Raw genomic sequence first — 72,089 nt, 5'->3', positions numbered from 1 at the left:
AAAGGGTATATCAGAATCAAGGTGCTGATAGGGTCATTCTGAATAACTTCACACACACGCTACAGTGCATATCCCAGTCTAATTCTGTCAGTAAACCTATACCTGTCACCCAGCGCCTAAATACTAGGCCTCAAATTTATATCCTGCTAAATCTGTCGTTACTGCTGTACTGTTGTGGCTGGGGAAGTTATTTAGTGTCAGTCAAAGCACAGTTTTTGTTCTGGGTTGAAATACAATTCCCAATTTAGCAATTTCCTAATTTAGTGGTTTCTGCTGTATCAGAGCTATTTGAAATCTATCCCTAAAAGGGTATATAATATTCAAGGTGCACATAGGGTCATTCTGAATAACTTCACACACACACTACAGTGCATTTCCAAGTCTAATTCTGTCAGTAAACCTATACCTGTCACCCAGCGCCTCAATACTAGGCCTCAAATTTATATCCTGCTAAATCTGTCGTTACTGCTGTACTGTTGTGGCTGGGCAAGTTATTTAGTGTCCGTCCAAGCACAGTTTTTGTTCTGGGTTGAAATACAATTCCCAATTTAGCAATTTCATAATTTAGTGGTTTCTGCTGTATCAGAGCTATTTGAAATCTATCCCTAAAAGGGTATATCATATTCAAGGTGCACATAGGGTCATTCAGAATAACTTCACACACCCGCTACTGCATAGGCGTGCGCACGGGGTGTGCCGGGTGTGCCTGGGCACACTCTAATCACACCTCCGTGCTCAGCCTCCTGCACTGCCGCTTGAGCCCCGGCTATCCCGCACAGCCACAATGATATCTTCAGCATAGGCGTGCGCACGGGGTGTGCCGGGTGTGCCTGGGCACACTCTAATCACACCTCCGTGCTCAGCCTCCTGCACTGCCGCTTGAGCCCCGGCTATCCCGCACAGCCACAATGATATCTTCAGACTGCTCCCATGCTCCGTGTCCCAGCGGCTGGCTGCGTAACGTCACTCACTCCGACGCCACGCACCTGCTCCGCCTGCTTCATTAATAAAGTGGGAGGAGCAGGCGCGCGCGGCGTGACGGAGTGATGTCACGTTACGATGCCGCCTGCCCAGTGATTGTGGATTACTAGCTGGAGTCTCCCAGTAAGTAGTTTATTACAACACTTTGCTTGCATAAGACCCCGGCGACCTCCACCCCTGGGGGTCACTGTCAGAGACACTGTTATAGGGGGGGGGGATCTGTGGATGATGACACATATATAGCACAAGATGCTGCTATATATATGTCATCCACAGATCCCCCTGGCCCCACATAACAGTGTCATCCACAGACCACAGACCCCCCCCCCCCCCCGCATCTGTGTCAGATTCCTCATAGATACCCCCATAACAGTGCCTTACACAAATATCTTCTTAATAGACTGTTAAGGGGATATCTGTGGTCTGTGGATGACACTGTTATGGGGGCATCTGTGTGGAATATGACACTGTTACGGGGGGGATTTGTGGATGACACTGTTATGGGGGGATCTGTGGATGATACTGTTATGGGGGGGGGGATCTGTGGATGATGCACTGTTGATAAAAGTGCGTCATCCACAGATGCCCCCATGACAGTGCCATCCACCGATATCCTCTTAATAGTGCGTTTTCCACAGATCCCCCCATAACCGTGCGTCATCCACAGATGCCCCCATAACCGTGGGTCATCCACAGATGCCCCCATAACAGTGCGTCATCCACAGATGCCCCCATAACAGTGCGTCATCCAAAGATGCCCCCATAACAGTGCGTCATCCAAAGATGCCCCCATAACAGTGCAACATCCGCAGATGCCCCCATAACAGTGCATCATCCGCAGATGCCGCCATAACAGTGTGTCATCCGCAGGTCCCCCATAACAGTGTGTCATCCGCAGGTCCCCCATAACAGTGTGTCATCCACAGGTCCCCCATAACAGTGTGTCATCCACAGGTCCCCCATAACAGTGCGTCATCCACAGATCTCCAATAACAGTGCGCCTGCGCACTGAGGAGAGACAGAAAGGAGGGGAAAGAATCTGCGGAAACAAGCAGAGGACGGCACAGCAGACGACTGAACAGCTTTTTTTGTAAGTAAATTGTTTTTTTGTCTTTTATTATATTCTGGCTTTTGTTTAAAGGGACAGTAAAATTTTTTTTTTTTTTGTTTTGTTTTTAGCTATGTATGATGCTTTTTGATAAATAAATGTATTGGTGCTGTAATGTGGACCCCAGGCCTTTCTGATGTCCCGCAGGCTGGGATGGTGCTATGGCAGCATACGGTTGGTCAGGCAGCAGAAAGGCTCTGGGGCTGTCATTGTGTGCTCTGGAACTTTTCCCTTCACAGCCACTATAGCAGTCTCTCTCGTACAGTGCAGACTCTGCAGGAGGCATTCCATTTGCTCTCCGTCCTAATAGAAGTCTATGGGAATCAAAACGGATCCATCTGGTTCCCGTTATGCAAGACGGAAAACAAAGTCCTGTCGACAGGATAACAGCATAACGGGACCCCGACGGATTGGTTATGCTTTCTCATAAACTTCTATTAGGACAGAGCAAAACGGAATGCCTCTTAAGGGTTTCCGTTTTGCATTCCATTATATATTCCGTTTGGAACGGAACCTATAATGGAATGACATAACGCAGATGTAAACCCACCCTTAGGAATAGATTATTTCTCAATACTCAAGCGTAGCGAGGAAGAAAGGAGAACTCTTGAAAGCTTGTCTTTTAAGTACCGGTAGTAGGTTAGTACAATAAAAATTGACACACTGTTATGGAGGATCTGTGGATATAATATATATATATATATACACATACATACATACACGCGCGCGCGTCGTGTGTTTCTGCTTTAGGGTGCACACCCTAATGTAATAGGCTGCGCACGCCTATGCGCTACTGTGCATTTCCAAGTCTAATTCTGTCAGTAAACCTATACCTGTCACCCAGCGCCTAAATACTAGGCCTCAAATTTATATTCAGCTGAATTTGAATTCAATACATTGGGCCAAATAATATTTTTGTTGTTGTGTTGAACGATAACAATGAAGAAAACATCTAGTAAGAGACGCGGACGTGGAAATGGTCGTGGTGGTGTTAGTGGACCCTCTGGTGCTGGAAGAGGACGTGGCCGTTCTGCCACATCCACACGTCCTAGTGTACCAACTACCTCAGGTCCCAGTAGCCGCCAGAATTTACAGCGATATATGGTGGGGCCCAATGCCATTCTAAGGATGGTAAGGCCTGAGCAGGTACAGGCATTAGTCAATTGGGTGGCCGACAGTGGATCCAGCACGTTCACATTATCTCCCACCCAGTCTTCTGCAAAAAGCGCACAGATGGCGCCTGAAAACCAACCCCATCAGTCTGTCACATCAACCCCATGCATATCAGGGAAACTGTCTGAGCCTCAAGTTATGCAGCAGTCTCTTATAGTGTTTTAAGACTCTGCTGGCAGGGTTTCCCAAGGGCATCCACCTAGCCCTCCCCAGCAATGGAAGACATAGAATGCACTGACGCACAACCACTTATATTTCCTGATGATGAGGACATGGGAATACCACCTCAGCAAGTCTCTGATGATGACGAAACACAGGTGCCAACTGCTGCGTCTTTCTGCAGTGTGCAGACTGAACAGGAGGTCAGGGAGGAAGACTGGGTGGAAGACGATGCAGGGGACGATGAGGTCCTAGACCCCACATGGAATGAAGGTCATGCCACTGACTTTCACAGTTCGGAGGAAGAGGCAGTGGTGAGACCGAGCCAACAGTGTAGCAAAAGAGGGAGCAGTGGGCAAAAGCAGAACACCCGCTGCCAAGAGACTCCGCCTGCTACTGACCGCCGCCATCTGGGACCGAGCACCCCAAAGGCAGCTTCAAGGAGTTCCCTGGCATGGCACTTCTTCAAACAATGTGCTGATGACAAGACCCGAGTGGTTTGCACGCTGTGCCATCAGAGCCTGAAGCGAGGCATTAACGTTCTGAACCTTAGCACAACCTGCATGACCAGGCACCTGCATGCAAAGCATGAACTGCAGTGGAGTAAACACCTTAAAAACAAGGAAGTCACTCAGGCTCCCCCTGCTACCTCTTCTGCTGCTGCCGCCTCGGCCTCTTCTGCTGCTGCCGCCTCGGCCTCTTCCTCCGCCTCTGGAGGAACGTTGGCACCTGCCGCCCAGCAAACAGGGGATGTACCACCAACACCACCACCACCTCCGTCACCAAGCATCTCAACCATGTCACACGGCAGCGTTCAGCTCTCCATCTCACAAACATTTGAGAGAAAGCGTAAATTCCCACCTAGCCACCCTCGATCCCTGGCCCTGAATGCCAGCATTTCTAAACTACTGGCCTATGAAATGCTGTCATTTAGGCTGGTGGACACAGACAGCTTCAAACAGCTCATGTCGCTTGCTGTCCCACAGTATGTTGTTCCTAGCCGCCACTACTTCTCCAAGAGAGCAGTGCCTTCCCTGCACAACCAATTATCCGATAAAATCAAGTGTGCACTGCGCAACGCCATCTGTAGCAAGGTCCACCTAACCACAGATACGTGGACCAGTAAGCACGGCCAGGGACGCTATATCTCCCTAACTGCACACTGGGTAAATGTAGTGGCAGCTGGGCCCCAGGCGGAGAGCTGTTTGGCGCACGTCCTTCCGCCGCCAAGGATCACAGGGCAACATTCTTTGCCTCCTGTTGCCACCTCCTCCTTCTCGGCTTCCTCCTCCTCTTCTTCCACCTGCTCATCCAGTCAGCCACACACCTTCACCACCAACTTCAGCACAGCCCGGGGTAAACGTCAGCAGGCCATTCTGAAACTCATATGTTTGGGGGACAGGCCCCACACCGCACAGGAGTTGTGGCGTGGTATAGAACAACAGACCGACGAGTGGTTGCTGCCGGTGAGCCTCAAGCCCGGCCTGGTGGTGTGCGATAATGGGCGAAATCTCGTTGCAGCTCTGGGACTAGCCGGTTTGACGCACATCCCTTGCCTGGCGCATGTGCTGAATTTGGTGGTGCAGAAGTTCATTCACAACTACCCCGACATGTCAGAGCTGCTGCATAAAGTGCGGGCCGTCTGTTCGCGCTTCCGGCGTTCACATCCTGCCGCTGCTCGCCTGTCTGCGCTACAGCGTAACTTCGGCCTTCCCGCTCACCGCCTCATATGCGACGTGCCCACCAGGTGGAACTCCACCTTGCACATGCTGGACAGACTGTGCGAGCAGCAGCAGGCCATAGTGGAGTTTCAGCTGCAGCACGCACGGGTCAGTCGCACTGCGGAACAGCACCACTTCACCACCAATGACTGGGCCTCCATGCGAGACCTGTGTGCCCTGTTGCGCTGTTTCGAGTACTCCACCAACATGGCCAGTGGCGATGACGCCGTTTTCAGTGTTACAATACCACTTCTATGTCTCCTTGAGAAAACACTTAAGGCGATGATGGAAGAGGAGGTGGCCCAGGAGGAGGAGGAAGAGGGGTCATTTTTAGCACTTTCAGGCCAGTCTCTTCGAAGTGAGACTTCGAAGAGACTGGCCTGAAAGGGGAGGTTTTTTGCAACAGCAGAGGCCAGGTACAAATGTGGCCAGACAGGGTCCACTACTGGACGACGAGGAGGACGAGGATGAGGAGGAGGTGGAGGAGGATGAGGATCAAGCATGGTCACAGCGGGGTGGCACCCAACGCAGCTCGGGCCCATCACTGGTGCGTGGCTGGGGGGAAAGGCAGGACGATGACGATACGCCTCCCACAGAGGAAAGCTTGTCCTTACCCCTGGGCAGCCTGGCACACATGAGCGACTACATGCTGCAGTGCCTGCGCAACGACAGCAGAGTTGCCCACATTTTAACCTGTGCGGACTACTGGGTTGCCACCCTGCTGGATCCACGGTACAAAGACAATGTGCCCACCTTACTTCCTGCACTGGAGCGTGATAGGAAGATGCGCGAGTACAAACGCACGTTGGTAGACGCGCTACTGAGAGCATTCCCAAATGTCACAGGGGAACAAGTGGAAGGCCAAGGCCAAGGCAGAGGAGGAGCAAGAGGTCGCCAAGGCAGCTGTGTCACGGCCAGCTCCTCTGAGGGCAGGGTTAGCATGGCAGAGATGTGGAAAAGTTTTGTCAACACGCCACAGCTAACTGCACCACCACCTGATACGGAACGTGTTATCAGGAGGCAACATTTCACTAACATGGTGGAACAGTACGTGTGCACACCCCTCCACGTACTGACTGATGGTTCGGCCCCATTCAACTTCTGGGTCTCTAAATTGTCCACGTGGCCAGAGCTAGCCTTTTATGCCTTGGAGGTGCTGGCCTGCCCGGCAGCCAGCGTTTTGTCTGAACGTGTATTCAGCACGGCAGGGGGCGTCATTACAGACATTACAGTCTTCAACCAATGTGGACAAGCTGACGTTCATAAAAATGAACCAGGCATGGATCCCACAGGACCTGTCCATCCCTTGTGCAGATTAGACATTAACTACCTCCCCTTAACCATATATTATTGTACTCCAGGGCACTTCCTCATTCAATCCTATTTTTATTTTCATTTTACCATTATATTGCGAGGCTACCCAAAGTTGAATGAACCTCTCCTCTGTCTGGGTGCCGGGGCCTAAATATATGCCAATGGACTGTTCCAATGTTGGCTGACGTGAAGCCTGATTCTCTGCTATGACATGCAGACTAATTCTCTGCTGACATGAAGACAGATTCTCTGTTACGGGACCTCTCTCCTCTGCCTGGGTGCTGGGCCTTAATATATGCCAATGGACTGTTCCAATGTTGGGTGACGTGAAGCCTGATTCTCTGCTATGACATGCAGACTGATTCTCTGCTGACATGAAGCCAGATTCTCTGTTACGGGACCTCTCTCCTCTGCCTGGGTGCTGGGCCTAAATATATGACAATGGACTGTTGCAGTGGTGGCTGACGTGAAGCCTGATTCTCTGCTATGACATGCAGACTAATTCTCTGCTGACATGAAGCCAGATTCTCTGTTACGGGACCTCTCTCCTCTGCCTGGGTGCTGGGCCTAAATATATGCCAATGGACTGTTGCAGTGGTGGCTGACGTGAAGCCTGATTCTCTGCTATGACATGCAGACTGATTCTCTGCTGACATGAAGCCAGATCCTCTGTTACGGGACCTCTCTCCTCTGCCTGTGTGCTGGGCCTAAATATATGACAATGGACTGTTACAGTGGTGGCTGACATGAAGCCTGATTCTCTGCTATGACATGCAGACTGATTCTCTGCTGACATGAAGCCAGATTCTCTGTTACGGGACCTCTCTCCTCTGCCTGGGTGCCTGGACCTAAATATATGCCAATGGACTGTTTCAATGTTGGGTGACGTGAAGCCTGATTCTCTGCTATGACATGCAGACTGATTCTCTGCTGACATGAAGCCAGATTCTCTGTTACGGGACCTCTCTCCTCTGCCTGGGTGCCGGGGCCTAAATATCTGAGAATGGACTGTTCCAGTGGTGGGTGACGTGAAGCCAGATTCTCTGCTATGGGACCTCTCTCCAATTGATATTGGTTAATTTTTATTTATTTTATTTTTATTTTTATTCATTTCCCTATCCACATTTGTTTGCAGGGGATTTACCTACATGTTGCTGCCCTTTGCAGCCCTCTAACCCTTTCCTGGGCTGTTTTACAGGCTTTTTAGTGCCAAAAAGTTCTGGTCCCCATTGACTTCAATGGGGTTCGGGTTCGGGACAAAGTTCGGATCGGGTTCGGATCCCGAACCCGAACATTTCCGGGAAGTTCGGTCGAACTTCTCGAACCCGAACATCCAGGTGTCCGCTCAACTCTAAACACAATGTCTTAGTCTGAAAAGGTGAAATTGTTCTGGACTGTTAATTCCTTCCAAACGTGTACGGATAGTAACCGAATGCCGCAAGGGTTACAGATGTACTAGCAGATTTCTCAATTTCAAGAGGACATTAACTTTGTAGCTGAATGGAAACAAGTACGTATCCAACATTCATTAAACTTAATGGGGTTGATTCTGAAATGGACGAAAAAGGAATTAAAAAAATCTAAAATGGAGCTAAAAACTCGTCTGACAGAATAGCAACTTCAAACCTTTTTGAAGAAAGTGGATAAAACAAAAATTTGTTTACATAAAATTTTCATTTACTGTAGTCTGTAGGCAGCACAGACAGGAACTGGTTAAAGCTACATAGGTAGAACTAGATTGGGACAGGTTAATAAACAGTAATGATCATTCAATCAATTAACCAATTAATCAATCATTATGGACCCTTTAAAGCTGAGCAGGAGGAAGGAGCAAGTGCATTTTTATAAAGCTATATTGAATTTATTAAAGATAGGGACAGTTGTGCTGCTTACACACTATGGGAAATTACATTTTAGATAAATGAATTTTTGTTTTTCTGAATGTCCTACAGTGATTCAGTCCCAAATAGGACCTAAAAAGCAGTGTTCAAATGCATGGGACAGAAGACAATATTCAAATATCCTATGCAAGATAGAGAACAATGTAGTATGTTCAGTCTGTAATTTCTCATCAAGGGTGAAAACATTGTCTATGTGGCCGCATTGCAAATTTGTTTCTGTGGCATGTGCCCCAGTTCAGTCCAGGAGATGGCAGTGGAGCAGGCAAAGTGACTGATGAAACTGCATCATTAAGTTAATTAATTACTGCTTATTACTGCATATTAACCTGTCTGTCTAGTTTCACTTAGGGGGCTTAAACCCATTTGAGTGCAGACGTAGGATGTTCAGTAAAGAAATACTGATTAATGCTGAAAGAAAAGAACAGAAAAAGGATGTGTTTCTAAGGAAAAAAAATACTTTGATAATGGTCGCATCTTTCATAGGAGTGAAGAAAAGGGAGAAGACACGGAATCAATCATGGAACCCAGATTACTGGACTACGGATTCGTGTCTTGACTTGAGCCTTTCTGAAGACACTGCACGGAGTGTGGACGCTCCTGTTGGTCACAAGTGCCACATTCCATGTATTTATTGGGGGTGGGGCTACTGTTAATGCGTGGCCTTGACTAGACATGGAAGTGCGTGAAATGGTTGTGGGCTGTGTTCACAACATGCCGAATTGCCAGGTTTTAATGCCAGATGGTGTAACGAGGAGCACTCGGTCTCCCATCAGCTGCAGACCTGCTGCTTAGCTTCGGGAACGAGGATCTGTGTTCGGCCTATTTCCCAGGGCTGCTAGCTGGGAGGCTCCCTGCTCCTAGGTCTGCCTTGAGCGCTGAGTTGATCACTCGGTGCTCGACTTGTTTGTCTGTCGGTCATGTGACGCTGGCCACGTCACATGACCCTCACTCCCCACTATAAATACAGTCAACCTGCTGGCTACAGGTTGCCTGTGATTTTGGTCCCTTAGGCTGTGTATTATTATTGTTATTTAGCTTACCTTTGGATTTGACCCTTGATCTGCTTCCTGTCACCTCTTCTGCCTGCTCCCTGAACCTTGACGCTACCTCTCGTTTGCTTTTGGATTTTGTCTTTGCCTCTTCTCTTGTACTGACGTGACTCCCGGATTTTGACCTCGGCCCACTCTCGGATCTGTCTCTGTCTCCTCCCTCGTACTGATGTGACCTCCGGCTAGTTGACCCGCCTCGCCCTTCCGTTTTTGGTGGTACCTTGCTTGTTCCACCTCTCTGTCCGCTCTAGTGCTACCTCTCATTGGCTGTCCGCTTCCCTGCTGTCTCTATCTCTCTGAGGTCAGGGACTGTCGCCCAGTTGCGCCCCGTCACCTAGGGCGGGTGGTGCAAGTAGGCAGGGACAGGGGACCGGGTGGCAGCTCAGGGGGTGCACCTCCGCTTTATCTTTATACCTGTGACGCTACCCTGTGACAGATGGTGAGTGCTGCTGTGTTCTTCCATTGAATACTGTCTCTGTTTAGGACATTTGTGGATCCTAATCCTCACATAATTCTCCCTTGGTTATTTATTTATTTTTTCTTTTAAGAACCATAGTGTCTTCAGATTGCAGCCGATCTCTTAACAAGATGTAGATTGTAAACTTTAAATAATTGTAAGCTCAGAACCATAACTTAGCATTCATTTTAGGGCAGAGACGTCAGAGGTTAATGGATATAGATAAGAAAATAAACAAAATATTTGTAAAATGGTGCCTTGCAGGGCTGGGGTCCGAGGTTCGAATCCGACCAAGGACAACATCTGCATGGAGTTTGTATGTTCTCCCCGTGTTTGCGTGGGTTTCCTCCGGGTACTCCAGTTTCCTCTCACACTCCAAAGACATACTGAGAGGGACCTTAGATTGTGAGCCCCATTGGGGACAGTGTGATGCTAATGTCTATAAAGCGCTGCAGTATATAGTAGCACTATATACCGTAAGTGCATAAAATAAATAAATTACAAATACAACAGAGTATATCCAAAAGCAGATATGATGTCATATTTTGGGAATATTATTACTCTCCTATGTTGAAATCACATAAAGGATGTCCCGTAAACATACAGAGGTGCTCTGATTTATTATAAGGGGAAAAAAGGCTTAGAAATTATTTACATGAAGTAGGTTGTCATGGCAACAACTTCTCTCTCACAATCAGCGCCTAACAGAAAAGTGGAGGGAAGGAAAGATTCATCATCACTATAGAAACCACAATGTATCGAAAGCTTATCAATACTAAAAACTGTGCTCATTCCTGCCATTGGATGGCGTACATAGGGTCAAAAACATCAGTTCATCTCAATGGTGTTGTCTGGGAAAAATATCCTTATATAATGTGATTATACAGTATAACCTTATGGACACCTTATAAATACAGTTATAATGGTATTCATCTCACAAGCCTAATCAAGAATGGCAGTTCGCACTGCTGACCGGACCAAACAACTATGACTCTTTGCATGCCACAGGGATAGTAAGAGTCAAGCTGCTGTGACATTTTCTTTCTTTGCTGGTGTGTATTGATTTACTGCAGATTTGCTGGTCTAGTATGATTTGGCCTTTTTCAGTGCCATGATATTAAATATATTGGCAAAAATATTCAGGTGATATTTTCATTTCAAAAGTGCTCATGTCATGCCACTTCATTTTATATAAATTCCTTTAATTCTTTATCTGATATTCCAGAAAATCTCATAATCCACACTAGTTTCAGTACAAAACTGTACAACACAGTTGCTGACTAGATTAATGATATTAATGATGGCTGATTCCACCAATCCTGGTGGGATCGGCTAACTAATCAAACTGTATGGGCTTTCCCAACTCCCTCTCGTTAGCAGAGAAGGATCAGGCTCTTGGATTTCAACATACCTGATTTTTTGTTCTTAGGGAGATAAACAGCAGCATCTTACTCCCCTCTCCCAATAGAGAATTCCTGCATGCTTAAAGAGGACCTTTCACCACTCCTGACATACCTTCTTTAATAGCTTCATCCATTCCCCATGTAATAACAATTCTGGAGCATCTATTCTTATAGCTCTATGTTGTGCCATTCCTGTATTATTTCGACTAGAAGTTATGAATGAATTGCTAGCAGTTTGCAGTATTTTAAGGCATTTAAGACTGCAGGTACACCCCTTCCCAACTGGAAATACCGGCGTGGGTCACTTATGCTACATTTTTCAAGCTGGTATAAGTTTCCTGAGACTGGAGAAAATGGTTGACACGGCAGAACATTAGAATAGCTTTCAGGGGCGTACACAGAAATCATTGGGCCCCATAGCAAGAATTTAAATTGGGCCCCCATGCCCGTTCCTAGTCCCTCCTACTATGCAACCTGGCTCCTCTCACTACCCTCCCTAACTTCTCCCCTGCCCCACCTCATGCAGAAATATTTTGTTCTACAAAATGGCAGTACTCGTACCGGAACCCAACAAACCCATTATAGAGAATGGGATCTGGTAGGTTCTGGCGGTGTTCAGCATATATTGACAAGGCATTACATGATGTGATACCACCCAACTTTCCTGCTGTCCAGCATTGCACATGCGCAGAGACATGAGAAAAGTTTGAGGAAGTGAGTGCCCCCCTTCCCCCCATCCTCTGTGTCGTGCAGGACAGCTGGGAGACACTGACATTACTAGCTATCCTGCATGACACATGTGCAAAGACATGAGTCTCCGGGAAAGCTGAGTGACCCCCCCCCCCCTGCCTTTCCATGTTCTTATTATTTGCATTTATGCCTTGAAGGATAGCAGGAAATCTGAGTGACATTACATGATGTAATAGAACCAGCTTGTGCGTTGCGTGAAAATCGCAGCATGCTCCTCCTTGTGCCTTTTACACGCAACGCAGGCCCCATAGAAGTGAATGGGGTTGCGTGAAAATTTTCAAGCACGGTTGCTAGGAGACGATCGGGATGGGGACCCGATCATTATTATTTTCCCTTATAACATGGTTATAAGGGAAAATAATAGCATTCTGAGTACAGAATGCATAGTAAAATAGCGCTGGAGGGGTTAAAAAAAATAAAAATGATTTAACTCACTTTAATCCACTTGCTCGTGCAGCCCGGCATCTCCTTCTGTCTTGATCTTAGCTGTGTGCAGTAGCAGGACCTGTGGTGATGTCACTCCGGTCATCACATGATCTTTTACCATGGTGAGTGACGTCACCACAGGTCCTGTTGCTACACAAAGCTAAGATGAAGACAGAAAGAGATGCCGGCTACGCGAGCAAGTGGACTAAGGTGAGTTAAATTATTTTTTATTTATTTTTAACCCCTCCAGCGCTATTTTACTATGCATTCTGTATTTAGAATGCTATTATTTTTCCTTATAACCATGTTATAAGGGAAAATAATACAATCTACAGAACACTGATCCCAAGCCCGAACTTCTGTGAAGAAGTTAGGGTTTGGGTACCAAACACGCGCGATTTTTCTCACACGAGTGCAAAAAGTGCTAATCAAAGAGCAACAAAAATAGTGCCCTGGTTGTCTAAGGCCCCTTTCACACGAGCGAGTTTTCCGCGCGGGTGCAATGCGTGACGTGAACACATAGCACCCGCACTGAATCCTGACCCATTCATTTCAATAGGTCTGTGTACATGAGCGTTGTTTTTCACGCATCAGTTCTGCGTTGCGTAAAAATCGCAGCATGTTCTATATTCTGCATTTTTCAGAAGTGAATGGGGCTGCGTGAAAAACGCTTTGCATCCGCAAGCAAGTGCGGGTGTGAAGCGTTTTTCACTGATGGTTGCTAGGAGATGTTGTTTGTAAACGTTCAGTTTTTTATCACGCGCGTGAAAAACGCATCAAAACGCATTGCACCCGCGCGGAAAAAACTGAACAACTGAAAGCAATTGCAGACAAAACTGACTGAACTTGCTTGCAAAATAGTGCGAGTTTCACTGAACGCACCCTGAACGCATCCGGACCTAATCCGTCACGCTCGTGTGAAAGAGGCCTAACGGTATACACGATGATGAGTCAATTTAACAACAGTTAGGACTGGGCTACACTGCCACTTGTTGTAGTGCAACTGATTGATTTTAACTATTGAATGTCAGCTGCAGTTCGCAAGATTGCCTTCATATGACTTCATTCATTTGGACTACAGCTGTAGTTAAATAGTTAATAACAATCAGTCGTGCTACAAAAAGTTGCAGTGTAGCTTGACCTTCAGTGCTTATACACACGACCGTATGTATTTTGAGGTCCACAAAATGCGGATCCGCAAAAAAACTGATGACATCCATGTGACATTCTTATTGCATGTTTTGTTTTTTGATTTTTGCAGACCCATTGTAACAATGCCTGTCCTTGTCCATGAAATTGACAAGAATAGGACATGTTTTATTTTTTTCCGGAACGGACATATAGAAACAGAATGCACAGGGAGTCATTTCCGTTTTTTTATGGACCCATTGAAGTGAATGGTTCCGCATATGGACCTGTAAAAAAATGGCTTTTTCAGTGTTTTGCGGTCTGTTTTTCACGCATCCGTTGTTCCGTTTTTTGTTTCCGTTGTGTTTCTGTTTCTGTTGCGTTTTTCCATATGGCATTTACAGTACACAGTAATTACATCAAAAGAAATTGGGCTGGGCATAAAATTTTCAATAGATAGTTTCCGCAAAAATAGAACGGATACGGAAGACAAAGATAAAGATGCATTTCCGCATATGTTCCATTTTTTTTTTGCGGACCCATTAACTTGAATAGAGCCACGGAACGTGATTTGCGGGCAATAATAGGACATGTTCTATCTTTTAATGGAACGGAAAAACAGAAATACGGAAACGGAATGCATACGGATTACATTCCATTTTTTTGGTGGAACCATTGAAATGAATGGTGCCATACAAAATGGCCCTTAAACTGAAGGGAAAAAAAAACGGTCGTGTGAAAGAGGCCTTAAGTGTTAGATGATTATGCTGGATGGAATGTACAGCAAGCAGAGTTACTAAGGCCTCATGCACATGAACATATGTTCTTTCCATGTCCGTTCCTTTATTATTCCGTGTGCATTACGTTTCCGTATTTCCATATTTCCTTTCTGCAAAAAATAGAATATGTCCTATTATTGTCCGGACAAGGATAGTACTGTTCTATTAGGGGCCAGCTGTTCTGTTCTGCAAAATACGAAATGCACACGGACGTCATCTGTATTTTTTGCGGATCATTTTTTTGCAGACCGCAAAATACATACAGTCATGTGCATGTGGCCTAAGATGCATACCATGAGTAATTGTTTGATATTTATGCAGGATGGGATATACAGCAAGCAGAGACGCCTAAGGCCTCTTTCACACGAGCGTAAAGGATTGGGTCCGGATGCATTCAGTGATAATTGCGCAATTTTGCTTGCATGGGCTGTCCATTTTGTATGCGATTTTAATTTTTTCCATGCGGCTGACATGGGTATGGCATGCGTTTTTAACACTCGTGAAAAAAAAAACCTGAGCCATCCTCTGGAGTCACCTGGTCACTGCAAACACAAGTTATAAGAGCTTCTAAAGCACAGGCAGAAGAGAAATTAGCTCAGTCAGGGAAAAAAGGCGATAAGGCATTCTTCAGATACATAAATGAAAAAAGGAAACTAAAACAAGGAATTACCAAATTAAAAACAAAAGAAGGAAGTTATATGGAAGAAGATAAAGAACTAGCTGACTGCCTCAATGAATACTTCTGTTCAGTTTTTACAAAGGAAAATGAAGGAGAAGGACCTCAGTTAGGAAAGAAGACTAATGAATCTTTTGATGCATGTGTCTTTACAGAGGAAGAGGTTCTAAGTCAACTGTCTAAAATTAATACAAATAAGTCAAAGGGGCCTGATGGGATATACCCAAAGCTATTAAAAGAGCTCAGCGGTGAACTAGCAAAACCATTAACAGATTTATTTAACCAATCACTGGCAACTGGAGTCATCCCAGAAGATTGGAAATTAGCAAATGTTGTGCCCATTCACAAGAAAGGTAGTAGGGAGGAATCGGGCAACTATAGGCCAGTATGCCTGACATCAATAGTGGGGAAATTAATGGAAACCATACTTAAGGAGAGGATTGTGGAACATCTAAAATCCCATGGATTGAAAGATGAAAAACAGCATGGGTTTACTTCAAGGAGATCATGTCAAACTAATCTTATTGATATTTTATTAATTGGGTGACTAAAATAATAGATGGAGGAGGTGCAGTAGACATCGCTTATCTAGACTTTAGTAAGGCGTTTGATACTGTCCCACATAGAAGGCTTATCAATAAAGTGCAGTCTTTGGGCTTGGACTCCCATATTGTTGACTGGATTAGGCAGTGGCTGAGGGACAGGCAACAGAGGGTTGTAGTCAATGGAGTATATTCAGACCAAGGTCTTGTTACCAGTGGGGTACCTCAGGGATTTGTTCTGGGACCCATATTTTTTAATATTTTTATCAGCGAAATTGCAGAAGGCCTCAATGGTAAGGTGTGTCTTTTTGCTGATGACACAAAGATTTGTAACAGGGTTGATGTTCCTGGAGGGATACACCAAATGGAAAAGGACTTAGGAAAACTAGAGGAATGGTCAAAAATCTGGCAACTAAAATTTAATGTTGATAAGTGCAAGATAATGCACCTGGGACGTAAAAACCCAAGAGCAGAATATAAAATCTGTGATACAGTCCTAACCTCAGTATCTGAGGAAAGGGATTTAGGGATCATTATTTCAGAAGACTTAAAGGTAGGCAGACAATGTCATAGAGCAGCAGGAAATGCTAGCAGAATGCTTGGGTGTATAGGGAGAGGAATTGCCAGTAGAAAGAGGGAGGTGCTCGTGCCGCTCTACAGAGCACTAGTGAGACCTCATTTGGAGTATTGTGCTCAGTACTGGAGACCATATCTCCAGAAGAATATTGATACTTTGGAGAGAGTTCAGAGAAGAGCTACTAAACTGGTACATGGATTGCAGGATAAAACTTACCAGAAAGATTAAAGGACCTTAACATGTATAGCTTGGAAGAAAGACGAGACAGAGGGGATATGATAGAAACTTTTAAATACATAAAGGGAATCAACAAGGTAAAAGAGGAGAGAATATTTAAAAGACGAAAAACTGCTACAAGAGGACATAGTTTTAAATTAGAGGGGCAAAGGTTTAAAAGTAATATCAGGAAGTATTACTTTACTGAGACTAGATGGGCCAAATGGTTCTTATCTGCCGACACATTCTATGTTTCTATCATGCATTTTTTGGGTGGGAAAGTTTCATTTTTGGTGGAGATTGGTTTGTTTGTCTTGTTTGTGTGTTGGGTTTTGGGATTTTCCTTAGCCGGATGTCTACTTTCCCCTTATCATCGACTGACCATGTGTTCTTGCACTGGTCTTCCGTTGTTTTGGAGAGCTGCCAGAAATGATAGAGGAGGAACCGCGGAGGAATCGGATGTGGGTGCATCCTATCATTTCACAGCGGGCCTGCAAAGGTCAATTTGTTACTTTGTATTCTGATCTCCATGCACACCCTGTTAAGTTTTTATTATTATTGACGCGTGTCAGTGGCTACCTTTGATCGGCTGTTGAGGGAGTTATGGCCTTCCTTGACTTTCCAGGACACCAACATGCGGCAGAGTGCGTCACCTGAAGAACGTCTCATTATTACTTTAAAGGTAAGACTATATTGTCAGACTCATACATGAATGACCCACTGTTTGCCAACCGTAGGATGTTTGGTCTATGGCCTGTGTATTCTGAACATTACCTGTTATATGTATAAGTACATAATAGTATTATCTATATACGGTATACAGTGGGGCAAAAAAGTATTTAGTCAGACACCAATTGTGCAAGTTCTCCCACTTAAAAAGATGAAAGAGGCCTGTAATTTTCATCATAGGTATACCTCAACTACGAGAGACATAATGAGAAAAAAAAAATCCAGAAAATCACATTGTCTGATTTTTTAAATAATTTATTAGCAAATTATGGTGAAAAATAAGTATTTAGTCAATAACAAAAGTTTTTCTCAATACTTAGGGGGTGAAGGGAGGGGCAGAGCAATGCTGGGAGTTGTGGTTATTTAACTGGGACTCTATGTTAGGGCTGAAGGGAGGGATGTTATCATAGGACTAAATGTTCAGGAGTGATGTTATTTACATCTGGCTGTATACTGATGGTGGCTGTGGAAGGAGTGATTTACACGGGACTGTATGTTGGATAAGGCTGGGGGCGGGGTGATGTAATTTACATGGGACTGTATATTGATGGTAGCTGGGGGAGGGAGTGATGTTATTTACATGGGACTGTATGTTGATGGCGGCTGTGGAAGGGAGTTATGTTTACATGCACTGGCATAGCTATAGGGGTCGCAGCGGTCGCAATTGCGACCGGGTCCCTAAGTCAGGGGGCCCGCGGGGCCCCCTCAAGCCAGGAGAAAGTGGCCTGCAGCTGATAACTGAAATTAGATTCACAGGGGGCAGAGTGGAGGCTGAGAGGCGAGCCCTGCAACACGTGCACTGACTGTGCAGGGCAGGCGAAGTGAGCAGGGGGAGCGGCTTCAGTTCAGGAAGAGGAAGCTGTGTGCAGAGGTGCTGCAAACTTGCGAGTGACTCCTCTCTCCTATCCTGCGACTGCGAGACACTGACTGACTGTGTTGATATACTGAGGTGAGCGTGGCGCCGGCGGAGCGATAAGCTAATGGACCGTCCGACCGGGGTCCTGGTCCGGTTCAGTAAGTGACTGTCCCTGGCCTGAGTAAGTCCCCTGACCCACCTGGTGGGTGACCCAGAGCGCCGGTGAGATTGTGATAAGCCCAGACCAGTCAATACCCCGTTAGGAAATCTCTCATCAGATGTGAAAGCAGCAGCGATCGATAAGCCAGAATTAATGTGCACAGTGGGAGGCCCCCCCTTAGGCAAGTGACAAACTGCCCCCCCCCCCTCATTCTTAGGCAAGTGACAAACTCAGCTCTGCTACATCTACAAATAGCAACTACAACAAATGTAATGCCAAACTGAAGTTCCTTGTGATGCCTTGGATAGCTTCCACTGGACAGCCTGTGGGTCCAGTGGAAGCTATCCAAGGCATCACATAGAGGAACTGCAGTTTGGCATCATGAGCCTATAGCTACCAGGGCCCATGAGCCTATAGCTACGCCCCTGTTTACATGGGACTGTATGTTGATGGTGATTGTGGGAGGGAGTGATGTTATTTACATGGGACTCTATGTTAATGCCGGCTGTGGGTGGTAGTGATGTTATTTATATGGGACTGTATGTTGGAGGAGGCTGGAGAGAGGGAGGTGTTATTTACATGAGACTGTATGTTGAAGGTGGCTGGAGAGTGGGTGATGTTATTTACATGGGACTGTATATTGGAGGGGGCTGTAGACAGAGAGGGATGGTATTTACATGGGACTGTATATTGGAGGGGGCTGTAGACAGAGAGGGATGGTATTTACATGGGACTGTATATTGGAGAGGGCTGTAGACAGAGAGGGATGTTATTTACATGGGGCTGTATATTGGAGGGGGCTGGAGAGATGGTGTGATGTTATTTACATGGGACTGTATGTTGATGGTGGTGTTATTTACATGGGACTCTATGGCGGAGGGAGAGAAATAGTGTTATTTACATGGGACTGTATGGTGGAGGGGCTGAGGATTATAATTTGTGAGGACACTAAGAGGAGGAATATAACTACAGGGGACACTGCAGGGGAAAGCATTATAACAGGCGGGGCAATATAAATACTGGGGGCACAGTGGGGGCATTTTAAATACAGGTGACATTAGGCATTCTTATTACTACTGGGGGCACTGTAGGAGTGACTTATAGATCCGCCTTATTTCTACAAAGAGCATTATGGGGGCCTTAGTACTACTGAGGGGTCTGTGTGGGCATTATTAATACTCGAGGGCTCTTCTACTAATGGGGCACTCTTGGGGAGCATTATCACTGTTGGGGGCACTGTAGAGGTCAGTATTACTAATGAGGACACTCTAGAAGGGAATTACTATTGGTGGGACTATGAGGAACACTATTACTATGGGGGGCTATGCATACAGCACTCATTTTTCTTCAGGATAGTATTTGGGGGTATTGGGCAGCACAGCGAGCAGCAGGAGAACACTGTGGGGACTCCAGGTTGGGGGATGACGATAGAAATGTGAGGAAGCTAAGATGTCTGTGTGTCACACTCTGCAGAGACTAGGTGCAGCTGAAAGAAGTTGTCTGGACCGAGTGAAGAAGATGATGACAGAGAAGATCTACATCAGAGGAAACATCACTTGGAGGCACTGGATGTGACAGGTATGTGCTGCTGTATAGCGAGTACAGCAAAATGCAGCATGTGCGGGGATGGTCAACTTAGGCTACTTTTGCACTAGAGGTAGCCTTCTCCGGCAGGCTGTTCTGGCGGGTGAGCAGCCTGCCGGATCCGTGCTACCGCTAGTGCACCGTGCCGCGGGAAGTCCGCTCTGGCCCCATTCACTATAATTCCGGCCACAGTACGGAAAACATGCCGAGAGATGGGCTGAAAAAAAGTACAGCATGCTGCAGTTTTATACCAGCCACCTGTCGGCATGTTTGCTGTGCTGCGGACGGACCTCTGGCCTGCCCCATTATAGTGAATGAGGCCAGAGCGGACATCCGGCAGCACGGTGCACTAGTGGTAGCCTTGATCCGTCAGGCTGTTCACCCGCCAGAACAGTGTGAAAGTAGCCTTAGAGAACTGGGCCATATTTATTGGGGCTTGGGCCCTGGATCCTTTGAGACCCTAGCAATGAACCTGGTGACCACAGCTGCAGCTGAGTGAAGCCGATCGTTGTCCAGGACCCAGATCCTGTCCAGGGAAAGGAATATTGTTTCCAGAAAGGCTGACAAGAGCTAAGGAACAAAGCTGCATACCCTGAGGGACCTCATGTTTGCTGGAGAGACTGGTTGTTAAGTTTAGAGACATCAGTGGATAAAGAGCAGACCCAGGTCGGTAAGATCGTGCTCGCATCTCACTGCAGTGTTTGTGCCTAGAACAGGGACCAGGCCTGGAATTAGCAAGTTAGAGTCTCTGCTTTGTGTCAGGTCTAAAGAGTTGCTACTGGTACTATAAGGACTCCATTACTAAAAGGGACATTGCACATTTGAGAGCTGATAAACACCCCCATGAACTCTATCCGGTTCAGTGTTTTGCTCAGGTTTTATAATCAGGTACGTGCTACCGGACTAGTTATGGGAGGGGGAATAATATAGAGCACAGTAAGATTGTAAACTGTTGTGTTGCACCGCAGGCCAGCCCGTACTAAGCGCACAAAGAATTGTTTGTGTTAGCTTTAGGGTAATAATAGATATGGCAAATCAGTTTTAGTTGTGACCACCAGTAGGTAAATTACCAAAAATCTCCTCCGGCATCCATCAGAGGGAGCCTTGCTGTGCAACACAGAGGTCTCATCCTCTAGGCTGGGTGTATGTAAATGTATTTTATGTTCTCAGCATTTGTGGTTGTGTTTATTATCACATGTTAGTAAAATTCTGTTTTGGCAAAAGCTGGTGTTGGAGTTGCTTTCCTCGTTCATGACTTCGCTGTATCCTGGGAAGCCCACCCCGGTATACAAAAATGTGCATGTTGTCATCAAAGCATGTGTAGTGCTCTACAACTACATACGTACCTATGAGTCTTCTCCTGATGAAGACGCGCAAATGGATAGGTCGGCATCTGAAAGAGTCCCTTTCCACCTTGGAGGATCAGGATCTGCTGGACTGAGAGTAAGGGAGTTATTTTCTGATTATTTTATGTCCCCTCTCGGTTCTGTCCCTTTCCAGCATCAGTACTCAACAAATGGAAGGTTGTAATTGCCAGATGTTGTTTTTTTTATTTTTTTAAATCTGGATGGTGTTTTTTTAGTTACTTTTTGCATTTTTTTTTGTTGGAAACTTACAAAATAATGAGGACCCTTGACGTGGTTGCAAGCTTTTATATTTTGCTGACATATATTGTTTTGAGCACGGAATGTGAAATATGTACTAATACCTCATTAATATAATGTTAAAATTTTAGAACTATATGTATGCCAGTATCAGCATCATCATAAAAAAAGTTAGTTGGCCTCATTAATAATTCCTCAACACTATCATTACATGTGTCATGTCAATAAAATCCATCTGTATTGTGCTTACTATCGTGTGGATAATGACCATTGAACTCATTGTTATTTTGTTGGCAGATATGTATCATAAAAAGGGCAGTAGTAAAATGTAACTTTTAATGTTATACCTTAAAATTCAAAAGCCCACAATACTATTCATAGGCACCACCCCTTACAGTGCCAGTACCACAAACAATTCCCTACCATGAAAATGTGCTTATGCCTAAAAAGGATAAACCAGCATTCATAAAGGTATACACTTCTTACCGGAGAACGTGTACAGGTAGGGCCTTGCTTGAATCTCACACCCAATCAGGTTGTTCCCGTCCCCAGATAAAATGGGGATTCTGCTGTATTCCACAATCTGTGGCCACACCAACTTCTCACCGTCTGGTCTGTGTGTGTATAATGTTGCAGAAAGGGCAGAAGGGTAGAGCCCTACCACTGATAGTTAAAGAGTGCACATAAGTGCTCAGATAAATAGATATATGTGTCACTGTGCGTTTCATCTATTTATATAGCCCCAGATTCATCAGGGGATACGGGGCTAATGCTACATCTATATGGGCTTCTTAGTCCCCGATGTAGCCGTCCTGGAGAATGTATGGTCGCACCTCTGGATATATTACCCCTTACAAGGTGAGGGTACTGTTACATGCGATCAAGGCCATTAGCGATATATGGCGTTCCATATTGCATGTGGCATCAAACAATGGTTTTGTTTACTGCGGTAGTCTGTTTGGACTGTATTTGGTCTTGAAAGTGGAAAAGCCTTTGTGGTTGGATTTGTATTGTTTGAGTCAGATATGTATTAGAACTTAATATATGTTTAATAAAGTTTACAAATTGATTAATATTGTTTTTAAGAAATGTTATATTTGTGTGTGTGAATTTTTGAAAAATCATGTTTATATTGTGTCTTTTGGTTATATTTAGGGATGAGCGAACCCGAACTGTATAGTTCGGGTTCGTACCAAATTTTGGGGTGTCCGTGACACGGACCCGAACCCAGACATTTTCGTAAAAGTCCGGGTTTGGGTTCGGTGTTCGTCGCTTTCTTGGCGCTTTTTGAAAGGCTGCAAAGCAGCCAATAAACAAGCGTCATACTACTTGCCCCAAGAGGCCATCACAGCCATGCCTACTATTGGCATGGCTGTGATTGGCCAGAGCACCATGTGACCCAGCCTCTATTTAAGCTGGAGTCACATAGCGCCGCCCGTCACTCTGCTCTGATTAGCGTAGAGAGAGGTTGCAGCTGCGACAGTAGGGCGAGATTAGGCTGATTAACTCCTCCAAAAGACTCCATCCAGTGATCGATCTGCAGCTGTGGATCATTGAGCTGCTGATACTCAATTGCTCACTGTTTTTAGGCTGCCCAGACCGTTTGTCAGTCACTTTTTTCTGGGGTGATCGGCGGCCATTTTGTGTCTTGTGGTGCGCCAGCACAAGCTGCAACCAAGTGCATTTAACCCTCAATGGTGTGGTTGTTTTTTGGCTAAAGCCTACATCAGGGTGAAGCTGTCACACCAAGTGCATTTAACCAGCAATAGTCTGGTTATTTTTTGGCCATATACTACATCAGGGGCAAGCTGCGCCTGTCACCAAGTGCATTTAACCCTCAATGGTGTGGTTGTTTTTTGGCTAAAGCCTACATTAGGGTGAAGTTGTCACACCAAGTGGATTTAACCAGCAATAGTCTGTTTATTTTTTGGCCATATACTACATCAGGGGCAAGCTGCGCCTGTCACCAAGTGCATTTAACCCTCAGTAGTGTGGTTGGTCAAGCTGTCACACCAAGTGCATTTAACCAGCAATAGTCTGTTTATTTTTTGGCCATATACTACATCAGGGGCAAGCTGCGCCTGTCACCAAGTGCATTTAACCCTCAGTAGTGTGGTTGGTCAAGCTGTCACACCAAGTGCATTTAACCATCAATAGTGTGGTTATTTTTTGGCCATATCCCAGTCTAATTCTGTCAGTAAACGTATACCTGTCACCCAGCGCCTAAATACTAGGCCTCAAGTTTATATCCAGCTAAATCTGTCGTTACTGCTGTACTGTTGTGGCTGGGCAAGTTATTTAGTGTCCGTCAAAGCACAGTTTTTGTTCTGGGTTGAAATACAATTCCCAATTTAGCAATTTCCTAATTTAGTGGTTTCTGCTGTATCAGGCCTACTTTAAATACATCCCTAAAAGGGTATATCAGAATCAAGGTGCTGATAGGGTCATTCTGAATAACTTCACACACACGCTACTGTGCATTTCCAAGTCTAATTCTGTCAGTAAATCTATACCTGTCACCCAGCGCCTAAATACTAGGCCTCAAATTTATATCCAGCTAAATCTGTCGTTACTGCTGTACTGTTGTGGCTGGGCAAGTTATTTAGTGTCCGTTAAAGCACATTTTTTGTTCAGGGTTGAAATAAAATTCCCAATTTAGCAATTTCCTAATTTAGTGGTTTCTGCTGTATCAGAGCTATTTGAAATCTATCCCTAAAAGGGTATATAATATTCAAGGTGCACATAGGGTCATTCAGAATAACTTCACACACACGCTACTGTGCATTTCCAAGTCTAATTCTGTCAGTAAATCTATACCTGTCACCCAGCTCCTAAATACTAGGCCTCAAATTTATATCCCGCTAAATCTGTCGTTACTGCTGTACTGTTGTGGCTGGGCAAGTTATTTAGTGTCCGTCAAAGCACATTTTTTGCTCTGGGTTGAAATACAATTCCCAATTTAGCAATTTCCTAATTTAGTGGTTTCTGCTGTTTCAGAGCTATTTGAAATCTATCCCTAAAAGGGTATATAATATTCAAGGTGCACATAGGGACATTCTGAATAACTTCACACACACGCTACTGTGCATTTCCAAGTCTAATTCTGTCAGTAAACCCATACCTGTCACGCAGCGCCTAAATACTAGGCCTCAAATTTATATTCAGCTGAATTTGAATACAATACATTGGGCCAAATAATATTTTTGTTGTTGTGGTGAACGATAACAATGAGGAAAACATCTAGTAAGGGACGCGGACGTGGACATGGTCGTGGTGGTGTTAGTGGACCCTCTGGTTCTGGGAGAGGACGTGGCCGTTCTGCCACATCCACACGTCCTAGTGTACCAACTACCTCAGGTCCCAGTAGCCGCCAGAATTTACAGCGATATATGGTGGGGCCCAATGCCGTTCTAAGGATGGTAAGGCCTGAGCAGGTACAGGCATTAGTCAATTGGGTGGCCGACAGTGGATCCAGCACGTTCACATTATCTCCCACCCAGTCTTCTGCAGAAAGCGCACAGATGGCGCCTGAAAACCAACCCCATCAGTCTGTCACATCACCCCCATGCATACCAGGGAAACTGTCTCAGCCTCAAGTTATGCAGCAGTCTCTTATGCTGTTTGAAGACTCCGCTGGCAGGGTTTCCCAAGGGCATCCACCTAGCCCTTCCCCAGCGGTGAAAGACATAGAATGCACTGACGCACAACCACTTATGTTTCCTGATGATGAGGACATGGGAATACCACCTCAGCATGTCTCTGATGATGACGAAACACAGGTGCCAACTGCTGGGTCTTTCTGCAGTGTGCAGACTGAACAGGAGGTCAGGGATCAAGACTGGGTGGAAGACGATGCAGGGGACGATGAGGTCCTAGACCCCACATGGAATGAAGGTCGTGCCACTGACTTTCACAGTTCGGAGGAAGATGGCAGTGGTGAGACCTGAGCCAACAGCGTAGCAAAAGAGGGAGCAGTGGGCAAAAGCAGAACACCCGCCGCCAAGAGACTCCGCCTGCTACTGACCGCCGCCATCTTGGACCGAGCACCCCAAAGGCAGCTTCAAGGAGTTCCCTGGCATGGCACTTCTTCAAACAATGTGCTGACGACAAGACCCGAGTGGTTTGCACGCTGTGCCATCAGAGCCTGAAGGGAGGCATTAACGTTCTGAACCTTAGCACAACCTGTATGACCAGGCACCAGCATGCAAAGCATGAACTGCAGTGGAGTAAACACCTTAAAAACAAGGAAGTCGCTCAGGCTCCCCCTGCTACCTCTTCTGCTGCTGCCGCCTCGGCCTCTTCTGCTGCTGCCGCCTCGGCCTCTTCTGCTGCTGCCGCCTCGGCCTCTTCCTCCGCCTCTGGAGGAACGTTGGCACCTGCCGCCCAGCAAACAGGGGATGTACCACCAACACCACCACCACCTCCATCACCAAGCATCTCAACCATGTCACACTGCAGCGTTCAGCTCTCCATCTCACAAACATTTGAGAGAAAGCGTAAATTCCCACCTAGCCACCCTCGATCCCTGGCCCTGAATGCCAGCATTTCTAAACTACTGGCCTATGAAATGCTGTCATTTAGGCTGGTGGACACAGACCGCTTCAAACAGCTCATGTCGCTTGCTGTCCCACAGTATGTTGTTCCCAGCCGCCTCTACTTCTCCAAGAGAGCCGTGCCTTCCCTGCACAACCAAGTATCCGATAAAATCAAGTGTGCACTCCGCAACGCCATCTGTAGCAAGGTCCACCTAACCACAGATACGTGGACCAGTAAGCACGGCCAGGGACGCTATATCTCCCTAACTGCACACTGGGTAAATGTAGCGACAGCTGGGCCCCAGGCGGAGAGCTGTTTGGCGCACGTCCTTCCGCCGCCAAGGATCGCAGGGCAACATTCTTTGCCTCCTGTTGCCACCTCCTCCTTCTCGGCTTCCTCCTCCTCTTCTTCCACCTGCTCATCCAGTCAGCCACACACCTTCACCACCAAATTCAGCACTGCCCGGGGTAACCGTCAGCAGGCCATTCTGAAACTCATATGTTTCGGGGACAGGCCCCACACCGCACAGGAGTTGTGGCGGGGTATAGAACAACAGACCGACGAGTGGTTGCTGCCGGTGAGCCTCAAGCCCGGCCTGGTGGTGTGCGATAATGGGCGAAATCTCGTTGCAGCTCTGGGACTAGCCGGTTTGACGCACATCCCTTGCCTGGTGCATGTGCTGAATTTGGTGGTGCAGAAGTTCATTCACAACTACCCCGACATGTCAGAGCTGCTGCATAAAGTGCGGGCCGTCTGTTCGCGCTTCCGGCGTTCACATCCTGCCGCTGCTCGTCTGTCTGCGCTACAGCGTAACTTCGGCCTTCCCGCTCACCGCCTCATCTGCGACGTGCCCACCAGGTGGAACTCCACCTTGCACATGCTGGACAGACTGTGCGAGCAGCAGCAGGCCATAGTGGAGTTTCAGCTGCAGCACGCACGGGTCAGTCGCACTGCGGAACAGCACCACTTCACCACCAATGACTGGGCCTCCATGCGAGACCTGTGTGCCCTGTTGCGCTGTTTCGAGTACTCCACCAACATGGCCAGTGGCGATGACGCCGTTATCAGCATTACAATACCACTTCTATGTCTCCTTGAGAAAACACTTAGGGCGATGATGGAAGAGGAGGTGGCCCAGGAGGAGGAGGAGGAGGAGGAAGAGGGGTCATTTTTAGCACTTTTAGGCCAGTCTCTTTGAAGTGACTCAGAGGGAGGTTTTTTGCAACAGCAGAGGCCAGGTACAAATGTGGCCAGCCAGGGCCCACTACTGGAGGACGAGGAGGTGGAGGAGGATGAGGATGAAGCATGGTCACAGCGGGGTGGCACCCAACGCAGCTCGGGCCCATCACTGGTGCGTGGCTGGGGGGAAAGGCAGGACGATGACGATACGCCTCCTACAGAAGACAGCTTGTCCTTACCCCTGGGCAGCCTGGCACACATGAGCGACTACATGCTGCAGTGCCTGCGCAACGACAGCAGAGTTGCCCACATTTTAACGTGTGCGGACTACTGGGTTGCCACCCTGCTGGATCGACGCTACAAAGACAATGTGCCCACCTTACTTCCTGCACTGGAGCGTGATAGGAAGATGCGCGAGTACAAGCGCACGTTGGTAGACGCGCTACTTAGAGCATTCCCAAATGTCACAGGGGAACAAGTGGAAGCCCAAGGCCAAGGCAGAGGAGGAGCAAGAGGTCGCCAAGGCAGCTGTGTCACGGCCAGCTCCTCTGAGGTCAGGGTTAGCATGGCAGAGATGTGGAAAAGTTTTGTCAACACGCCACAGCTAACTGCACCACCACCTGATACGCAACGTGTTAGCAGGAGGCAACATTTCACTAACATGGTGGAACAGTACGTGTGCACACCCCTCCACGTACTGACTGATGGTTCGGCCCCATTCAACTTCTGGGTCTCTAAATTGTCCACGTGGCCAGAGCTAGCCTTTTATGCCTTGGAGGTGCTGGTCTGCCCGGCGGCCAGCGTTTTGTCTGAACGTGTATTCAGCACGGCAGGGAGCGTCATTACAGACAAACGCAGCCGCCTGTCTACAGCCAATGTGGACAAGCTGACGTTCATAAAAATGAACCAGGCATGGATCCCACAGGACCTGTCCGTCCCTTGTCCAGATTAGACATTAACTACCTCCCCTTAACCATATATTATTGTACTCCAGGGCACTTCCTCATTCAATCCTATTTTTATTTTCATTTTACCATTATATTGCGAGGCTACCCAAAGTTGAATGAACCTCTCCTCTGTCTGGGTGCCGGGGCCTAAATATATGCCAATGGACTGTTCCAATGTTGGGTGACGTGAAGCCTGATTCTCTGCTATGACATGCAGACTAATTCTCTGCTGACATGAAGCCAGATTCTCTGTTACGGGACCTCTCTCCTCTGCCTGGGTGCTGGGCCTAAATATATGCCAATGGACTGTTGCACTGGTAGCTGACGTGAAGCCTGATTCTCTGCTATGACATGCTGACTAATTCTCTGCTGACATGAAGCCAGATTGTCTGTTACGGGACCTCTCTCCTCTGCCTGGGTGCTGGGCCTAAATATCTGACAATGGACTGTTGCAGTGGTGGCTGACGTGAAGCCTGATTCTCTGCTAGGACATGCAGACTGATTCTCTGCCGACATGAAGCCAGATTGTCTGTTACGGGACCTCTCTCCTCTGCCTGGGTGCTGGGCCTAAATTTATGAAAATGGACTCTTACAGTGGTGGGTGACGTGAAGCCTGATTCTCTGCTATGACATGAAGACTGATTCTCTGCTGACATGAAGCCAGATTCTCTGTTACGGGACCTCTCTCCTCTGCCTGGGTGCTGGGCCTAAATATCTGACAATGGACTGTTGCATTGGTGGCTGACGTGAATCCTGATTCTCTGCTATGACATGAAGACTGATTCTCTGCTGACATGAAGCCAGATTGTCTGTTACGGGACCTCTCTCCTCTGCCTGGGTGCTGGGACTAAATATCTGACAATGGACTGTTGCAGTGGTGGGTGACGTGAAGCCTGATTCTCTGCTATGATATGAAGACTGATTCTCTGCTGACATGAAGCCAGATTGTCTGTTACGGGACCTCTCTCCTCTGCCTGGGTGCTGGGCCTAAATTTATGAAAATGGACTGTTACAGTGATGGGTGACGTGAAGCCTGATTCTCTGCTATGACATGAAGACTGATTCTCTGCTGACATGAAGCCAGATTGTCTGTTACGGGACCTCTCTCCTCTGCCGGGGTGCTGGGCCTAAATATCTGACAATGGACTGTTGCATTGGTGGCTGACGTGAAGCCTGATTCTCTGCTATGATATGAAGACTGATTCTCTGCTGACATGAAGCCAGATTGTCTGTTACGGGACCTCTCTCCTCTGCCTGGGTGCTGGGCCTAAATATCTGATAATGGACTGTTGCAGTGGTGGGTGACGTGAAGCCTGATTCTCTGCTATGATATGAAGACTGATTCTCTGCTGACATGAAGCCAGATTGTCTGTTACGGGACCTCTCTCCTCTGCCTGGGTGCCGGGGCCTAAATATCTGAGAATGGACTGTTCCAGTGGTGGGTGACGTGAAGCCAGATTTTCTGCTATGGGACCTCTCTCCAATTGATTTTGGTTAATTTTTATTTATTTAATTTTTATTTTTATTCATTTCCCTATCCACATTTGTTTGCAAGGGATTTACCTACATGTTGCTGCCTTTTGCAGCCCTCTAGCCCTTTCCTGGGCTGTTTTACAGCCTTTTTAGTGCCGAAAAGTTCGGGTCCCCATTGACTTCAATTGGGTTCGGGTTCGGGACGAAGTTCGGATCGGGTTCGGATCCCGAACCCGAACATTTTCGGGAAGTTCGGCCGAACTTCTCGAACCCGAACATCCAGGTGTCCGCTCAACTCTAGTTATATTAATGTATTTTAAACGTTCCAAAATATTAATCTGTTTAATGTGTTTGTCCTACATAAATATCATTATGCACTGTATATAATAAATAAAACAAACAATAAAATGCATGAAAATAAAAATCAGTTTATTGATACAGAGTCATCAACTTAACTTTATTCTAAGGTAACCAAAACAAATATATAAAGACAAAATAATGATTACAAATGTAAAAAATGCCCAGGTGGCGATAGTGGACCCTGAAACCGAGTGCCATGGTAGGTGGTTTGTGATGGGGGAACTGAGTGTTGAGATGGGCCTGGTTTTGATGCGGAAGGGACAAGCTGAGCATAGGCAGTCTCGCCATGATAGGTTTGCCCATATGGCCGACTTTGTGGGCCATAATGTTCCCTTGGAAGAGGGTATTGTGCCGGCAGTTGGGAAAACGGGGGAGTTGTCATTGGCCGGGGGCCAGTCAGGTGCCCATGGGTGTGCCAATTTTCAAGTGCCACAATTATTTCTGTGGGGTCATTAGGAGGAGTTGCCTCCAGAACGATTCCTATAGCAGCTTGTGTTCGCAACAATCGTTCTGGAGGCAGGTTGCTCAAATGAGGCGCCAGAGTCCTGCCATACAGCTCGAAGTGGTCTTCCTGGTGGGCTCTAGACAAATAGTCTAGGACCTGCGTATTGACCAATGCTTTGGCTGTAGGCATATAGCGTTTTCTGCTGCTTTGTAAGGTAAAAGTGGGGAGGAATCAACTCCCGAAGCTGCGGGGAGAGAGGCCACTGTGGTGCGAGGTCCTTCACCACTCTCCTCCTCGCATGTAATTGAGTGGTGCGGAGTGGTGCTCTGTTCTCTGCCAACTATTCTTGACTTCATCGACTTTAAAAAAAAAATTACAACAAAGGAAAATTTTACAAAAAAACATATGCTAGGGAGGACATTGTATGTCATGTGCTATGCTAGGGAGGACAGCGCATGACATGTGCTATGCTAGGGAGGACAGCAAGGATCACACATGTATAGATTGGGCAATTACCCAAACTCTGGCAGCTCTGGTCTTTAGTCTTGTCCCATACACTGGCAAACAGCTACTGGGTAATTTCCAACCATGCGGCATCTTTTTTGTAGCGGCTGTGATAGTCCTCAGACCATGTGTCCTAAATGCAGGGCCTCTAATGGACTAGGTTAGGACAATCAACTTCTCCACATCCATGGCTTTTGTGGCCTTTGACATTATGAAATTTGCTCTGCTAGGGCAGGAACCTCTCCAAATAGACTTTCCTCACTGTACTACCTGGAGCCACACGCAGAGAAACACTACTTCCTGTTGAAAATCCCTTCACTGTTGCTAACTTGCTTGCGTTAAAAACGCAACGCATTGCATCCGCAGCCCATTCACTTCTATGGAGGAAAGGCTGTGTGAAAAACGCAAACGAGAGAAAGTGCTGCGATTCTCCTGGAATACAGGACTGTTGGTAATAACCAAAGGATGAAGGGGGGGGGACCCCTACCCACACTGGCCCATACTTAACAACCATCCCAAATAAGGACACTGACCACGTTCTTTCCTTTAACCTTTAACCGCCAGCCGGTGGACTCCCAACGGGCAGATTTCGCCAAACCCATCATTAATAACTTTTAAGTTACAGTAACTTGCCGCCAGCTGTGACTTATAAAAATTCTTCAAGCCCGCATACAGCCTCCCTGAGGACATAACACACAGACAAACAGCAATATAAATTAACATTAAAACTTTCAAATACAGGAAACAAAAGGGAGGGAGGGAGGGGGCACCTCGCTTCAGATAAAGAGGAAGAGGATAGGCGGGGACAGCACATAAGTACCCTCCTGCTACCCGCCTCCTCTTCCTGCTGTGCAATAAATTAACCTCTTCATACTCCCACAAACTAAACTCTAAATCTAGGGCTATACAAGTGCCCTAAGGAGATAGAAAAAGGGGGGGGGGAGACCCACAGTCCCTGTCTACCCTCCCTAAACAGTCGGGCAGCCACCAAGACCATGCGTGATAAACAACGCTCATGTACACAGACCCATTGAAATTAATGGGTCCAGATTCAGTGTGGGTGCAATACTTTACCATCACGCATTGCACCTGTGCGGAAAGAGGCCTAAAGGTGGTTTTACACTGCCCAATATTCAGGCAGATTTTTGGGAATGAACGTTCCTGTGAACACTTCTTCCCGACAATCTGCCCGTTTAAATGTGCTGCCGATCACCCGATGATGGAGCAAAAGGCTCGTTCATCGGGTGATCTTGTGGTTTGTGCAGGCCACCAATTGTGGTTTCTGGGAAGCCGATTGTGCTGTCTAAACAGCGATCTGCTGCCCAGAAACAATGCTTCTGTATGGGGAACAAGCAGCCGACTGTCAGGAATGAATGTTCCTGACAATCGGCTATAACATCGGGAGGTGTAAACCTGCCTTTATTCACACAGTCCGTGTTTGGTCAGTGATTTCCATCAGTGATTTTGAGCCAAAACCAGGAGCCGCTCTAAACACGGAACAGGTTCTGATCTTTCCCATATACCTTATGTCTGTGGAGTTACATGGCCAGTGTCAATGTTTTGCAGATTCGCTATTTGCAGACCGCAACACAATAGTCGTTTGCATGAGCCCTAAGATGCAAGCAATACCATAAGTACTGTAAGCATGGTATGTACAGCAAGCAGAGTTACTAAGATGCAATTATACCCGTATAAAGAGAAGCGATAGCTGTTAGACCCATGTCATGTTTAACTGCTTGACAATTATTGCTGATGACACTTTGCATATGGCAACCGTGCCAACTCCAGATAGCGCTATCAATTTTTGTGACTATGAATTTTTGTGACTATTTTTTTTTTTTCACATACAGTAGTCTTCCATTAGCAATTTCAGGATCAGCCTGAAAAATATATTGATGTATGTGCTCAATGATCGGTGAATAGCTTAAAAGATGTAATTATTTTCTGGAAGGAAGCTTCCGTTTGAGTAAATGAGGCTTGGGTAAATACTTATAAGTGAGAGAGCGTGCCCAGTGTGAAATAGGTCATGATTTAATGCACGTTGTGCAGCATGTCAGTTGCAGATGCGGCCAATAATCCGATACGTTTTCACAGGATGGATTGTCAGTCTTTGTGGATATTACCATCACTCATTCTTAAATACTAGTCTCGATGATGTTTAGCTGTGTACAGGGGCAGACACATAGTTTTACATGGCTCAGCCTGTATGTCTGGACGTCTTTACATGGGCATAATCTTCACTATTAGGAATAGAGGTTTGATCTTGAGAAGAACAACTTCTAAGACCTGCAGTGAAGCGGCAAACTCCCAGGGCCCCTTTTGTAATGGTGGCGGTACCCAGGTGTACGAATGGCCGAGTGGTATGGGGTGGCCTAAAATGTTCCTTCTAGTGTAAGTGAGTGTCACGGTGCTCCTACCTGTATACGGTTGGACTCCAGGCTTTGGCTCTGAAGAAGACAAATAGGGGGAATAATTGAGGGATTTGAAAGAAAGAATTGAGTCCAGACCTTGTGATGAAGTTGAATAGCATATTTACTTTGATAGACTTTTATCAGACACAATCTTCAAACTTTGTCTTGGTCCCAGCAGGCTTTGGCATTAAATCTCTGGCAGGCAAATTCAACTCTGCTACATCTGTTGTCTCTGGCTCTGCTGTGGCGACAGGCTTGCTGTATAACTTAGCTTCTTCTTTATGCTGCAACTTCTCTCTTTGTAGTCTGTCTCTTAATTATGCCAGGGAACTCTCCTCCTGGCTCCTCAGGCTTTAAACTGTGGCCTCCACATCCAGCAGAGCTGAAGGAGCTCTGGCTGGCGTGGCTTAGCCTGAGCACATCCAGTAGAGACGTGCCCAGCACACCCTCCTTCCCCTAGCAGGGGTAAGCTAGACTATCTAAAACTGATCCCCACCCTTCCTGCAGGAAGTGGGACTTACCCACTTCTCCACAGAGGGGGTTAGAATGGAATGGAAAGCTTCATTCAACCTAACTGTAGCTCTGCCGTATTTTCTGCCACCTGCTGGTGAACCAGGCACATTACATTTGAACATAACCGTTACAAATATTAGAAATGCACAGTGTATAGGACCTGAAATAAATGCATAGATGACATGATATTAGCATACACAAATAGAAGCAGGGCATAGAAGTGGTATTGACACTCCGGTGCGTTACAGACCTTCCACTGAATGTGAGACAAGGTGTCCTGTTTCCTATGTTTGGGATGCACTAATGTGTTCTGTTGTTTCTATATCCTTTAGGGCTAAAGCACACTGCCATTTTTGCGGTCCCGGAAAACACGGATACAGACCTTGTGCATTTTGCGACACGAATCAACCTGCCCCTGTGAAACGGACAAGAATAGGACATGTTCTATATTTTTGTGGATTCCACGAAACAGATATACGGATGCAGAGGGCACACGTGTGCTTTCCCCAACCTTTGCGGCCCTATTGATGTGAATGGGTCCATATAAGACCTGCAAAAAATGTGGACCGGATGAGGACCAAAAAAATACATATGTGCACATGAACCCTTAGGCTAGGGCTACATGGAGACATGTGATGCATGACAAAAAGGGTACAACTACACTGCAACATGTGTGCGTGACATTTATGTAGCAGTAAGGTCACACAACATTTTTTGTAATGATAGTCAATAGTGTTGCGCTGCAATATGCGACATGCTGGAACTGTGACGCGAAAGTCGCAGCAGGTTGCAGTGTGACACCATACAAAAAATGCTACTTTTCTGCAGTCACCATTATAGTTTTCAATGGAGAGGAATCAAGCCTCTGTTATGCAAATCTGGCACTCGGGACATTAAGGGCTCAGTCGTAATTTTGGTCAACATCTAATCTGCATTTTTTTCAGATCGGATGCGGACCCAATCATCTCAATGGGGTTGCTAAAAATGCGGACAGCACACGTAAGTCCATTCTGCGGTCCCACAAAAAAATAGAACGTCCTATTTTTGGCATTTTGCAGACAAGGATAGGGAATTTCTGCAGGACTAAAAAAAAATGTCTGCATGCGCTCAGCTGGTATTTGTGTTTTGCAGATACGCCATTTATGATTTTTCTCGAGCTGCACCTACTCTCTGGAATACTCTGCCCCGGAATAATAGGTCAATTCACAACTTCTCCACCTTCAAACGTGCCTTAAAAACACATATTTTCAGGCAGGCTTATCAAGCTACCTAAAATGACTTTTCCTAGAATAAACCTTTCCCCAACCAACTCCTATGGCCTAAACTCGATCCTCTAGTAGTCCCAAACCCGAAGCAGATCGGCCAGCACTACTCCTGTCAGTTCAATAATGGCTCAAATCCTACTTATCACAATCAACTACCTTATGTGTCACCCCCAATTCCTCATCGATCGTAAGCTCTTGCGAGCAGGGCCCTGACTCCTAGTGTTTCAGTTGCATATTAGGCAGTTACTTTTGTTTTGTATATGAACCCTATGAACTTGTAAACCGCTGCGGAATATGGTGGCGCTATATAAATTAATTTTATTATTATTGTTATATTATTTGTTGACTGCAGAACACTTACAGCCGTGTGAATGAGCCCTAAATGTAATGTATAGATCTTGGAGAGGGTAAAGGGCTGAAATTAAGGGGGTTTTCTGGGCCTGTTCTCTCTAATGCCCTATGGAAAAGGACGATTGTAAGACTGCGGGCTCATCTACCTAGGTCCTGACTTGCTGTGTGTGCTTCTTTTCCTGTTCAGCTGCCTTTACTACTACTACTACTACTACTATCTTTTTTCCACAGGACATTAGAAAGATCAGTTTTTATAAAGCTTTTCCTACAGTTAGGATAACATCCCTACAATTTTCACAAGAATCATATGTTTAGTATTTATATTAGGGCCCATCACACAACCATATTTTTCTGTCCACATCTGTTCTGCAATTTTGCGGATCGGATGCAGACCCATTAATTTCAATGGGGCCGCAAAAGATGCAGACAGCACAAAAAGTAAAACATGTCCTATTATTGTCAGCATTACAGACAAGGATAGGACTGTTCTATTAGAGGCCGGACGTTCCATTACACAAAATAGGGAGCGCATACGGACGGTATCCGAGTTTTGCGGACCTGCAATTACAGATGCGGACTGCAAAAACGGATGCAGCGGTGTTAATGGAGCCATATTCATATCTCTATGCTTTTACAAAATACAAAATGGCCACTTTCCTTGTTTGTAGATGACAGTAAACAAGTAAAGTATTAACCCTTTCAACCCCGGGCCTGTTTTCACCTTCCTGCCCAGGCCATTTTTTTTCAAATCTGACATGTGTCACTTTATGTGGTAATAGCTTTGGAACACTTACTTATCCAAGCCATTCTGAGATTATTTTCTTGTGACACATTGTACTTCATGATACTCATAAATTTGAGTCAATATATTTCACCTTCATTTGTGAAAAAATAAAAAATTTACAAAAAATTGGGAAAAATTCCCAAATTTTCAAATTTCTATTTCTCTACTTTTATAATACATAGTGATGCCTCATATAATAGTTATTACTTTACATTTCCCATATGTCTACTTCATGTTTGTATCATTTTGAAAATGACATTTTATTTTTTGGGGACGTTAAAAGGCTTAGAAGTTTGGAAGCAAATCTTGAAATTATTCAGAAAATTTCCAAAACTCACTTTTTAAGGACCAGTTCAGGTCTGTAGTCACTTTGTGAGGCTTAACTAATAGAAACCACCCAAAAATTACCCCATTTTAGAAACTACACCCCTCAAGGTATACAAAACTGACTTTACAAACTTTGTTTACCCTTTAGGTGTTCCACAAGAATTAAGGAAAATTATTAAATTTCAGAATTTCACTTTTCTGCCAGATTTTACATTTTAATCAATTTTTTCCAGTAGCAAAGAAAGGGTTAACAGCCAAATAAAACTCAATATTTATTACCCTGATTCTGTGGTTTAAAGAAACACCCCACATGTGAATTTAACCTGCTGTACGGGCACACGGCAGGGCGCAGTAGGAAAGGAACGCCATATGCTTTTTGGAAGGCAGATTTAGCTGAACTGGTTTTTAGATGCCATGTCCCATTTGAAGCCCCCATGATGCACCCCTACAGTAGAAACTCAAAAAAGTGACCACATTTTGGAAACTACAGGATAAGGTGCCAATTTTATTGGTACTATTTTGCGGTACATGATTTTTAATTGCTCTATATTACGTTTTTTGTGAGGCAAGGTAACCAAAGAAATAGATGTTTTGGCACCGTTTTCCATTTATTTATTTTTTTAACAACATTCATCTGACAGGTTAGATTATGCGCTATTTTTATAGAGCAGGTTGTTACGGATGCAATGATATAAAATATGTCTACTTTCTATGATGTTTGTTTCAGTTTTACATAATAAAGCATTTTTTAAAACAAAACTTTGTTTTTTGTATCTCTATTTTCTGAACGCCCAATTTTTTTTTTCTGCCGATCATCTTGTGCATGGGCTCGTTCTTTGCAGGAAAAGTTCACATTCTTATTGGTAAAATTTTTTGGTACATATGATTTTTTTAACATTCATTATTGCACTTTGGGCAAAGGGACCAAAAAATTGGTTGTTTTGGCACAGTTTTTATTTATTTTTACAGCGTTTACCTGAGGGATTAGGTCAGGTGACTTTTTTATAGTGCAGATTGTTATGGACGTAGCAATACCTAAAATGTCAACTTTTTCTTATTTATTTAAGTTTTACACAATAATAGCATTTTTGAAACTGAAATAATGAAATTTTAGTGTATGCCTTTTTGATCGCTTGGTGTTGCAATTTTTGTGATGTAAGGTGACAAAAATGCTTTTTTTTCAGTTTTTATTTTTATTTTTTTACAGTGTTCACCTGAGCGGTTAGGTGATGTGATATTTTTATAGAGGTGGTTGTTACGGATGTGGCGATACCTAATATGTATTTTTTTTATGTGTATTTCACTTTTAGCACAATAATAGCAGTTTTGAAACAAAAAAATTATGTTTTAGTGTCTCCATGTTCTGAGAGCTATAGTTTTTTTTTATTTTTTGGGTGATTATCTTAGGTAGGTGCTCATTTTTTGCGGGTTGAGGTGACGATTTTATTGATGCCATTTTGTGGGACATACGCCTTTTTTATTGCTCGGTGTTGCACTTTTTGTGATGTAAGGTAACCATTTACACCGTTTTTTATTTATTTTTATGGTATTTATCAGACAGGGTGGATCATGTGATATATTTATAGAGCTGGTAATTACGGACCCGGCGGCGATACCTAATATGTGTGGGGGGGTTCTGTTTTTTATTATAAAATAAGGGGAAAGGGGCGTCTTTTTTTTTCTTTTTTTACTTTATTAATTTTTTTACTTTATCAATTTGATTAAAAACACTTTTTTTTTACTTTTTTTTTCTACTTTATTTCTGATGTTCTCTTTTGGGGGTCTGATCCCCTCTGCAATGCATTACAATACATCTGTATTGTAATGCATTGCCTGTTCATGTACAGTACTACAGTGAGTAGTACACAAACAGGTTGCCTAGGAGACCCAGCCTGAGGCTGGATCTCCTCGGCACCCGTAGAAGGCAGGTCCCGATGCCGTACAAGGCATTGGGCAGCCTCTGCATGGCATCAGGCTGTCTTGTCACGTATCGTGTCCCCGCCACAGCAGTGCAGGGACTCAATGTGCTCACTTACCCAAGACAAACACCTTCTATGTCGCGGTCAGCGCGGACTGCGGCATAGAAGGGGTTAATCCCCCGGCATCAGCTTTTACAGCGATGCCGGCAGATACAGCAGGGGCCTGGCTACCAGGGACCAGGGAACAGTGCGCGTGCGATTACCATGACGTACATAATGGGTCGGGAAAAGGTTAAACACTATCATGGACATTATAACAATCTCAGGGTTAGCAATCAAATGCCTTTGATTTATTAATATAAAAGAGGCTGACGCTTACTCCATGTACCATGGGGAGACACTTGGTGGTTTGGTTGTGGTTTTTGGTGTGGATGCTGTACAGGAGATGATGGGGCTGTGGTCAGCAAATTATGTTGGAGTCAGCAACCAGGCCAAGTGTAACAGAATAAAAGTCTCTCTTTACTGAAGTGCAAAATAAGAGTTGTAGTACTTCCAACAGTTTCAGAACACAGTTCCAACAATGTACAGTACAAATCTCCCCAGATGGTTTTGTATGGGTATAGACAAGGTTTAGGTTCATGGTACTCCTACTCTCTTTCTCAGCAGATTCTGAGGCTGGCAGTAATGCTTTGGGGAATGTCTGTAATCCGCAAGTGAAGTGTACAGTTTAAAGCTCTTTCAGCAGGATCAACCCTATTAAACCTGACATACTGCCAGATAGAGATCGTCATGCTGATTAAAATTATACCTTTCTTTTTTCTGTATGTTAAACAGCTGCAGAGATATCTGTGTTTTTATTCATATGCCAATGAGCGATTCGAGCACCAAGAGGTGGGGCTGAATCATCTGTTTAACACACCCTGTGCTCTGCACACGCCCCCTCCTCTTGATTGACAGGGCTTGACATCAGCATGCTGAGGGCAGAGCTGTGTCCTGGCTTATACATATCTACTGTATATATGTGTAATAATGTGCTATAGCCTCACCACACTGAGATCTGCTCAGAAAGCTAATCTACATATTACTACTTAATTCACATGTACAATATATTAGGATACACTGGTAATGTGGGTTAACTTAAAACCATGCATCTCTATGTGGTAATGCTATAGCAGGGATTAGCAACTTCCAGCACTCCAGCTATTCAGAAATTACAACTCCCAGAATGCTTCATTCACTTCTACTGGAGTTAGAACAGCAGAGCATGTTTGCATGCTGGGAGTTGTAGTTTCATAGTAGCTGGAGTGCCAAAGGTTGCTGATCCCTGTGCTATAGCTTGGAGGTTAAGCTATTGGTTTTGCATGTAGAGATCCCTGGTTTGGATCTTAGGAAAGACTTTGAAGTTTTTTTATTCAGATATTTTTTTTCTTCCACATTTATCCCATAAGAAAAGTCTATGTCCTTATCATATTGAGAATAATCATTTAGAAAGGACTCTCCCTAGAGGTGGCTGCCCCACCAAACTAAGTAATCAGGGGAGAAGCACCTTGGTCTGAAAGGTGACCAAGAACCCAATGGTCTCTCTGGCTGAGCTCCAAAGATCCTCTGTGCACATGGGAGAAACTTCCAGAAGGCCTACCATCACTGCACTGCAGCACTACACCAATCTGAATTTTATGGCAGAGTGGCCATAAAGAAGTCTCACCTGAGTAAAAGATACACGAAAGCCCACATGAAGTTTACAAAAAAGCACCTAAAGGACTGTGAGAAACAAGATTCTCTGGCCTGATGAAATCAAGATTGAACTTTTTGGCCTCAATTCTAAGCATCATATCTGGAGGACACCGGGCACTGCTCATCAGCTGCCCAATACCATTCCTACACTGATGCATTGTGGTGGCAACATCATGCTTTTGGGGTATTCTTCACAGGCTGGGGGAGCGAGACTGGTCAAGGTTGAGGGGAAAGTTGAATGAAGAAAAGTAAAAAGATATTCTTAATGAAAACTTGATCCAGTGTGCTCTGGACCTCAGAATGGGCCAAAGGTTCACCTTCCAACAAGGCAATGACCCTAAGCACACAGCCAAGCCAACACAGGAGAGGGTTAGGGACAACACTGCAAATGTCCTTGAGTGACCCAGCCAGAGCCTTGACTTGAACCCAATCAAATCGAATCTCTGGAGAGACCTGAAAATGGCTGTCCACTGACAGTTCCCATCAAACCTGACAGAGCTTGAGAGGATCTACAGAGAAGAATTACAGAAAATCCCCAAATCCAGGTGTACAACCCTTGTGTCTTCATACCCAAGAGAACTGGAGGCTGTAATTGCTGCTAAAGGTGCTTCACCTAAGTACTTGGTAAAGAGTCTGAATACTTATGTCAATGCAAGATTTTAGATTTTCAATTTCAATAAATTAGCAAAGATTTCAAACATTTTGTTTCCACTTTCTCATTATGGGGTATTGCGTGCAGAATGATAGACTCCTTTGGCACAAGGCTGCCGCACAAATGTGAAAGGGTCTGAAGGCTTTCCAAATGCACTGCAATATGCTGAAGATTAACCATTTGTAAATCAGATATGCAGAGCAATTCCATTATGTGCAGATGAGTGTGATGTGACAGCCATCTTATACACTGTCCCCAACCGATTCCTAAAATCTATGTGACCATACAATGTTTGTGTGTATTTGTTACTTTAAGGTTGAGCACTGCATCCTCTTCCTAGACTAGTGAGGTTAAGTTCATATGACCTGGGTGTAGTATAGTCCCATTGATATGAATGGGCCTGTGCTGCAATATCAAGCACAGCTGTTATACAATGGACACTCTAGCGGACATTTATTAAGCCCCTTATGCCACTATTGTGGTGTTAAAAAGTCACACATTATGGTGCATGCCATGTTTGCAACATTGTTGGCTTATTGCTACTTTACCGAAGTGGTGAAATTGTGGCGTGGATTGTGGAAGGGGTGGGACTTCATGCGGCCTGCTGGATTTACTATAACTTAGGTCAGAAACTAGTGCAAGTTATATTTGAAGTCTGCACCAACCCCTGGCTGGCATAGACTTGAGTTTTTGGCAAGGCAGAGATTTGCCTCTTAATAAATTAGGCGCATCTAACGCCAGTGGGGGGAGATCAAGACTGGCATGTGGGTATGCTAGTCTTGTTAAATCTCCCTCACTGTGCTTGGTATGTTGTGAGTACCACAGCCTCTTAAAACAGCTGATAGGCTAGGGTGCCTGGAGTTGGACCACCACAATGAGATATTTATGACCTATGGATAGGTCATCAGTATATAAGACCCAGAAAACCCCTTCAAATATGTTAAGTGAGGATATTAAGTAATTCAGATTGAATTAAATAACCTGGAGCAGGGATACAAGTGAACACATACACACTAGCATTTGATTTCTCAGTGAAATATGCCATAACACTCATGAATAGTGTCAGATTTCTGATTCCTCGCACTGAATAGTCCTCCAGCTGCTTGATGCAATGAGCATGAAAACAATAATTAATACCTGCAGGCTACTATTTCTGCAGCACTATTTCATTGCCAACATTGCCACCTTGTGGCTAGAAATGTTACATGCAGGAGAATAAGGGTTATTTAGGCTGCAATATTCAGCGCAACGAATACTCTAAGATATATTTTTATGAATCAGTGACAGTCTAAGGCTAAAGTTTAAAGGGGTTGGCCACTTTCTGGCTAGATTTTATAAGCCATGTTCCCTTTTGAAGCAAATATTCTAAACTGTCTGCATAGAGGTGCTGTCCATAAGATGACTGGTCACAAGACCATTCAGCCCTGTTAAATTCTAGCACACTGCTCCTGCGCTAAACCCCCAACAGTGCAAGTGCAGATGGCAGGTGCAGTGTATTTGAATGTCCGTGTGGACAGCACAAATGACTTGGCCAACAAGGGAGCATAACTTATGAAAATGGTGTAGAATAGCATCAAAGCCTATATTAGTAAGTGCACAATGATCAACAGTGGCTAAAAGTTGCCAACCCATTTAACCCTTTCCTGAACATGCATCGTACATGTGCAGCAAGACCCTGAGAAGCAGCAGGATGGGAGTGGTAGTGGCCCTGATGAGATGTTGATTATTGGTATAATCCCTCAGGCTGTTGTTCCCTGGGGTTCGATACAGTGAAAAGGGGGTGTGAAGAAATCTGGCAGATGCAGAAGAACAACAATTTGTTTTCTTTACTGTGTAAGGGATGAAATCCAGTTGACATCTGTACAAGGTGAAATGTCTCTATCCCCAGATTGTTACAAAACAATCATGTACAACTTGAAAAAAGTCAGCAGCAGCGGCATATACAAAGAAAAAAAGCCACAATATACATTATGTCATATATCAGTAAAAAGAGGAAATCCCAATAATGAGCCTTATATTATAGTATGGTACCCTCCCTTGAAAGGGATTAAACAATTAAATAATATTCATTCCTGCATATGGCAAACACATCCATGTAGCCTTCAATACAGGGTGGGGGGAGGGGGGGCAAAAGTGCTATGTGCAATAAAGAACATTTAAAGCTCATCAGAGAATACATCAAAATACAATTATACAGATCAATGTGGCTCAGACTCCAACACACATTTTGCAAGTTGCTTCCTCAGGGGCATGACTGGACAATGTGTTCAATGTCTATATACAGTGCCTTGCAAAAGTATTCACCCCCCTTGACTTTTTTCGTATTTTGGTGCCTCACAACCTGGAATTAACATGGATTGCTTGAGGATTTGCATCAATTAATTTGCAGAACATGCCCACAACTTTGAAGATTTTTTTTTATTCTTTATTGTGAAGCAAACAAGAAATAGGACAAAATAACAGAAAAAGTAAATGTGCATAACTATTTACTCCCCTAAAGTCAATACTTAGTAGAGCCACCTTTTGCAGCATTCACAGCTCTAAGTCGCTTTGGATAAGTCTCTATGAGCTTGCCACATCTTACTGCTGGGATCTTTGCCCATTCCTCCTTGCAAAACTGCTCCAGCAACTTTAAGTTGGATGGTTTGCGCTTGTGAACAGCAATCTTTAAAGAGGACCTTTCATGGGTCCAAAGAATATGAACTTAGTAACAGGCTGCATAGAGCGGCACCCAGGGATCTAAGTGCACTTACTATTATTCCTGGGCGCCACTGCGTTCGCCCGCTATGGCCAGGTTGGATAAAAATCCATGATTTAAAAAAATAATAATAATCAGATTTTTTTTTTTAATTTAAATCGGATTTTTTTTATATAAAATGCTTTTTGATGAAAATATATTACCATCAAAAGGTTATTCCATCATGAAATAAAGATTAGTTTTTTTAATTATGTAGAATAAGGCTGTATATGTTAAATTTTTTGGGTAAATAAATAGAGGTTTTTGTAAGATTATTGGGCAGTTTCTCTGCCTACAAGATATTATCACAGATGCTTGGTTTAGGCTACTTTCACACTCTGCATCTGTTCAGAACGGATCAGTTTGAATTATCTTTAACATAGTCAAGACGGATCGGTCTTGAACACCATTGAAAGTCAATGGAGGACGGATCCGTTTTCTATTGTGCCAGATTGTGTCATAGAAAACGGATCCGTCCCCATTGACTTACATTGTAAGTCAGGACGGATCCTTTTGGCTCAGTTTCGTCATTCCGCCCCCAAAGCGGAATGGAGACGGAACGGAGGCAAACTGATGCATTCTGAGCAGATCCTTTTCCATTCAGAATGCATTAGGGCAAAACTGATCCGTTTTGGACCGCTTGTGAGAGCCCTGAACGGATCTCACAAACGGAAAGCCAAAACGCCAGTGTGAAAGTAGCCTTACTTTTGCAGTTCTCAAAACTGAATTTTACTCAGCAGAGATCACGTGCAAGTAGAAGGAGACACCAGTGTCTCTCCTTCTCCCTGACAGCAGCGCTGTCCAATCACAGTGCAGAGCTCAGAGCCAGGGAGAAAAATAATATAATATAATAATATTTATCAATCCTAATTAAATAGTGCAATTCCTTAGTCCGTGATTTATCTAATGTAAATAGTGCAAATAAATATCAGCCGTATCGAACCAATCATGTCTAAAAAAATTATAAACCCATAAATCCACTCCACTCATAATTAAAATTAAAAACAATAATTTTTTTTTTAATTACGTAGATAATTCATATAGTGATAAAGTGCTTGGTGCATGACAGTGAGGAAAGCAGGGAAGGGGAAGGAATCAAGGTCAAATATTAAGAGTAACCAAGTGAAAGTGCAAGGTGTGCTGTGAAAAGTGAAACAAGTCCAAATGGAAACCCTATCACTCCAATATAATAACTATTTAAATACCAACCAATTTTCATATTAAGACCAAAAACTTTGGTCCTAATACATAATGACTAGGGATGAGCGATTTGCATAAAATTTCATTCTAATACTGTACGGAGAATGAGCTTATACATTTTAATGTATGTGTAGTTGGCCAGCTAAGACCTGTCCTAGGTTGCTAATACAGCTTATATGTTTATATAGCTAGACCTGCCAATAACCTTAATACAATTGCTATGTTTGTGTGTTAAAGAAAAAAGCAGAGTTATTTACAGTGACTTCATGTTTGGATGTCATATAACTGTTATATTTTGTGTTCACAGAAGCAGAAAAGATAGTATGCCTTTAAGATTCATTATATAATGTAAGTTAAGCTCAATGACACAGCAGAAACAACTGAAAGCATAGAGTTAAACTGTTATTGCTGGGCAGGAGTCTTGACCAATAACAGCCAGCCTCACACACAACAGGAGTTTTGACCAATTATAGGCAGCCTCACACACAACTTGTGTGGCAAATTCCCATAGCAAGAGCTGCTGAAATCATTATTCACCAGAGAGAGGAGCTGGACAGACACACTCCACTAAGAGCTGTGTTTTATGGAAGCAAGAGGCCAAAATTGTTCCATCAAATACCATACAAATGAAGTACTGAGCCATACAATTATACAATCCAAACAAATTGCATACAAATGCGAACTGCTCATGCTAGATCATAAGCAATTATATAGAGTAGGGGTGGCCAACCCGCAGCTCACGAGCCGCATGCGGCTCCTTGCGCCTTCATTTGCGGCTTGCAGGGGAGCGGTGCGACCAGCGATTACTCTCCTCTCTGCAGCGGTGGAAGGCTGGAGGATTCGGAGCGCCGAGAGTGGGCACGTGACTCAGTCACTCACTGCAGCCCCGCCTCCTCCTCCAGCAGAGAAGGCGAAGCTGCAGTGCTTAACCCCACCACCAGCCGTCGATGTGCCCGCCCACGGCCACCCCCCATCTGTGAGTGTGTTTGTGTGTGACTTAATGCCTGCCCATAATCTTCCCAGTGTCTGCCCAGCAGCTAAATTCATCAGACCCCAGGCTGGGTCTATCGGGGCAGCAAGAAGCGGCGCAGCAAGCAAGGAGGACCTGCTTCCAGCTCCATAGTAAATTTTAGTAAATGTTAATGGTGGACAGCAGGGCAGGACAGTGGGCACTCAATCAGAGCAGCAGTGGCAGATATACTCACTGAGGCCAGCAGCAGCCATTTTAGTCCGATTACAGCCACTCTGCAGCTTTGGCTCTAATCTGACTGAAATGGTTGCTGCTGGCCTCAGTCTCTCTGCCACTGCTGCTCTGCCTTTTTTTTTCACAGGTGCCACTGTCCAGCACACCAAGTGTGTTTGAGCATATGGGCGGTCGTCTAAGCATGGGTGGTCATCTGAGCATATGGGCGGTCGTCTAAGCATAGGTGGTCATCTGAGCATAGGGCGGTCATCTGAGCATGGGGCGGTCATCTGAGCATGGGGAGGTCATCTGAGCATATGGGCGGTCGTCTAAGCATGGGTGGTCATCTGAGCCTAAGGTGGTCATCTGAGCATGGGGCGGTCATCTGAGCATGGGGCGGTCATCTGAGCATATGGGCGGTCATCTGAGCATAGGGCGGTCATCTGAGCATGGGGTGGTCATCTGAACATGGGGCTGTTATCTGAGCATATGGGCGGTCATCTGAGCATGGGGCGGTCATCTGAGCCTAAGGCGGTCATCTGAGCATGGGGCGGTCATCTGAGCATGGGGCGGTCATCTGAGCATATGGGCGGTCATCTGAGCATATGGGCGGTCATGTGAGCATGGGGCGGTCATCTGAACATGGGGCGGTTATCTGAGCATATGGGCGGTCATCTGAGCATAAGGCGGTCATCTGAGCATAGGGCAGTCATCTGAGCATAAGGCGGTCATCTGAGCATACGACGGTCATCTGAGCATGGGACGGTCATCTGAGCATGGGGCGGTCATCTGAGCATGGGGCGGTCATCAGAGCATGGGGCGGTCATCAGAGCATAGGGCAGTCGTCTGTGCATGGGGCGGTCATCTGAGCATGGGGCGGTCATCTGAGAAATCTTGAAACACATTGTGAAAAACAAAGATTACCAGAAGTCTCACTAAAGCCGTCTACATTACAGGTAGGAAAGGTGGTTTAAATACACTTTTAAATGTTTGATAACTCAATTGCAGTAATACTGTCGTGTGCACGCATATTTGTGTAAACGGATAGCTTGTGGCTCCTGGCAGTCATACGATTTTTTTTTTTCTGGCTCTTTGTGTCTGTAAAGTTGGCCACCCCTGGTATAGAGCAAACTGCAAACCAAGTAGAGCAAGTGAACTATTGGTTAACCTCAGATATACCTCTCAGAGAGATCATAAAGTGCCTTAATAACTTAAAGTCAGAGTACAGAGACTGAAGAGAGAACTATATCCACCATTTTTTGTTGAATGACAAAATTGAACAGTTGAACCACCATCTTATGCATACCGCTATTTTATTAATCTTTATGCAACACGTGTTTTGTACATGGACTATCTGCTGCAGAGGCAGTACCTCTGCATTATTGTGGTTCAGCTTAACATTGAAGACAGCACACAGGGGGCAGAACTCTTACTTAAGGGAATGTCCGCCGACCGGCCCCATCCGATCATGTGACGTCAGGAGTCACATGATCGGCGAGGGAGCGGTTCACGTGTTGGAAGAGGCGGACTTTGAGTGTTTGAGCGGGGGTTTAAATAGAGCGGCCCGGAGACTCATACTGTTTCTGCCACTGCAGGATGTTGCCTATAGGTGCTGCCACACGCAGGACCGCTGACATGACTACAGCTGAACCACAAGGATACATAGGGGAGCGTCCAAGTACCCCTGTCTCTCCACTCTATCCTCCCTCCTGTCTATTGGATTTTGCACTGTTCTGTGGGCAGTTAGAGGTCGCATTGATTTATGATTATTTTGGTGTGTCTACTTGCCTCTGTTTTTATAAACATTTTTGGGCCTTTTAACAATATATGAATAAATGTTATATTTTAATTGCGGTGAATCATTCATGTGAAAAGTAAAAGTCAGAGATATCAAAATTCTTCTAATGCCACAGCGCAAAAGACACTTCACAGTGCTGCGCCTGCCACAGTATTCCCTGATGAACTTTAAATGTTATTTATTTCGCATAGCACTTTTGCCCCCTCCCCCTTGTATTGAAGGTTACATAGATGGGTTTGCACTATGCAGGAATTAATATTATTGTTTAATCCCTTTCAAGGGAGGGTACCATACTATAATATAAGGCTCATTATTGGGATTTCCTCTTTTTACTGATATATGACATATATTGAGGATTTTTTTTTCTTTGTATATGCCACCTTTGCTAACTTTTTTAAAATTGTACATGATTGTTTGGTAAGGAATTAATAAAGAATAATTAGATTATTAATATGCTGTGTATTTATAATTTTGGTGTGTAGATTTAAATTGGTCATACACAGTGGTTACCTATAGGAGCCAGTGTAGGTTGGTGTTAGTGACTTTGTATGTTGTAGCTTGCAGTTCTTCTGGTGGCCTGGGACCCTGCAGTCTCCCTGAAGTAGTGGTCCTTACAGACAAGCTGTTTTCGTAGTCCCAGGGCCCTTGGGGTGGGAGCAGATGGGAGTGCTCCCTCACTCCACTCTTGCTAAGCTCTTCCTAGGGCTCTAGAGCTACCCCTCCTGGCAGATAGTAGGACCAGCCCACTCCCATGAAGAGAGGACGAATGGAATGTTAATTCCATTCCTGATGCCAACCTTACCTTATCATTCTAAAGCATACAGTAGATACATAACACATAATATGACATTACAATATATAATAAACAATTGTAGATACCCCATCTTGGGTACTCCACATGCATTACACATTTCGGGTCTTTAAAGATGGTGCCCACTTCACTCCACTGAATACCTACTGTTTTACACAGCAGACACTCGGTGCTAATGTCTGTGATCAGCGATAACACCAATTACATTTAACCCCTCATATGCTGTGGTCAATTATGACCACGGCATCTGAGGGACTTTTCCTGGGATCACTGCACTCCTGGGGCCCAAACAACTCCCTCCATGTGGTCGTCTCGAGCCTGCTAGAGGCTACCAATCATTCCTATGGAGCCCTGCCTGTGGCCCTGCCAACCTCCAATCAGAAAAAATCCCTGGATTAACGACCCTTCACCAGAAATGTAATAACTATAACTTGTAATATTATTACATTCCAGAAATACATCCAGGCTCCTCTTGAACTCTTTTAGTGAATTCACTAAATAATCAGATGGTAATACAGAATACTACATCCTTATTTGACTCGAGTTGCATGGCAATGGGCCCACAGCAGTAGGCAGTGTGCAATAGATGTTGCATCAAGTTAATATAGTAACATAGGGGGTCATTTATTAAGTTCCTGCATTGGCAGTGGATCCACCGAAGTTATATAGAGGTGCTATATGTAAATCAGCTTCCTTACTGGCTTAAATTTAGACCATGTTCTACTCCTAAAACAAGTGTAGAAAATGATGAATGAGATTGGCCAGCCTGTCCTCTTCCCCCCCACAACACGCCCACTTTTTTAGACCTGAAATAAAATATGCAATTGCCAAGCAATTTTTGTTGCATAGAATTTTAGTCATATATTTTTTAATAATTATACTGTTGAGACTACATTTATGAAACAAAAAAATCACAGAAAAAACTAAGATAAAAACATCCTGCACGATATGATACAAATTTGCGGATGTCCCTGGCCATATTATTGAAGAAAACCACAGAAACAAGATAATAATGCACTTATTAAAGCAGATGCAAGCACTATATATGGACTAAGTCCTCACCCTGATATGATAATGTCTGAGACACTTAGTCAATATATTTTGATCAAAACACATCTAAGCCCGCCACCAAGCGTCAAGGTGGTCTCAGGTCAGGCGGGTCCTACGCTAAACCTACCTAAGCCATTGGGCTTCTATGTTCAGGAGCGCAGACACCGCACATATGGTGTGCTGCTCCTAGTAACCTCCATGTGCATCAAGCAACCAATGGGAGGAGGAGCAAGCACAGCCATATGTACCACCTAATTAAGGCGCTCATTGGATAGGGGAGGGGGGCAAAAGTGCAGAGGAATGCTACTCCCAAGATACTAGGTGCGCATTCACACTTGAAGGTGCCACTCCCTCAAGCAAACACTACATAAACAAAAAAATCACAGAAAAAACTAAGATAAAAACATCCTGCACGATATGATACAAATTTGCGGATGTCCCTGGCCATATTATTGAAGAAAACCACAGAAACAAGATAATAATGCACTTATTAAAGCAGATGCAAGCACTATATATGGACTAAGTCCTCACCCTGATATGATAATGTCTGAGACACTTAGTCAATATATTTTGATCAAAACACATCTAAGCCCGCCACCAAGCGTCAAGGTGGTCTCAGGTCAGGCGGGTCCTACGCTAAACCTACCTAAGCCATTGGGCTTCTATGTTCAGGAGCGCAGACACCGCACATATGGTGTGCTGCTCCTAGTAACCTCCATGTGCATCAAGCAACCAATGGGAGGAGGAGCAAGCACAGCCATATGTACCACCTAATTAAGGCGCTCATTGGATAGGGGAGGGGGGCAAAAGTGCAGAGGAATGCTACTCCCAAGATACTAGGTGCGCATTCACACTTGAAGGTGCCACTCCCTCAAGCAAACACTACATAAACAAAAAAATCACAGAAAAAACTAAGATAAAAACATCCCCTATCCAATGAGCGCCTTAATTAGGTGGTACATATGGCTGTGCTTGCTCCTCCTCCCATTGGTTGCTTGATGCACATGGAGGTTACTAGGAGCAGCACACCATATGTGCGGTGTCTGCGCTCCTGAACATAGAAGCCCAATGGCTTAGGTAGGTTTAGCGTAGGACCCGCCTGACCTGAGACCACCTTGACGCTTGGTGGCGGGCTTAGATGTGTTTTGATCAAAATATATTGACTAAGTGTCTCAGACATTATCATATCAGGGTGAGGACTTAGTCCATATATAGTGCCTGCATCTGCTTTAATAAGTGCATTATTATCTTGTTTCTGTGGTTTTCTACATTTATGAAACAGTATGGAATTTAATTAAATACTATAGATCTTCTTTGCCAATAAGTATTTGCAATCTATTAATGTACAAAAGCTTGGAAGAATTTCTACATTTCTTTCATCATTGCCATTTTGCTGTTTTAACTCATTTTTAACTTATGTCCTCTTCCAGAACCACAGCTTATTCAAAGCATGGCTAATAAGATGGACAACATTGTGCACTCAAAGATGATCACAGAGATGCTACTACTTTTTTTCTAGTCTATATAGCTAATGTGATCCAAAGCTAGAGTTTAATATTAGTTTTTTGTTACTACACCCAAGTTTCTCTATGCGGCCTTATTACCACATGTTTTTATCTTTAAGTAAAGTAAAGCCCCTGTATTCATCATTCCTAGCTGGCTGTTTACCATACAATAATGTAAATCTGTGTACAAACAATACCACCATACAATATTTAAAAAGATATTCCCATACACTGTCCACATACTGTAATACTGCATATATAGTCCACATATGGCGTGTAATATAATGGCTGGTAAAGTACTGGAGGGGGTGTATATCTCATCCAGAATGGTCAGATGGGCAAGGTTAAATAATCCAGGAACTGGGTATTTTCAGCAAGGTGTAGTTTGCTGGGGCACTTTTCTTTAAAGTGTTTTATGGGACTAGATGTTTATGCAATGGCAAGTATGTGTTTGTAGTGGGACATGCCATTCCCTCCCTTCCAGTAAAACATTTTTTTCCCCTAGCCTGAGACAAAGCCAGGTGTAGCTGCTGGGCTGATTGCTATGGGAATATATATAAGGGCTGAAATGTTCTGTCAGTGTCCGAGAGCCTGGACGCTTAATGACCTGTGCAAAGCCTGATGTCACGGACGTTCCCGCGACAGGTGGCAGGAGATTGGTGAGACTAGCAACACGTGGTTTGATCTGACAAGTTTTCCTTGTGGATCAATAGGCGTCTGTGTTGTTTCTGGCAATGGCCACACCCCTTGCCTCAGGTGTTGCTAATGTAGTCATTTAACCTTCCTTATTTATTGTTGCTTTCTTCCACAATGCTGTGAAGTTTATAGCTTTAGTTTCAGTTGTGGATTGCTGGCTGTGGATCTCGGCAGGGTTCCCGATGCTTCGATTGCTCCTTTGAAGTTAAGTATTTCCTTTCCCTTTTGTATTTTGTTTGGGTTCTGTGAGTTGCATTTCCCTATTGTTTGCATTTGGCCTGAGGGAGACTCCTGATCGTCCTTCCTTTTGGAGGAAAAGGTAGTCTCATCCCTGCCATTAGTACCAGGGTCCTATTAGGCTAGATAGGACTCTAGGTTTTCCTGTGTATGAATCCACCTACCTCTGGGGTCTGTTCATACTGATAGTCAGTCAGGATTTTGGTTAGGGTTTTACTAGGAGGTGTCCATTTTCCTTCCCTAGTTCTCAGGCCCGATTCCCTGTTCCCCCCTTCCTTCCTATGCTCGGTGTAGTGTTTCACTCCCACACCGAAGCATGACACCTGATCCTTCTGTGTTTGTGAAAGTACCTAGATAAACTTCTGTATAGTTAGCACCCAGATGGGCAGGTACCATATTTGATTTCTCTTTGTGTGAACCGGTTCCCAAAGAGTGTGTTCAACTTTGGCCTTCCTGGACTGTTTGAGGAAAAATAAATGGGGTCATTTATTAAGACCAGTGTTTTAGCCTCTACATAACCTCGCCGTATTCAACACAGGTCTAAATGCAAGCCAGCTTCTATGGAACAGCCTGCCGGATGATTTTAGCACTAGTGTGAAAATAGCCTAACCCCAAAGTCCAAAAAGTACTTGATTGAGTATTCCTGGTCTAGGGCATTTAAGGGGTTAATGGTTAAAACTCCTATAATTTAATAGCTTCATACTTTTCTCTATAAGTGGCAGAGCACTTAGTGTAAAGGAGGCCTGTTCCTACTATAGCAGAAAGGGGAGACAAGGAAAAATAGGGGATAATGGTAAATAAGGTTCCATTCAGACGTTCGTAGAATGGGTCTGCATCCGTTCTGCAATTATCCGGAACAGGTGAAGACCCATTCATTCTCTATGGGGTCGGAAGATATGCAGAGAGCACACTATGTGCTCTCCGCATCCGCATTTCCGGAGCGCGGCCCCGATCTTCCGGTCCGCAGCTCCGCAAGAAAATAGAGCATGTTCTATTCTTGTCCGCAATTGTGGACAAGAATAGGCATTTCTATGGGGGTGCCGGCCGGGTGTATTGCGGATCCGCAATGCACTACGGATGTCTGAATGGAGCCTAAAAGGGTTCTCTGCAGTCTGTATTAAAGCTATCCGAACCCTCGTTATAATTTTTTTATTTCTTTAGAATTCCAGAACCCTTAAATGTCATTAATGCCACCTACATACGTGATGTTTCTTTGAAATAAATACACGCCTTCCTTTGCCTTCAATAAATATCACGTTGTGAAATGTTCTTGGTTACATATTGAAATTACAAAGTGAAAACATACCAGCAATTAGAAAATTGCTTTCTGTCAGCAGGTTATGATTAAAATGATATTTTTTTCTTTTGAGGCCTAGTTTTGCTGTAGTTACTAGGAACTGCTGGGTATGATATGATTATAATGATATTTTTTACATTATTGTAGGTTTCTCAGCTGTTTATTTATCCTGCTACAGGCAGGAGATAAAGTAACTGTCACATTCGGGTGTGGGAGGGAAACACCACACCGAAAAAGCCCATGACTGAGAGTCTCTTTTAACCCGTAGGATACCAGTGCTGTAGCTGTACGATGCTGGGAACCGGATTTAACCTGATCTGTTCACCTGATCCCTGAGCAAAATTGCTCGGTGACCGGGTGATGATGGCTGCTCAGAACAGCAGGCAGCCATCTTTCCAAGGGGCAGAGGGAGGTTCTTCCCCCCCCCCCCCCCTGCAACATGGATTGCTGCGATTGGCTGATTTCTGCAGACCGGCCAATCACAGCTCCGGATGATTTTTCATTCATCCAGGAAGCTGCAGGGGGGTGGAACACGGTTTGTACAGGGGTGATTGGTGCACCAGTTTTCCCTGGGTCAGGCAGGGGACACCAGTGTTTGGCGTCCGCTACCAGCGCTGCTATTAGCTGGAACAACGCTCCAGCCAATGGCAGCGCTACAGCTGGTGACTGCATGCAGAGTGGACCTGTGCCCCTCTGTGCTGTATCTGACCTGCTGGGATTTGTGGTTCCACACAACTGCGCTTTTACTGCTATTTTACCTGCTGAAAGAAGAAGAAAGAAAATAAGAAGAACATCTGGAACTGCTGCAGTGATTTTTTTTCCCCCATTTGCATCAGTTCCAGATCCCTAAACCACCCTCCGTTCCTGTCCCTTCCCCATCCTTGTTTTACGGACGCCTTTTGGTCCGTGCGCTTTTTGATTTTTTTTATTCTTTTTTCCAGCTCAGCACAACTTTTTTTGCGTGCGAGCTGTGACCGCCAAGTGCTGTTCAGTACATACTTGCCTGATCAGCACCGGGGGATTAGCCTGATCAGCCTGCGCAGTGCTTTGATCGGAACGCCGGATTCGGCGGTGTTTGGCGTGTGTGACACAGAGGACAATATGGGGTATGTCACCGCTTTCTCTTTCTAGCATGACATCACATCTCTCCTCCCACATTGTTGAGGATGTGCACCTGTATTCACTTATTAATTACTGCATTTTATGGTACAATATATATGCCTCGTACTGTACACGTGATATAATATTGTTGCGGGTTGCCGCATATGAGTATTGCACATCTTGTATGTATTCATGAATTGTTCATGCACTTTTTGCACTTTATTTTTGTATATTATTGTTGATTGATTTTATTGTGATGTGATAGGGGTTGGACTATATATACCCCATGATGCACTGTGTTCATTGCTTGAGAACGGCTCTTGTATGAGCTGAAACGTTGCCTTCCACATGGGTGAATAAACACCATTGCTTTTTTTTTTGGAGTGCTGTCCGTTTTTCATCGTTATCCATTCGGGGTAAGCAGCTATATCCCTGGACCTAGCACCCACCAGTGTTTGTTTCTCCAGTGCCGCCATCATTTCAAAGGTGTCTTTTCCACCACTTAAAATGTTCGTACGGGGGTGCTCTTTCTAAAATGGGGGTCACTTCTTGGGGTTTTAAATTTCTGGGGACCTTATGAATTTTTTAACATGCCACATGTCTCCTAAAATCCATGTCTATTTATTCAAGCCTGCCAAATCCATATCTCCTTGCAGTTTGCCATACAGCAGGCTACAAGCACATATGGTGTGTTTCCTCAATGGGGAGAAAATGGGGAACACATACTGGGGTGCATTTTCTTATTTAACCCCTTGTGAAAGTGAAAAATTGGGCTCTGCTAGTAATTTTTCATTTTCACAAATGTGTGCTTTGAAATCCTTTAACAAGTGTTTCTGCCTTTTGTGAGTCACCTGTTTGCTGAAAAGTACCCTTTCCACAACTTAAAATGTTCGTACGGGGGTGCTCTTTCCAAAATGGGGTCACTTCTTGGGGTTTTTCATTTCTGGGGAGCCCACAAAATCCATATTTTGCACTTTGCTTCTAGATCCCTGCTATGCACCCATATGGCAGGCTACAAGCACATATGGGGTATTTCCATATTTAGGGGGAAATGGGTAACAAAATGTGGGGTGCATTTTGTCCTGTTACCCCTTGTGAAAGTGAAAAATGAGGGTGTAAAGCAACTTTTTCTGGAAAAAATAGTAATTTTTCATTTTCACATACTCGTTGAGGGGTCTAGATTCCGGAATGGGGTCACTTTTTGGGAGTTTCCACTGCAGGGGTACCTTTAGGGTATCTTCATATGCGACATAGCTCCAAAAAGACAATGCAGCATAATCTGTCCTCCAAAAGCCCTCTGGTGCTCCTTCCCTTTTGAACCCTGCCATGTGCTCAAAAATCTGTTTTTGAGCACATGTGGGGTATTGCCATATTCAGGGGGAAATGGGTAACAAAATGTGGGGTGCATTTTATCCTGTTACCCCTTGTGAAAGTGAAAAATGAGGGTGTGAAGCAACTTTTTCTGGAAAAAAACTTTAATTTTTCATTTTCACAGCCAAGTATTTCCTAATTCTGTGAAACACCTGATGGGTCAAAGTGCTCACTACACACCTTGAAATACTTCTTAAGGGGTCTAGTTTCCAGAATGGGGTCTTTTTGGGGGGTTTACACTGTAGCAGTACCTCAGGATGTCTTTAAATACAAAATGTGTGTTAAGTTTTGGAGTACCGCACTCCGTGTTAGGTTTGCTGGTGCCTGCAAGGACTTATCCAGTCACGTACAATTAGTAGAGTAATTGCAGCACACAGCTTTTCTTATTGCTCATTAATTAATAAATTAATTAATTATTTTAAATTTTTGTCATCATATGACCCGGTTCCAGTGCACGTTAAACAGCTCAATTTTATAGATGAGATAATGACCATTTGGGTAGCTTAGTGAGACTCCCTATATCGGCCTTGACCAATTTGTCTCTGATGTTGTGGGGTCTCTTATAGCAAGTGAGTGGGGGTTCACTGAATTCCGAGATGTTAGGGTATGCTTTAGTGAGTACCGACCAATGTTTCCTCAATGCCTGGTGGATTTGGGGGATCAGGGGGTGGTATGTAGTTACGCAAGCTAATCTTTTATGTTCTTTTTTGCATAATTGGGCTCCCTCGGTAATGTTGTTCAATGTGGAATCTAGGAGAGTCTGTGGATAACCTCTTGTTTGAAATTTTTCTTTCATTTCTTTAAGTCTGACTGTTTTTATATTTGTGTCAGTGACAATGCGGTTAACCCGTACAAACTGGGATTTGGGAAGGGAATTTTTTGTGGCTCTGGGGTGACAGCTGTTATAATGTAAAAGGCTATTGCGGTCGGTTGGTTTGTTATAGAGATCTAATGTTATGTTGCCTGCTGGATCGAGTTTGACTGTTGTGTCGAAGAAACTTATTTCCTCCTGGCTCGTCTGCATGATGAAACCTAATTCTGGATAGACAGCGTTGAGATCATGTACAAATTCCTCAATGGTGGTGATGGGGCCCCTCCATATGCAAAAAATGTAATCAATAAAGCGTAGCCACATGACTGAAAACTTATTAAACAAGGGGTGGGTGTATACATAATCTTCCTTGAAGGCTATCATGTAGGCGTTTGCATATGGAGGGGCCACATTCGATCCCATAGCGGTACCCCTTTTCTGACCGTAGTATGTGTCACCAAACATAAAATCATTTTTAGTTAATATGGTTGTCAGTAGCTCGATGCAGAATTCCTGTTGTATCTGGTGGAGTTTGGAATGGGTGAACAATAATCTAGCTGTGGCCTGAATGCCCTTTTCATGTTCAATTGATGTGTATAGGCTGTTCACATCTAGAGTAATTAGTGTACAGTTTGGTGGTCTGTCTGATTGTTGTAATTTGGAGATAAAATCTGTAGTGTCAAGGAGAAAGGATCTAGACATTTTGATTAGTGGAGTGAGAATTTTTTCCAGGTAAATTGCCAAAGGAGAAAATACTGATTCTGTTGAGTCGACAATGGGACGTCCTGGGGGATCTTGCAAATTTTTATGAATTTTCGGTAAAGTGTAAAATACTGGTATGATGGGATCCTGTTTAGTAAGGAATATGGCGGTCTTGGGATCAATTACCTCTAAGCTGGTGTATATGCTAAGAATATTAGAGATTAATTCCTGAATTTGTCTTGTCGGATTGTGTCGTAAAATCTCGTATGTTGTTTCATCATTGTATTTAGATTTGTCCATTACTACTAGGGCACCCCCTTTATCGGCTGGTTTGATTATGATATCACTCTGTGTTTGTAGTGAATCTAGGGCCATTTTTTCTTCTGCTGTCAGGTTATTTGTATGTTTATAGTGGCCTTGTTTATTATCTTTTAGAATTTCCTGTATGGTTTTCTGGGCAAGGAAAATGAATGTTTCTACCGGATGTTTGTTTGTTAAATACAAAATAGCGCCTAAAAACCATTCTTGCAAAATCTGCCTCCAAAATCCATATGGTGCTGCTTTCCTTATGAACACTAGCACATGTCCATAGAGCAGTTTACCGCCACATATGGGGTAATTCTGTAAACTGCAGAATCAGTGTAATGCATAATGAGTTTTTTTTTTGCTGTTAACACTTGCTTTGTTGCAAGAAAAAAATTGATTAACATAAAAAAATCTACCAAAAAAGTGAAATTGTGAAATGTAACCTCCATTTTCATTTTTATTCTTGTGGAACACATCAAGGGTTATTTTAGTGTGTAGTTTCTAAAATAGGGTAAATTATGGGGGGTTTCCATTACATAGACCCATAAAAATCACTTTATAACTGAATTGGTGCTTAAAAAAATGGTTTTGGAAATTTTTTGTGAAAATTTGAAAATAGCTTCTAAAATTTGAAGCCTTCTAACGTCCTAAAAAATAAAATTACATTTACAAAATGATGCCAACATAAAGTAGACATATAGGGAATGTTGATTGATAACTATTTTATGAGGTATTGCTATCTGTCTTAAAAGTAGAGAAATTCAAATGTAGAAAATTGTGAAGAATTTCAATTTTTTTTGTAAATTTGGGATTTTTTCATAAATAAAGGTGTAATATATTGACTCAAATTAATGACTATCATAAAGTACAGTATGTCACGAAAAAACAATCTCAGAACGGCTTGGATAAGTAAGTGTGTTCCAAAGTTATTAGCACATAAAGTGACGCATGTCAGATTAGCAAAAATCGGCCTGGCATTTAAGGTGAAAAGTGGCTTGGTACTGAAAGGGTTAGGCAACAAAATAACCAACTCTCTAAATCTCATCCCCAAATGAGCATGGACAATTTGCACACCTCCCTAAATGAAATGAAATTATCACTTCCCCCAGAGAATCTGTCTGGGAGGGCAACTTTAGGTTCGAGACAGGCCTGGTAACCACCATAAGGACCAGCAGCCTGTGGTTTCTGGATCTGCGAGAAGGTCGTGCGGAAGTCAGCTACCTCCAAAGACAGCCCCTGCAGCTGTCCGGCCAGTGCAACAATAGGATCCATGGCTGTACCAAAACACGCAAAAAAATTATGGTTTGGGCAGTTTTTAATGTCACGTTCGGGTGTGGGAGGGAAACACCACACCGAACATAGGAGGGAAAGGGGTGAGGGAATGAGGCCTGGAAACTAGGGAAAGGAGATGGATACCTCCTAGCAAAACCCTAATCAAAGTCCTGACTAAATACCAGTATGAACAGACCCCAGAGGTAGGTCATTCCATACACAGGAATACCTAATGTCCTAACTCACCCTATAGGACCCTGGTACTAATGTCAGGACTGAGACAAACTCTTCCTCCAGAAGGAATGATGAACAGTAGTCTCCCTCAGGCCTTAATGCAAATGACAGGGAAATGCAACACACAAAATAAAACAAACAAAATACAAAAGGGAAAGAAAACACTTAACTTCAAGTGGCTATGACAGCACCAGGAACTCAGCCGGGATCCACACACCAGCTATCCACAGCTCAAACTGAAGCTGTAAACCGCATAGTAGGGGAAACACCAATAAATAGAGAAGTTTAAATAACCATAATAGCCACACCTGGGGAAAGAAGGTGTGGCAAGCACCAGAAACAACACAGACATCATTTGATCCAAACGGAAAACATGTCAGATCAAACCACGTGTTGCCAGTCTCACTGATCTCCTGCCACCTGTCGTAGGAACGTCTGTGACAGTAAAATAACTAGACAATTAGCTAAGTCATAATCCTGTCTGCCGCCAATTGCAGTAAATCTCAAGGTAGACACCATCTTTTCAAAAAATATAATAAATAAGAATTGGCGTGCCCACTCATTTCAGTTTGACAGATATATTAATATTACTTTTAAGTCGATTTTTTTCAAACAATCTGAATTCAGTAGACAATGTCAGATTGCTTTGATACGACAAACAAAGCATTTGTCTATACATAATATGATCTTGTCATTTCATCCAAAAAGTCATGGCCTCAGCCAGCTTTATTTTGAGAATTGTGAAGTGTGCATTGCTTTGGTTTTCTACAGGAGGTAAATGAAATGGTATTGGAAATATTTCCACCAGTCCTTTTGCCAATAAACTTTTTTTTTCCCACACATGCGCTAAAGGTATTTGGCAGGTTGTGCCGGCAGAAGAACAGCCCGTCGGCAAGGTCGGATACGGCTGTGCATTGCCAGACCGATTGAAAATAATGAGATCCGGCTGGGACTTTAGAGGGCCAGGTGCGATCACATTTATACTGTCTGGCCCTGTCACCCTGTCAAAGTGGAAAGGGCACAGCAGTTGCAGAGAGAGCAGAGACTCTAGGTATCATGGCGATGCCCCCTTTGCTCCGAGAATCTCATTTGCTTAAATTAAAACATAATTTTTCAATGCAGGCACATATGAACATGGGACCAACACAGATGTCTTCAGCTGCCAAGTGCACATGTAACAGGTCAGCCAGTTTCATAGGTATACATCTGCTGGTAGATGTTCTTTAAATAAAATCCAAATGTAGACAAAACAGGCAGATGCAAATAAAACCAAAGCAATGAGTACTAATATACTGTCCAAACCTACAAACTTTGACGACTTGTGTCACTTTGATGACTAGATTTTGGAACCATGTAACCAGGGGCGTACATAGAAATCAATGGGTCCCATGGCAATAATCTGAATTGGGCCCCCTTGTGAGTGACTTATAGCACCCCTTAGGGTACGTGCATATTTACTGCAGAGAGCAGAAGCCTCCGTTGCAGATTCTGGCAAAACAAAGGGCAAAACAATCTTGAATGGCCCCATCATTGTGAATGGGATGCGGCAGGTGCCAGCAGTGTTTGGCATATGCTGGATCTGGCGATTCTGGAATTCTGCTGATAGCTGGAACAGAATACCAAAATCTGATGGCAAGTGATTACCTGGCCTTACCCGATGAACTGTGCCCGCTGCTGCTGCTTTTTATATAGTGTGTCATCCTTTCCCCAAGGACTGTACCTGCTGCTGCTTCACCTCCTCCCCACTGCTGACTTATTGTTTGTGCTGCTGGCAGAGCACGTCTGGGCCTGGGGCCGATCTTCACCAAGCAGGACTTGAGACGTTGCTGGATCTGGTCAGTCAGGTCACAGTGCGTCGAGTGCCGGCAGAAGAACAGAACAGGGACATTTTGTGCAGACACAGAAAACTAAAGGATTTTATCCAGTCACAACTGATGTTTCTCTGACTGCTGCAGAACTTCCTAATACACACCTCAGCTGCTGCAGAACCTTCTAATACACACCTTAGCTGCTGCATAACCTCCTAATACACACCTCAGTTGCTGCAGAACATCATAATACACACCTCAGCTGCTGCAGAATCTCCTAATACACACCTCAGCTTCTGCAGAACATCATAAACTGATGCTAGAACATATAAGGCTTTGATCACATCTGTGTTGGGCTTTATTCACAGATCAGGTCATAAATGCTGGAAACAATTTTATAGCCTGGCAGATGGAACCCATCAGATCTCATCATGGTCAGCAGATCCATCGGGTGTTGTCGTCCATGGAGTGCCAGATCCGGAACTACGGTGAATATCGTTGATTTGCTCCTATGACTGCAGAACAGAGAACGTCACCAGCATATATGCAGAACATAACAATAGTGACAAGGGAACTACAAGTTTCATCATCACCAGATTGTTATCATTGGAAATTAGGGAGCAACACAGGGAGAGGTAAAATGGAGAAAACTACAACTCCCAGCATGTCCTGGCTGTTATTATCGGATACAAGTGGATAATACAGAGAGAGTATAAGGCAGGGTTCACATAACGGATCCTGTATTTCAAGCATCAGTTCTGCACATTTGGCATCTGTTTATGCCATTTGATTTGTTAATTTAGACGGAATAAAGTCCTGCAAACTAAATGGTGATGTGAACCCATCCTAAGAAGAAAGAACTACAACTCCCAGCATGTTCAGATTATTATACAACTACAGAACTACAACTCCCAGCATCATCCAGTTGTACTAGGTGAGAGCATTAAAAGGAAATAACTATAATCCCCAGCATGGCCAGACTTATTATGGGGCATCAGTATATATTACAGATAGGAGGTACAAGAGGAGAGAACTACAACTCCCAGCATGTCCAGATTATTATAGGACATCATCTAGTTGTATACAGTTCTCGGGCAGCACAGCAACAATGATGTGTGGACGGAGTGCCAGCGGGTGTAGAGGCGATCCACCAACCATAAAATAATAAAAAATTAGCTCCATGGCACTTCCAAAAAAATATGCAGTTTATTCACCAGTTAGCTAACTGGTGAATAAGGGTCCATTCAGACAGCCGTAGTGCATTGTGGATCCGCAATACACCCGGCCAGCACCCCCAATACACCCGGCCGGCAATTGCGGACAAGAATAGGACACGCTCTATTTTCTTGCGGAGCTGCGGACGGGAAGATCGGGGCCGCGCTCCGGAAATGCGTAGTGTGCTCTTCGCATTCATTCCGTCCGCATAGAGAATGAATGGGTCTGCACCCGTTCCGCACAATTGCGGAATGGATGCAGACCCCACTTGCAGACGTGTGAATGAAACCTAATTTTTTTTTTTATGAGGTGATAGCTTTAAAAGAAAATAACTATAATCCCCAGCATGGCCAGACTTCTTATAGGGCGGAGGTATAAAAGGAGAGAACTACAACTCCCAGCATTACCAAACTGTACTAGGGCAAAAGTTGAAATTACATGGAGAGGGATACAACAGGCCAGAAGAACTATAACTCCCAGAATTACCAGACTGTAGGGCATATGTTTAAATTACATGGAGAGGGATATAATAGGACAGAACTACAACTCCCAGCTTTTCTAGGATGTTATAGTTTATCCCAGAACACCACTAACCTCTCCTCCAGGCACCACACAGAAAGTCTACCCCCTCAAAGCGATATCCCACAGGTCTTTCACCAGTCCTCTGCACTGGTCACATGATGATGACATCACCAAAGGTCCTTAAGACTTTGGCTGCTCTGCTATTCCTTGGCTTCCTGCACTGGTCACATGGTTGATGACATCACCAAAGGTCCTTCTCCCCTTATTACATTCTCAGTTAGCCATACAAGTGTAATTAGTGGGCAGGACCTATCCTCCACTGCGTGTCCCCTTCCCCCAGGGTCCCCATAGCAGCTGTGTTGTTTACCTCTATTGGAGGTACGCCACTGCATGTAACAGGTTTTATACAATTTAGCCACATTTTTCTTTGGTTGGCACAATAAGCAACATCTTTGGCAAGAATGGCAGCTGTACTGGACAAAAATACCACGCCTGCGCACTGCCTTCGCCGGGCCGGGGCATGCGCACTGCGATGCTCATTGTTGGCACGGCATCGCTTTAACTACTGCGCATACGCCAGCGAACAGCGCAAAACCAGCGGCAATGTGGCATTTGCCGGCGCAGTAGTTAAGGCGAGCAGTGCGCATGCTCCGGCCCAGCGAGGCAGTGCACTGGGGCGGGAAAACAATGAAAAAAGGCAGAGCAGCCTAGGATCCAACACATTCATGTATAGGTGTGCTATAGGACAATGTAAGCACTGTATATGGCCATATGGAGGTGACAGACTCCCTTTAAAAGGGAGTTAAAGAGCTTGAAGATAATTGGTTGCCGAGGGCAACTTCTCCACTGTTCCATTGTACTGCTTTTGAGTGGAAATATCCTTATGTGACGTAAAGGAATTCCTTTTGAAGCCCATCTTGTAGAAGAAAAAAAAAAGTGATTTTATTTTAAAACCTTAAAAATGAAGGAAAAGAACATTTATGAGCATCAACTATTTTGAATAATTAGAACACTGTGAGCCTAATACACAAACCTGTGCTGTGGTAAAAACTGCCCTCACCCCAAGCAAAAAAAGAAACTGCTTTCTTATGTTCTACAGAGATAACTGAAAGTATGTCACTCTGTGGATGAAGTATCACAGAAGCTTGACGAACATTTCGCTCAATGTATTTCAGTTCCAAATATCTTTCATGGAGAGAAAAGAGCATCACACACACACAAGGCAGAGAAAACATAGAATTACGTTCCAGACCACTGTACCATACAGCCCAAGACACGATGATGTGGAAGGGAGAATGACTCATATTCTGTGTGAAAACAGAAGCATGTTTTATGAAGCAGATATACCAACCACACTCTAGGGAAAAGTGATTCTGACAGCCTGCTATCTCACAACGGTGGCAGAGAAAATTCCATCCAAACTGCAGAGTTCACTTGACATTTACAAAAGCCATTAGTCAATTATGTTTTAGATCACTTTAGGCAAGGGTGGTGTCACTGTAACTGTTTAGTGACAATGTTAACAAAGGACCCATTTGTATCTGGTCTAAAAGTAAACATAACACAAAGGAATCAAAAATATCTGCAAAGTTTTTTTTTCTAGAATTGAAATTAGGGGCATACAGATCTAGAAAGCATTACGGTAATTCGTGGAGTGTTAACACACAAGCTTACCACACCGACTTACTTTAAAGGGGTTTTCACACTTTTTTATACTTATGACTAGTGTTGGATGCGAATATTCGAATAGCGAATATTAATCGCGAATATCGGCACTTCGAGAATTCGTGAATATTTAGAATATAGTGATATACAGTATATTGCTGTCTTTATCAAGCACAGTGCACATGTGTTACAGACACACTTTAAATAAGAGCATCAATCAAAAATAGATTAACATCAATTGAACATAATACAGTGAATGTACAGTGATCGGACAATACATGTGATCATGAAAAATACATATATCAAATTGGCCTCATTTGGCAAAAATAGTGCATCAGACTAAAACAACATTAATTCCACATATCGTGATTTATATGGAATATATCATAATAAGTGTCAGTGATTACCCTAATGAGGTGAATTAAAAAACTCACTGTCAGGTGGGCAGCTGCATGGTTGGCGTTGATCGTGCTCCTTGGCGTCCCCATACACGATTTGCGCATGCGCGAAAATACTATACGTAATTAGCGCATGCGCGAAAATATCAAATCTCGCGATATCTCCGTTTTCAAGCGGCTGACTAACACCCACAACTAAGATGGGCGAAACTGGATCAAATGCACTGTGCGCATGTCAGAGCGGTACTGGGTGCCGTCCAACACATATCACATGATCAAAATGATCTCAATAGGGCTGCTAGTACATGGAACCCGATATTATTAAAGAATTGGGTCCTAGGGCAATGTCGCACGGCCACCCACATGTCAAAGCACGTATGATAGTCGGGCACAGTGCCCCATAGATCCAAAATCTAAACTATAAAAAATGTTTTACTTAATTTGTATGAGAATGTCACATATTGGTTGACAATTCATAATAATGAGATATCGGCGTGAACAATGGGAGAACAAACCTACGTCGCAGGGGGATCCCCACGGAACGCCACTAATCTCTCAAAAAGTAACGACATTGATACCTATAAATGAATATAAGCATTCAATTCAAGGGAAAAAGGGAGAATAACCATAATAATGCAGGGACCACGGTCAAATAGATAAAAAAAAATACTTTATGAACTGTATAAGGGGGCATCCAGCACAATGTACAACAAATTCCGCACAAGTGGTAAGGCACTGAACCAGACATATATTAATTGAATAAAGTAAATTGATATTGGGGAGCCAACCGGAACCAGGGTGAACGTCACATCATGCAGCGCCTCCGCCAGGGCAGTGAGGTCAAAATGAATCTAAAAACAAAGAGAGAAAACTTTAGCGATTCTCATAAGAAAAAATACTTGATTCAAGATAATGATTCAAATGCAGATACACACGTGCATTTGACCTACAGAAAGGGATACGGATCCTGCAGAGTAGAGAAGGCATAGGATATGGGCAGTGCCAGGGCCAAACTACACTAATCCACCCTAAAGTCCACGTTTAACCCATTAGGTTTTAACGTCTTTAGCGTATAAATCCAGTATAACTCGCGTTTTTTAAGGATAGCCTGTCTATCTCCACCACGCCTCCCCAATTCTACCTGTTCCAAAATTCGAAATCTCAAATCACTCTGTGTGTGCCCTGCCGCTTTAAAATGTTTGGACACCGGTAAATCCATCTTTTCTTTCCTGATGGAGTAGCGATGCTGATTCAATCGTGTCTTTACATCCCACGTGGTCTCAACAACATACCACTTCCCGCACGGGCAGGTCAGTTGGTAGACCACGTAGGATGAGTCACAGGTCAAGAATTGAGTGATTTTCATCATCCCACCAGTGGCAGGATTTAAAAATGTATCTCCTTTGATCATTTTTTCTTATGAGAATCGCTAAAGTTTTCTCTCTTTGTTTTTAGATTCATTTTGACCTCACTGCCCTGGCGGAGGCGCTGCATGATGTGACGTTCACCCTGGTTCCGGTTGGCTCCCCAATATCAATTTACTTTATTCAATTAATATATGTCTGGTTCAGTGCCTTACCACTTGTGCGGAATTTGTTGTACATTGTGCTGGATGCCCCCTTAAACAGTTCATATAGTATTTTTTTTTATCTATTTGACCGTGGTCCCTGCATTATTATGGTTATTCTCCCTTTTTCCCTTGAATTGAATGCTTATATTCATTTATAGGTATCAATGTCGTTACTTTTTGAGAGATTAGTGGCGTTCCGTGGGGATCCCCCTGCGACGTAGGTTTGTTCTCCCATTGTTCACGCCGATATCTCATTATTATGAATTGTCAACCAATATGTGACATTCTCATACAAATTAAGTAAAACATTTTTTATAGTTTAGATTTTGGATCTATGGGGCACTGTGCCCGACTATCATACGTGCTTTGACATGTGGGTGGCCGTGCGGCATTGCCCTAGGAACCAATTCTTTAATAATATCGGGTTCCATGTACTAGCAGCCCTATTGAGATCACTTTGATCATGTGATATGTGTTGGGCGGCACCCAGTACCGCTCTGACATGCGCACAGTGCATTTGATCCAGTTTCGCCCATCTTAGTTGTGGGTGTTAGTCAGCCGCTTGAAAACGGAGATATCGCGAGATTTGATATTTTCGCGCATGCGCTAATTACGTATAGTATTTTCGCGCATGCGCAAATCGTGTATGGGGACGCCAAGGAGCACGATCAACGCCAACCATGCAGCTGCCCACCTGACAGTGAGTTTTTTAATTCACCTCATTAGGGTAATCACTGACACTTATTATGATATATTCCATATAAATCACGATATGTGGAATTAATGTTGTTTTAGTCCGATGCACTGTTTTTGCCAAATGAGGCCAATTTGATATATGTATTTCTTATGATCACATGTATTGTCCGATCACTGTACATTCACTGTATTATGTTCAATTGATGTTAATCTATTTTTGATTGATGCTCTTATTTAAAGTGTGTCTGTAACACATGTGCACTGTGCTTGATAAAGACAGCAACAAGCTGTTGAAACGTCGCCTGATTTTGGGTCCAATAAATCTTCAACATTTGAATTGATTTGGAGTGCTGCTGGCTATTTTTCACTTCTAGTACATTGGACCTAGGTGCTGGTCCACACTGGCCGGACGTGCACCCCCTGCTTATACAGTGTGCTGCTTCCTCACTTTCCTCAAATGATATACAGTATATTCGTATTTTCGAATATTCTAAAAAAAAAATCATCTGAACCCGTGATCCCTCCCTGCTTCTTGCTTGTGGGGCAATGAGAAGACTGCAATGAGCTTAGCAACATCCCTAGCAACCAATAGGAAAGTTGCCTACCCCTTACTATATAAGAATCTCCCAGCAGCCATTTTCTACAGTTTTTTTAAAGTTCTGAAAGAGACAGCAGTGTAATTGCTGTGCTCTGTGCTTTCCACTCATTACATTAGTTAGATAGTTTATATATATATATATATATATATATAGTAGACGAAATATATATATATATATATATTACTGATAGTTAGTGTGAGATACTCAGTGTAGGTTACATCCTGATATAGTGTAGCTGTTGCAGTGCAGTGTGTTAGGTAGTGTGATAGGTTCTGCTGTCCATACATACATGCTTCAGACATTAAAACACAAAATATGCGCATAATTAATTGCAGATTAGCGCAATCGCGCATATATTTTGGAGCACTCTATCTGAATATAAAGCCATTTTTTATATTTTGTCGTGCCAACCATTTTCTCCAGTCTCAGGAAACTTCTAGCAGCTTGGAAAATGTATCAAAAGTGACCCACGCCTGTATTGCGCGCTCTTTATGCAAATATTACATTGCCGATTTTCACAATTAAGAAAATAATAGCAAATTCTCAAATTCGCGAATATATGACGAATATTCTACAAAATATGTGTGAAATATCGCAAGTTCGAATATTGCCCCTGCCGCTCATCACTACTGATGACCTATACTGATCCCAAGTATAGCCGCTATACAATGTGCAGCACTGTGCTTGGTAAGCTGCGAGTAGGCCACATAACTCACCAGAGCTCTGGTGAGTGGCACGGCTTCCTCAAACAGCTGATCTGTGGGGGTTTCCCAGTGGGTGTGGAGTCCCAGGGAGGTCCCCCAAGGATCAAATACTGATGACCTATCCTGAAGATACAAGAGAAAGGCTTGATATAAGCCGAAATGTTGTCTTGTGTTATATGTGAACTGGAATAAAACTTGCGGAAAAGAGAATATGCTGGTCACGATTCCTTTTATTCTTTACAGTTTGAAGCGGAGATGAGCCCTGGTGACCATGCATCTTGCTAAAAATTGGGACATTGGTGCTGTCTTTATGTTCTCCAGGAATTCAGAACTTACTTTATTATAAATATATTCTCAAATACCTTTCATTATTTATAATGGCTCGTTTTGTCTGGGGAGCAATCATCAGGGGAAAAGCTGTCCTATTAGTTCACACAAAACCTGTCCTGATCACACAGGTGGACAAGTTCATTTACAACACTGAGGTAAAGAGCTGCTTCATCCTCCTCCTCCAACTTTAGCTGAATCTCTGGGGAATTTAGTTCATGAGGAGACATGAAGTACAGAGAGGACGGACAGGACAGGCTGTGGTAATGTGTTGCTGTGGTAATGGAGACTGTAAACAAGTGCTGCTGCTCATAAGCCACACCTCACCCTCCTCTCATGTCTCCTCATCATCTCCATTCCCACAGAGATTCAAGTGTATTCTGGATCATGATTCCTGACAAGCAGAGCAGAGAGGAGGATTGCAAAAGCGGCTGCTGTGCGCCGCTGGTCCCCCTGCTTACCGCCGTGGTCCTAGGCGCCGTCTTCAGAGGTCATCTGCTACCAGTGCAGCATGTCAGACCTGCAGGGTATAGCGATAGTGAGGTCACGGTTATGGGCAATCGAGGGTTACTCACTTTTCTGAGGAGAACCCTGGGCAGGCATGCGACAGTGAAGGAGAGGTAGACACTAGTTCCTCAGGGGCACACTCTGTAAATAGGGACCAGGCCTGATGGTGTGTGAGGTGCCCTGGATGTTGCAGGTATTTTGAGTGCCTTAGGTAAGGTCCCTTTAAGAATCATGACGCCAGTGCCTGTAACGGTGGCACACCAGTTTGCAGGAGGATTAATAGAGTACACAGTTGGTAAACCAAACGTTGCTTTACTTTAGACAACAGTCCAACTTTATACAATCAGTTGCAGGGGTGTATAATGCAGTCCTTTACAGTACATAAGCACAGCAGGTTTACTTGATAGTACAGCAGGTTTCAATCTTGCAAGATACTTGGAGGGTATACAGTTAATGCTTGGCAGTACAATGCTGCTCTATCCCCACAGCTATTCTAGCTGGCTGGATCCCAAGGCCCGGATGCCTAATTGCTGGCTTGAATCCTTGGTATATATAATCCTTCCTCCAGTATTGGCACTTGCTTTAGGTTACAGTACCTTTGTTTCCTAGCTGGCTTCTCTGCTGGATTGGAAAGGTGGCTGCAGGTTTCTCCCAGGAGGTCCTCTCCTACTACTGGGGTGTCTCAACTGAGCTAGCTTAGTCTCAGGAGCTTCAGGCTGACTAGGTTGCACTTCTAGTCCCCTGGCATTCACTAACTCTCCCCTGTCTGGACCGTCCTATATATAACTAGGGCTCTCTAGCTCCCTCTAGAGTCTGGGAGGCTAAACTGCACCCTGACAGGCCTGACACCCAGTTAACACAAGGAAATGCATACACATGACAGTAAATGCAATAAACACATTAACCCTTGTGTAGTGCCCACCTTTACCTAGTGGGACACTACATACCCCCACGCTATGACGTTGCTCGTCCTCGGCGCAACATAAAGGGGTCTGCCCAACTGGAAAATGCAGCCTGAAAGACAAAAAGGAGAACAGGCATGCACAACAATCACCACATTTAGCAATATAAATATGACAGACAGTGTCACTGAAAGGTGTGGTGGAAAGGGGCATCGTTCTCTTCTCTCAGGATAATGTAAGGGAACAGGGGCGCTGACCTGGTGCAGCGTATCAACAATACCAGTATAGTCCATAATAAAACGGTAGTAGTCCATAGAAAATGCAAACAAACATAAGTCCTTGGAGGCTCAAAGGATAACATGACTCCATACCCAGGCTTGCAAAGGGTTAAACAGGGGTTTCCCGTGAGGGACTACCTGGGCCCACAATGTAGTCTCCAAACCTCACAGGTGGGTGCCCCCTGGTAGACCACAAGGACCTCCTTACTGGCAGAGGTTCTTCCTGCCTGGACTCAGGAAGGTCAGAGGAGCCCACCACCTCTGGAGCTACTTCAGGAGCTCTCTGGGGCAAGGTGTCCTGAGGCTGAGGGCTAACAGGAACTGGAGCTGGGACCATCAAGTTCAACCAGGGTGTGAGAAACGAATGGAGCGGTTCTTTGTCATAGAGTAAGTTCTCCACAGCCTGCATAGGGTCCATAGGTGGAGCTGGCAATTCTGGTTCAGAAGACTCAGGCTCCATATCCTCTGCCGCCGGTTCTCCTTCTATAAAAGGCTTTAAACGATTCCTTTGAACAATTTGAAAACCTTTACCTTCTCTGGAGACTTGGTAAATATGTGCTTCAGCATTAGGGATGGCAGAAATAATATAGGGAATCCTTTCCCATTTACTGTCCAACTTGCTGGTTCGGTGGTTGTTTTTCAACCATACCTTGTCTCCTAGAGCCAGGGGTTCCGCATGAGCAGCCAGGTTATATTCTTTTTGCTGTCATTCCCGAGCATTCTCCATGCAGTCCTGAACGATCTCCTTAGCATTGAGGAGACGTCTTTGGTGCTCCACTACCCAATCAGTCCTGGGCAGTGGGTTAATCACATCCGGCACTTGCACCCCCAGGGAGTGATCCGCAGGCAACCTCCCTTGTCGGCCAAACATCAAATAGAATGGGGTGTAACTGGTGGAACAATGAATGGTGTTGTAGGCCAATCACCCCTCGTCCCAGGGGGTACTGCTCTCAGCATTTCAATGAGAGTTTTATTAATCTTTTCACAGAGTCCGTTACCTTGCGGATGATAGGCGGTGGACTTTCTGGCATTTATGCAGCAGGCACATCTCTTGGAACAGCTGTGACTCAAACGCAGACCCTTGGTCGGTGAGGATTCTCTCTGGGCAGCCGTAGGGCAGAAGGAAATGCTTCCAGAATGCCTCTGCTGTAGACTTAGCTGTCAGGTCTTTCACAGGCACTGCTACGACAAACTTAGTGAAGTGATCAATAATAGTCATGGCATAAGTATACCCTGAGCGACTCGGTTCCAACTTCACATGGTCAATAGCAACAAGTTCTAAAGGGGTTTTACTTACGAAAGGATGGAGAGGCGCCCTCTGGTCATGGCGTTCAGTTCGCCCCACAGCACAGGCAGTGCATTCTCGGCACCATTTCTCAATATCTTCTCTCATCCCAATCCAATAGAATCTTCTGCAAATGGTGGCCTCAGTCTTCTGCACGCTGAAGTGTCCGGACTGGTTGTGATACATATCCAGCACCAGGCTGGCATCTCGACGTGGTATGAGAATTTGATATACTCTATCACAGGACACTGGATCCAGACTCCTTCCGAGCAACAGGCCTCTTTGAAGGAATCCACAGTCTCGCTAGTTCTGGGTCTGCACTCTTCCTGCAGATTCTCTCAGGGATTTTCCCACTGGTAAGGAAGTCGAGCAGTTCACTGAGGACTCTACTTTCGGACTGGCGCTTAATCCACCTTTCTTGATTGCCTCTGGACTCAGGACCATCTGATGAGGGAGGATCAGCAGCAGGGAGGTCTTCAGTACCGATATTATCATGCTGGGCAAATTTATTGTAGAACGCTGGCATTTCCACTTCTTCCCAGGCATCTTTTGGTTCATCTGGGGCCTCTGTAGTGGGAAGCCGCGACAGAGCATCAGCATTATAGTTGG

This window comes from Bufo gargarizans, chromosome 6, assembly GCF_014858855.1.
Source record: "Bufo gargarizans isolate SCDJY-AF-19 chromosome 6, ASM1485885v1, whole genome shotgun sequence".
NCBI classification, from domain to species: domain Eukaryota; kingdom Metazoa; phylum Chordata; class Amphibia; order Anura; family Bufonidae; genus Bufo; species Bufo gargarizans.
The sequence above is the reverse complement of the archived record's forward strand: the minus strand, read 5'-3'. Positions refer to the sequence as shown.